This window comes from Marmota flaviventris, chromosome 11 (genome assembly GCF_047511675.1).
Source record: "Marmota flaviventris isolate mMarFla1 chromosome 11, mMarFla1.hap1, whole genome shotgun sequence".
Taxonomy (NCBI): Eukaryota; Metazoa; Chordata; class Mammalia; order Rodentia; family Sciuridae; genus Marmota; species Marmota flaviventris.
The window spans coordinates 60,397,056-60,458,003 of record NC_092508.1 but is presented as its reverse complement, the minus strand read 5'-3'; the positions used below and the strand labels follow the sequence as shown (position 1 = coordinate 60,458,003).

The 60,948-nt window shown below is 40.0% G+C and overlaps 1 protein-coding gene and 1 long non-coding RNA gene across 3 annotated transcripts; one reads left to right on the top strand and one right to left on the bottom strand.

Annotated features, from left to right (window-relative positions):
- Nucleotides 1–2,185: 2,185 nt before the first annotated feature.
- Cybrd1 (cytochrome b reductase 1) lies at nucleotides 2,186–31,776 on the top strand. Of its 2 annotated transcripts, XM_071619079.1 has the most exons (4): nucleotides 2,186–2,477; nucleotides 15,936–16,144; nucleotides 27,921–28,075; nucleotides 29,720–31,776. In XM_071619079.1, the coding sequence occupies exons 1-4, from the start codon at nucleotides 2,291–2,293 to the stop codon at nucleotides 30,021–30,023; spliced, it is 855 nt and encodes a 284-aa protein (XP_071475180.1). In that variant the 5' UTR covers nucleotides 2,186–2,290; the 3' UTR covers nucleotides 30,024–31,776. The 2 variants fall into 2 exon arrangements, with proteins under 2 accessions (XP_071475180.1, XP_071475181.1); XM_071619080.1 differs by lacking the exon at nucleotides 15,936–16,144 and having other exon boundaries at nucleotides 29,720–29,945.
- On the bottom strand, nucleotides 16,806–18,347 carry LOC139707714 (uncharacterized). Its single transcript, XR_011709177.1, has 2 exons — nucleotides 18,250–18,347; nucleotides 16,806–17,490 (listed from the first exon to the last, which is right to left on the bottom strand). It is a non-coding gene; the product is annotated as an uncharacterized lncRNA (long non-coding RNA).
- Nucleotides 31,777–60,948: the final 29,172 nt, after the last annotated feature.

The following is a 60,948-nucleotide window of genomic DNA, read 5'->3' as shown; positions in this document are numbered from 1 at the left end:
GATGAATTGGGGCACAAAGGGGGACAAGGATTAGATACTTTTAGGGAAAAAATGACTGTTGTAGAATTACAAGCTAGAGGTAGCAGAGGAATTATAAACAGTAAATATAAACAGTGTAATATTAAACAGGAATGTTTGTAGCACTGAGGAACAAAAACTGTCTGAAACAACAGAACTGATTCAGTGATAGTTTCCATCCATTCCCACTCTCACCCTCCTGCACTTTGCTTGGGTCCTGGGAAGATGTATGAGCTATATGGAGGCCCTCTGGCTTCTGGTTAGGTTCTTATTAGCCACTGGGGGATGTTTGAAATATATAATCCCTTTCACATTCTTCCTTCTTGGGGGTTCCTGTAAGTTGGCTGAATCTGTCCACTCAAGGCCTATGTCTGATTGCCCTCTCCATAGTTTTCTCTCTAGATTCTAGTAGATATCTTTGCTTTAAGCTTGGGGCACTGCATAATCCTTGTGGTTTCCTACACCATACCCACAGATGTAAATAATCCTGTTCCTTATTAAATTGCCCAACTGGAATGTGCCATCTGTTTCCTGATAGGACCCTGATTGACACACTAAGTCCCATTAATCGCCCAACACATGTTTATTGAGTAACTACTACATTCTAAGGAAGAATACAATGGTGATATTGGACAATTAATGCCTATAAGGGAAGTCTGGAAAGAGAAGACAACCACAGAAACAGATTATTATATTACATGTTGATAAATGATGCCCAGCATTGGATGGGGAGGTGGGTAGGGTGTAAGATAGTCAGTCATAGGGAGCCTCATGGGTTCTTGGTGGAGATAGGCTCAGGCAAATTGAGAGGCAAGAAGGTAAATAAGGAGTGATCAGGAACCTCAAGAGACATTGACAGCCAAGGACATCAGAGCCAGTCAGGGTTAGGCTGGCCTGATCAAAGAAAGACTTTACTATGGGGAGGGGTCCTTTTCTTCCATTTTCTTATTCTCCCCACCAAGGGGAACTAAATGATACATGAAATTGGCAGCCTCTCACTCTTAGCCTTTTAATCTTGTCCCACTACCAGGATTTGACATTCCTACATTCTTGGCCTAAAACCCGTCTTTGGAAAATTACCTCCATACACATTCTGCACAGTTTAAGGTCATTAAGATTCCAACAAGACACTATAGTAAAATAACCTTGAAGATAAGTTACAGAGGAGGGTTAGAAGTGAACATTCCCCAAAACATTCTAGAAACCCTGGCAGTCAGACCCTTTTTCTCTGACAGCAACATGTAATACTGACATGTTCTTGCCCCATGAAGAAGGGGGAAGGTAATTTTAGAAACAGCAGAGAGTAAGCTTCAGGGCATCAAAGTGATTCCACTAAGAGGCTTTTGGTTCATATCGGTTTTGCAGGTCCCGGTTCAGGAAATAGAACCCAGGACCTTGTGCATGCTAAGCAAGTGCTCTAACCTTGGTGGGCACTTTTAAAATCCATTTTATCACACACCACAGGAAAGTTCAGGGTCCAGGAGGTGCCTGTTTTCCCCTCTTAAAAACAATCGGTTATTTTTTGGTTGATATTTTGTTTTGTCCTTGTTTGGTTTGGTTTTGGTACCAAGGATTGAACCCAGGGACGTTTAGCCACTGAGCCACATCCCCCTGCTCTTTTTATTTTTATTTTTTAAATTTGGAGACAGGGTCTCTTGCTACGTTGCTTAGGGCCTCGCTAAACTTCTGAGGCTGACCTCGAACTTGCGAACCTCCCGCTGGGATTATAGGCGTGCACCACACACTACAAGTGGTTTGGCTGCTAGCCCACCACTGCCCAAACTATCCAAGATTCCTTCTTGACCTTTCCTTGGCATCAGAATTGGGACTCAAGAGACTTCATTTAAAAAGCACACGCATAACCGTATCGAACAGATCCCTCTCTTCTGATAACCCAAAGCCTGCGCCACGGCCTTCCCACAAATAAGAGACGCGGGAAGAGTTAAAAAGATATTTGGTGAGCCTGAATTCCTCTGAGCGCGCTCTCTGCACAAGTAACTGCATCAGTTACTCCAGCCCTCTGCGAACTCCGATGCTGGGCCAGTGGGCCGCCACTGAGCTGGGAGAGCTCTCGACGGCCGCGTGATCCCGGGGGTGGGGCCGGTTTCGGATCCAGTGCCAGCTGCCCACCCCCAGGAGGCCCCACAGCCCTGACAACCTCCGAGAAAGTCCCTCCCCTAGGCGGAGACATCGCCAAGAAATCCCGACCCCGGGGCCTGAGGGGGCTAGTACCCAGAGGCTGCCCGGCGCGGACCGTGAAGTTGTGACAGCCATGGAGAGCTACAGAGGCTTCTTGGCGCTGCTGATGTCGGCGCTACCGGTCGGCTTCCTGTCGGTGCTTTTCACCCTCATCTGGGTCCTCCACTACCGAGAGGGGCTCGGCTGGGACGGGAGCTCGCTCGAGTTCAACTGGCACCCGGTGCTCGCGGTGACAGGCTTTATCTTCATCCAGGGCATCGGTACTGGGCACCTCCTGGGGGGCGGTGGAGCGTGGCTGGCGAGAAGGAAGAGGGCGGGCTCCGGCGGGGCGCGGGCGGGGCCCGGCAAAGCGGCGATCGCGGCGCTGCAGCGGCGGCACCCGGGCGGGAGTGCGCAGTGAGGACGCGTTGCGGGGGGGCGGCGGCGAGGAGCGCAGCTGGCCTGAGTCGGCCAACTCGGTGCAGTGGGTCTGGGTCGCACCGGGACGTCCCCGCGTCTGCAGGAACAAGAGTGGAGATATGCCCCAGCACCGCGCTTCCCTGCCACTTGCCCCTAAAAGACGCCTCTGTGGGCGGAGCCTGCGCAGTCAGGGGCGCGGAAACCCTCTAGCCAGAGACCTTTTGCTGAACTTGTTAGAAGGCTGCAGAGTGAGAGAGGAAGGCTGCGGGGCAGAATGGAGGGGCGACAACTGGCCTCTCCCTAGCTTCCTTAGCTCTGCATGAAGGGGCTGAGCAGCTGGTAGCCGCGGCGAGTGGCGGAGCATCCTTTCAGGGTTTCACCCGGTTAAACTCAGTCGAGTCTTCGCTCAGTCTAAACACACTCAAAGGGGTGTTTCGCCGCCCTGCCCAGTCATTGGACGCTCTGGAACCCAGCGTGTTTATGTGGCGGCCCACTGGCGAAAGTTCCCCTCCGGGGCTTCCTGTTGGGCGGTGGCCCCAAACCAGGGGTAGGAGAAGTCCAGAGAAAGCTTGCGGCTGCGTGGCTCCGAGGGATGCTCCCGCGCGCGACGTCCCTGGGGTTGGCCGTGTCGCTGCTTGCCCGCGGTGTGCCAGCTCCCGGCCTACTTCTTCCGGGATGAGGCTGGATGGGAGAGGGGTTCAGAGGGAGGCTCAGTCTATGGTGGTGTTTATTGACGTTAGATAGGTCTCACCACCTACCGACAGTTGTCTTCAGCGGCTTGGCTGGAGGAACCTCTAGTTAGTGGCGCAAGCACCATTTATTTGTAACCACTTTCTCAAAAGTGAAATCAAGGCGGTGGCCTTGATAATACATTTAGCAAATTGTAGAAATTGGTGGGCTGGAGTTATGTTGCAGAAAATTATCGTGAGGAATGGACTGAATTGGGAAAGAGATGCCCACCAGCGGGAACCTTCTACCTGGCCCCTGGGCAGGCTGCCTTTTCTTCACCAATATTTAATTCCCCACAAACAAGTGAAGAAAAAAGCGCTGGCCTCATTTCTAAAGAGACGTTTTTGTTTTATTTTTCCTTTTTAAACTTGTGCTACAACTTTGAGCAAGTTCTCAAATCGGGGTGTAGTGGACGGTGTTACTAATGCTCAGCCTTTGGAGGCTTCCCTGGTATGCTCCTCAGGGTGTGAGCGTCACTGGTCATCCGAGTTATTTTGTTGCATAATTCCCAGATGTTTCGCTACTGCACTAAAAGGAGGGGAAAAAAATACTCAAATTCCAAAGTTGATGTCACCAGTACACTTTCCTTCACGGTGGAGCCTTTTAGTTTGACCAGAGCGGTGGACACATTCTGTTTACTCAAAGTGGTAGGAACAGTCTTTTCATCTCTTCCCTCCACCTCTGAAAGCAGCCCCTAAAACCGAGAAGCTCTTCAAAGACTTGAAGTGTGTTCTAATAATTGAGGTAAGGGGAACACAGGTGATAGTGCTTGTTGCCTGACTTCCCACAGAGGACACAATCAAAACATTTGAATTTTGTGTGTCCACTAAATGCATTATATGAATAAACTGAAGGACTGAGGAGTTAAGTAACGTACCCATGGAAGTAGCCTAAGTCCTTTCAATGGCCTAACTTTCAAGGAGTTCTCTGCTTTTAGGGCAATGAACTTATTCTTTGCAGTCTTCTCTTCAGAGAAGTCAAAAGCTTTACTTAAAATACATTTTGAAACTCTTTATTCACATTATAATCCATTACAGGGTTTGTGTAAAAGATTTTCTGATTTCTCTAAATTGTGGATTTCTCTTAATCTGTTTATACTTCCTTTGGGGCAAAAATGTGTAAACAGATATTGGGGGATTTTTCATGTGTTGCTGTTATGCAAACCTCATTTTTTTTAGGTTTAGTCACTCTCTTCTGTGTTAATATTTCAATGTTTGTCTTTGTCAACATTACCCACCCTGTTTATTGTTTGGATCCTGAATTTGCAAAGCGTTTTAATCATGTAGTACATGTAACTGACATGAACATAAACTTTTTCATATATGTAGACCCCATACATAATTCTCCCTGGTTCTCCTGTATCTTGGCTCACACATACTCAGCCAAGCAGTAGGAAGTGTCCAGGGGAAGAGAAGTAAATACAGAAGCTACTTGGTTTATTATGGAGTTACATCTCCAATAAAACCTATCATATGTTGAAAATAGTATAACTTGAAAATGCATATTCCTAATCTACTCTGGGTTAGCAACACTGTACAATGCTCTGTAGAGCATTGAATGTTATGATGGTGTAGCTAACTGGGAGCTGTGGCTCATTGCCACTGCTCACCATCTCAAGAGTATAATCATATGGCTAGCCTGGGAAGAGATCAGAATTCAAAATCTGAAGCACAGTTCTACTGAATGCACATGCCTTTGGTACCACTGTAAAGTCAAACAACCGTTAAGTCAAACCATCCTAAGTCAGACAGTCTGTAGTTGACTTTATTGACGGTGAGGCACACACATGTTACAGACTATCCATGTTATACTGGGCTTCTTTACTGTATGTTATTGCTTTAGGGAGGAAACTTTAAGGCTATGAGATTTTAGATCTCTAATAATGAACATGATGTAATAGAACACTTATATAATACACAAATATTTGGAGATCAGGATGGGAAAGCTAACATATAGTTATTACTCTAAGCATGGAGTGCTTTACAAATACAGTATACAAACAGTAAACAGAATTTGAAACTATGTTAAGAACAAATATGGGTCTGTAATACTTTAAGCCTTGAAGAAAGTAAGACTAATATAGAAGTTGAAAAATAAAATCTCCCCCACCCCCATGCACACACACAATCAAGTATACTCCAAATATATTTTGGAAAATATATGTATTCTAAATTAAAGTATAGCAGATTATGGAAAATGTAAAACAACAAAAAAATTTTTTTGAAATGAAGTCTTGCTTGCCTTTAATTCCTGGGCTCAAGTGATCTGCTGCCTCAGCCTCCCATGTAGCTGGGATTACAGGCACATGCCACTGTGCCCTGCTAAACAAAATCTTAAATAAGAGAAATCTACCTAACAGTCTCTGACACTAATGAGGAAGAATTTAGAAGAGGCTTTGTGCTTCTCTAAAAGCAATGATTCCCATGAAATTAAGTATATTGCCAGGAAATCAGAGAAACAACCCTTGTAAAGAAGGCCGCAGAAAAGACTGCAATGAATAAATGCTCTCAAAGTAGCATTTGGTCTTTTAAAAGGTTCAACAAGGTGGAATGTGTTCTTTAGTAAAAGGTAGAAAATTCAGGTGTCTACTTTAGCCGAAGAAGTTTTAGCAATTCTATACTTGTACTTTCCCATGTGTGGAACTCCTTTTGTGGTGTAAAATAAAGGAAGGGAAATTGAATAGTTTAATGATCTCAAGTTGGTTTTGTGAGATATAATATAACTACATTTAAGTAACATTTAAAAGACTAACAGAAATCAAGAGCAGTTCTTAAAAGGAAATTAGGATATCCTATTAATCTATGTAAAAGTGACTAAATTTCAAGATCAATTAAATATATTTGAAAAGCCTCTTGCAAATAAGATATTTGAGGAAGTGCCCCAAACATCTATTCCAAACTAGCCAGGGGAAAAACAGGCTTCTATAACAAAACCTATCAGTCTTAGAGAAAGGAGGGTTTTTTCAAAACAAAGACATAATTGGAAGCAACTCAGAACACATTTTTTTTGTTATAAATAAATGCACTAACTAGTAAAAATGTTTTAGATATGCTTATTTTGTTCACTGCTCAATCTCCAGCACCTAGAACTGACACATGATAGGCCAATAAATAGTTGTTGAATGAATAAATAATTATTTCTGCACCATAGTTAAATTGCTAATAACAAAATCCAGTTTTGCAGCTACTGAGTTGTAACGATAACAACAACATCTGAACTAAAAGTGCCTTTTCTGTCCCCTAGTAGTTATCCTGTTCAACAATTTAGAAACACTGCTTAGTCAACTTCAGGGAAGACTGGACATGCAGTTGTACTGGAAAGGCATCTTTATTCTAAGCTACAGAGCTCATTAGTTCATTACTGCCTAGTATCTTCTGTTCCTCCTCTTGCCTACCTAAGGACAGCACTTAATTCTCCCTCTTTTCTTCTGCATCATTAAGTTTCTCACCCCATCCCTTAGATTATTTCTAATATGTTATAGTTCATGTCATCTTAATCTCTGTCTCTCCCCACCCATCTATCTCTGTCTCTCTCCCCTGTATCCCTCCCAAGCGACCGCCTCAATTTTCTTCCGGCCTTACTGTAGAACATTTTGAAATATGAGTCTGTATCTATAGTCTCTAATTCTTTTCCTCTGTCCTCTCTTGAACCTTCTCTAATCAGGCTCTCTTGTTCTGCTCCATAAAATTGTTCTTGAAGTAATAATCAATTGCTTCCACATTGCTTATACCAGTGGTCAATTCTCAGAACCTCCTGTTGCCTGACTGGAAGCTTGTATTTGACATAACTGACCCCTCATTCCTCTCTTCCTTCACTTGGTGGATTGAGTAGCTTCTAGGATACCCATCTCCTTGGCTCTTCTCTCTTTCTTGGCCACACCTCCTCTATCTCTTTTGCAGGTTGCTCCCCATCTCCCTGGTTATTTCAGGTTAGAGCTCCCAGGGCTCATTCTTTTAAGTACTTCAGTTTTCCTGCATTCCTTCCTGTGGTGGTCTCACCCACCTTCCAGGCTTTAAGTGCCATCTATACACTGAGCTCTCCCATCTTTATATACTCACCCCATACTCTCCCCTGAATTCTAGAACCAGATATTCATCTGCCTATACAAACTCTCTATTTGGATGTCAAAGAGACATGTCCAAATCTCAGCTCTTGATATTCCTCACATGTCCCAAAATACTTCTCTTATAAGTTCTACCATTTCAGTAAATGGCAATCTCATCTTTCTAGATGTTCGGAACTATACAATCATTCTTCATTCCTCTCTTCCACACTTCTCATCCAATCCATCAGAATTTGGATACATTATTATCCAAATTCTGACCATATTCTGACCACTGACTATTTAAATTACTAATTTATTATTTCTCTTTTTCTACTAGAATGCAAGCTACCCAAGGGTAGGGATTTTGTCTGTTTTCTTCACTAATGTATCCATAGCATTACCTAACATGGAGTAGGCATTCAACAGATATTCTTTGAATTAATGAATGTTTGGCCAATCCTTTAAACCAGTAGTCACACCTACAAGGATTGAGTGTGTGAAGTAATTAAGTGAAGTGGATTTAGAATAGAGTATCACTGGATGTCTTCCCTGGGTCAGCACAACATTCAGACATGAGAAAATACTAGGACCACAGTGAGAATCAGTCAGTTCAGCAGGACATAAGATAGGAACCTGAGATTGCTAATAGGGCAGCATCAGGTACTCCTCTTTGGTGGGCACCCTGGCCTCAGTAATTCATTTAACCATACATATAGCTCTCCTTAAACAGTCCTCTTCCCAGATTCCAGCTCAGATACGAGGAGATGAGATGCATACTGGTGGATCACACCCTGTAGGAACCATTTTCTCTTGTAATACTCTAGACCTCATTTCCAGAATTCCTACAAGGGATATGCAGTGGGTTGAATAGTGGCCTCCAAAAATATAGATCCAAGTCTAATTCCAGATACTTTATATTTTGGTCAGATTTTTCATCTTCATTACCAAAAGACCTGACGAGAACAATTTAGAGAGGGAAAGTTTATTTTGGTTCACTGTTGCAGAGGTTTAGTCTATGGTCAGCTGACTCCATAGCTCTGGGTCTGAGGTGAGGTAGGACATCATGGCAGAAGGGTGTGATAGAGGAAAATAGCTCAGGACATGGCAGTCAGGAAGCAGAGAGAGCTCTGCTCAGTTGCTCAATAGGAGTTACAGGTCAGTAGCAGAATGATTGCTTAGCATGTGTGTGGCCCTGGGTTTCATCCCCAGCATCACCCCCTGCCTCCGCAAAAAAAAAAAAAAAAAATGCAGTCATGTCTATAAGTTGTTCACATTTGAATTGGTTAGAGAGGAGAAATGATTTTTTATTTCTAAGAATGTAAGTTGTACTGATCCCTGAATACTTAAAACTGGCTGGGACCTTAAATTCAAATTCTCATTTGAATTTAGCCACATCAGACAACTAGGTGATATGTGAACCAGGACTGTTTCTAATCTGTCATAATATTCATATGAGACACAAGAAACTATAGCTGGATATAACTGATATTTCTTTTCTTTCCCCCTCTTTCCCTCCCTTCTTCCTTCCCTCCCTTCCTTTAGTGGTACTAGAGATTGAACCCAGGGGTACTTTACTACTGAGCTATATCTTCAGCCCTTTTTATTCTATTTTACCTCTATTTTGAGGCAGGATATTGCTAAGTTGCCCAGCCTGGTCTTGAATTTGTATTTCTGTTGGCTCAGTGTCCTAAGTTACTGGGATTACAGGCATTTAGCATCATACCTGGCTAGCTGATCTTTCTAAGAACACAAAATTTCTGGATATTTATTTATAAATGTCTAGCCAATAAATTGATCTTTTTCTATTTTCATACACATATTTGATCCCAAATAACGGCCTTTGGGAAGATTTCAGTCACTTTAGAGAAATGTTTCTAGTGTCAATAGGCTAAAACAAACCATCTGTACCTTCCAGATCACTTCCTTCATTTCAGCTTTCCAGGGGTTTCTGTTTTCATGATATTCATGCAATGAGACAGTGCAGATGCACAGGCCCAGGCACATTTCAGAGGTCTGATTCTCTGACAGCTGCTGCAAGAATTTAAAGGGGATTCTTTTTTTTTTTCAATTTCAACTTGAGGTCCTTTGGATAGAATCTGGTAAAGTCATGGGTGGACAGGGAAATGAGTTATACAGATGGATAATCCTGTTCTAAGTATTTTATCAAGGAGCGAAAAATAAGACTTTATTCAGAGGGAGGAAATTATCATGACACAGCATGTTTAAGTAGAATTTATGTTTAAAATCCCAGTGTAGTTTGAGCTCAATAACTTATTTTTAAATTAACTTAAAGCTGTTACGTAGGCCTAAGTGCAGAATCTTTTTTACTTACTTGAAAGGACTTCTTGGTCTCATATTAGCTAGTACTTGGGTCAGCAGGACAATTTGTCTTGAGTTTTTGATTTGTACCTTTTAAAAGAGGATCTGTCATAACAAAAATTGGTAAGTAAGGTGATGGATATGTTAAATAGTTTGATATAGCCACTTCACAATGTACACATGTATCAAAACATCATATTGTATATCACAAATAATTTTTCTGACTGTAATAAGTTTGAGGGGCTGGAGTTGTTGATCAGTGACGGTAGAGTGCTTGCCTGGCATGTGTGAGGCCCTGAGTTCAATCCTCAACACTGCATACAAATAAATACATAAAATAAAAAGATCCATTGATAAATTTTTAAAAATTAAAAAAAATAAATTTGAAAATAATATCAAAAGAGGATCTGCCCTTTTGCTGGGAATACTGAATGATTACTGTGCTTTATTAAGATTTACTTTTTCATTGGGGCTGGGGTTGTGGCTCAGTGGTAGAGCACTTGCCTCACATGTGTGAGGCACTGGGTTCAATTCTCAGCACCACATATAAATAAATGAATAAAATAAAAGTCCATCAACAACTAAAATAAATAAATAAAAAAGATTTACTTTTTAAGCCGGGCACCGTGGCACATGCCTGTAATCCCAGTGGCTCGGAAGGCTGAGACAGGAGGATCGTGAGTTCAGAGCCAGCCTCAGCAAAAAGCGAGGTGCTAAACAACTCATTGAGACCCTGTCTCTAAATAAAATACAAAAAAATAGGACTGGGGATGTGGCTCAGTGGTTGATTTCAATCTCCAATACTCCCCCTGCAAAAGGTTTACATTTTCACGTATACTTACTGAATTCCCACTGTGTGCCGGGCTCCATGCCAACTTCTGGGATGTGATGATGAACAAAATAAGTGTATTTCTACCTCATAAATCACAAGACAGAAAGTAAGAGGAACTAGAGTCACAGTGCTTTTCATGTCTGGGGATGTTCCTCTCCCTCCAAGCACTCCTTCCTCATCTGCTCCCACTTTGATAGATTCTCATCTTACCTTCCATAAGACCAACTTGTATATATAGTTGTATAATGTGGGGGAGAAAGTGGTGCCAAACCAGAGATTACTTGAAAAATATGTTTTTTCTTATATTTCTGAGTTTGGATTATACAACTAGGAGCTGAGAAATTTTCCAGTAATTAAATTCAAAATCTAGTTACTGTATTTTCTTCTTCATTGTCTAGAGAATAATTATACACAGTTACTAATTTCTTTCCCCTTCAATCCTTCCTTTATTTCTAAGTTTAGAACACTAGCATGTTCCACCAACAATAGCTTTTCTTTGAAAAGATTTAAAATGTATTTATCACATATATAATTCACGTTTCCCCTCATTTTTGTGGAAAAAAAATGGTCTTGGTAATTAGAGCCTCCAACAGATAACCCTTGTTCCAGTCACAAGTAGCTGTTTTATACCATTTCTCCTTCTTGTGGGTTTAGCAGACCTCTTCTTCCTTCTCATTGAGCCTCAGGAATGGTGTCTAGGTAAGTGCCAAGCCAAAGAAGCAAGAAATATTTAAATTTCACGCTGCAGGCAGTTTTTATAATTGTTGAGAATAGCTTCTTCCTTAAGAAATGTGATCTGGTTTGTTAAACTTGCCCTTTTTCCCTAAAGTCTACCATATTTCAGCTGTTTGTATGTTTTTTAAAGCATATAAACAGCTCATTGAAATCCATGATTTTACATTGAACCTTTGCTTATCCAGGGAGCATTTTGAAGCACATTCATCTGTGCAGCTGAGCCCCTGTGTAGCCAGGGCAGAAAATCCTGTGTGCCTCACTTGGAAGAGCCCATAAGTCTCCACCAGATGCCTGTTGAGCAGTTGAGACTAATTGACTACTGGGTTTGCAAGCTTACAAAAATATTGTTTTAACTTTAAAACTATAAAGAACTCTTCCAACCATACCAAAAATAATATAATAGATCCCCATATATTTGCTACTCAGATTTAGTAGATGTTAAGATTTGGGGCACCATGAAAATCTATATGCCAGTAATCAGTGCTGGTGAGAATGATGCATAGAGTTGGGTGATGGAAGGGAGAGGCACCCTACCCTGACAAGAAGAAGAGGTAGGAAAACCCAAGATAGACCCAGGGCCTCTAAAACCACAATTGTCTGGGTCCATTTGGATCAAAAGCAAATGAGATCTTCCTTCTAAAGTAATAGGATAATGATTGGTGTTTTGTTAATAACCTAACATCATCTATGAGGAATTAAATAGGTTCCATTCATGCAACTGCTGGAGAAAGAAAGCTAGTATGCAGCCCATTTGCAAAACTTGCTACTTGGAAGCTGATGTGGGAGTTCAAGACCAGCCTGTCTTTGAAACCCTGTCTCAAAAAAAAAAAAAAAAGAAAGAAAAACAAACAACAAACATATTTGAGTGAAGGTGAAAAGTTTAAAAATCAAGTTTTGACATTCAAAAGTAATAGATTTCCGTGTTATGAAAAACTTGACACATTCCTGTGCCCCAGGCATGGGGAAGAGTACAGAGTCTTCACTGGGAATGCAGTGGTCTTGGGGTTTTTGGCAACAGTTTCTTAAACTTTTTTTTTTGAAGAACAGCATGCACAAGAGTGCCTAAGTCATGTGAGGTGTTTTCCTAACATGGACACACCTGGGTACCCAGGTCAAGAAACTATATTCCAGGGTTCCCTGGTCACCCTTGCAACTCCTTTTAGTTATAGAAGCTAATCCTGACTTTTAACGGCAGAAATTAGTTTTATTTGGGGAATTTTTGATAAACTGTCATCCAGGTAAGAGAGAAAAAGCTGTATATGGTATACTGTTCTAATTTGCTTTTCAAGAAAACACATCCTGAATACTTCCTTTTATATAGCTGTTCAAGTTCACTCACCTAAGATTTCTTCCTGCAGGTGCTTGGTTGATAATATGGTGATGATAATAATATATAAGTATTTTGAGATGGAGTCTCACTGTGTTGCCCAGGCTGACCTGGAACTTGCAATCTTATGCCTCAGCCTCCCAAGAAACTGGGATTACAGGTGCACACCATTGTGCCCTGTTAGCAATAACATTATAAAGCATTTATTGAGGTTGAACAAACTGCTTATCCTCTCTGTGACTCAGCTTCTTCCTCTGTATAACAGTGATAATAATCACACTTTTCTTAGAGAGTTGAGGTGAGAATTAAAATGTAAATAGACACTAACATTGTGTCTGTTCCCTAGCAAATGTGTGTGTGTGTGTGTGTGTGTGTGTGTTACAAATGAGGTTAAACCAGGAGGGGGGAGATGTGTAACATATGTCTTTAGATATTGCACATTTTTATTTTACTACTGTGTAATCACACATTTTGCAAAAGGCTCCATTTGTGGATAAATGGTCACTTAGTCATTGGGTAAAGAGGATTTGCTCTCCCTGAAAACTAGAGAATTATATAGGGTGTGCTCTCAACCCTCAGGGGAGAAAAAGTATGAGGTGGTTAAACCAATGTTTGACTTCACATCACTTTGATTTCCAGATTTTGACTAGTGTACAGAATGTACTTTGCAACATTTTTTTATAAATGCTTATAGGTCATGTACAAATAAGGTAAAACTGGTGAACTCTGATTTGGGTCAGTGGATTATATCCACCTAAACTTCCTGGATGTGATATTGTACTATAGTTATGTAAGATGTTACTTTAGGGGGAAACTGGGTGAAGAGTATATGAGATCTTTTTGTATTATTTCTTACAACCGCATGTGAATCTACAATTAAATAAGATTTTTAAAAATACTTATGGAGTTACATTCTTTGAACCTGGGTCTGTCATAGGCTCTGTTGATTCAAGAGAAAAATAGCAAGACACATTAATGTACTCAGAGAAGATGGAGAAGAGGTGAGAAGGGACCTAGAGCTAGTTTTTTTTTTTTTTTTATTGTTGGTTGTTCAAAACATTACATAGTTCTTGATATATCATATTTCACACTTTGATTCAAGTGGGTTATGAGCTCCCATTTTTACCCCATATACAGATTGCAGAATCACATCAGTTACACATCCATTGATTTACATATTGCCATACTAGTGTCTGTTGTGTTCTGCTGCCTTTCCTATCCTCTACTATCCCCCCTCCCCTCCCCTCCCCTCTTCTCTCTCTGCCCCCTCTACTGACATTCATTTGTCCCCCTTGTATTATTTTTCCCTTTCCCCTCACTTCCTCTTGTATGTACTTTTGTATAACTCTGAGGGTCTCCTTCCATTTCCATGCAATTTCCCTTCTCTCTCCCTTTCCCTCCCACCTCTCATCCCTGTTTAATGTTAATCTTCTTCTCATGCTCTTCGACCCTACTCTGTTCTTAGTTACTCTCCTTATATCAAAGAAGACATTTGGCATTTGTTTTTTAGGGATTGGCTAGCTTCACTTAGCATAATCTGCTCTAATGCCATCCATTTCCCTGTAAATTCTATGATTTTGTCATTTTTTAATGCAGAGTAATACTCCATTGTGTATAAATGCCACATTTTTTTTATCCATTCATCTATTGAAGGGCATCTAGGTTGGTTCCACAGTCTTGCTATTGTGAATTGTGCTGCTATGAACATCGATGTAGCAGTGTCCCTGTAGCATGCTCTTTTTAGGTCTTTAGGGAATAGACCGAGAAGGGGAATAGCTGAGTCAAATGGTGGCTCCATTCCCAGCTTTCCAAGAAATCTCCATACTGCTTTCCAAATTGGCTGCACCAATTTGCAGTCCCACCAGCAATGTGCAAGTGTACCCTTTTCCCCACATCCTCGCCAGCACTTGTTGTTGTTTGACTTCATAATGGCTGCCAATCTAACTGGAGTGAGATGGTATCTTAGGGTGGTTTTGATTTGCATTTCTCTGACTGCTAGAGATGGTGAGCATTTTATTTCATGTACTTGTTGACCTAGAGCTAGTTTTAAAAGTTTGTTTTTCAAGATATTAAAATTACTGGTTTGAAAAGATTCATTATCCAAAGTCTCCATGTCATCAAGGAGGTATAATCAATCAACACTTTTAAGATACCTATATGCACACTGAAATTGGTAAGGAGCAGTCCTTCAGAGTTTGGATTAAATAAAAGGAATACTTTTCTGATGGTGAAGGCTATCAAATGTTGAAAAGTGTCCAAAAATTAGGAAGAATGACTCTTATGCAGAAAACTTTAAAGAGGCTGCATTTGCTTCTGTCTTTGTAGGTTTAGATGTATTTTTGCCTGAGAAGGGACTGAATAATCCCTTACATTTATATGATCCTAAGAAGTTTTATATATTCAAATTATAAATGTCTTTGATAGTTAGGATTCTTTTTTATTTGCTAGAATTAAGAAATGTGCATGATAAATTGCTGATAGCGTGGAATACATCTATCAAGGAAGTATTCTTTAAACTTTTTAAATCTGCCACACATTTCCACACATTTAATTTTTTTAAATACATGAAGAGAGATATGGATAAAGGCAGAATATGTTCTTCTTCAGAACAAAAATTAATTGCATTCTGGATAAGGTGGCCATATAATCTATTGCTTAAATCAGGACTCTTGAGTAGAAAGGCTTTGAAAAAATTTTAAGTTTAATCTATATGCAGATACATATAGATGAATCTTTTCTTAGTGAACACCTGCATCCAGACTGAGAAACAATATCAATAGGAACTTTTGGACTTTCTGGCGTGTTCCATTGCCTGTGGTACCCCTTCCTCAGAAGGACCACCACTGACTTCTCTAACTGAAGAGATGAGTTTTGTCTGTGTTTACACTTTATACAAATCGAATCATAACTATATACTTGTTAATGTCTGGCTTCTTGGGATTCGCTTTGTAGGTTGATTCCTATTGTTGGATGTAGTACTAATTATAGATCATTCATTTCTTTGCTATGTTATTATTTCATAGCGTGAATATATCATAATTTATTTATTCATTCTATTGATGAGCTATTGGGAAGTTTTCCAGGGTTTTGACTATTATAAATGGTGCTGCTAGTAACATTCTAGTGTTTTTTAGTGAACATATGTACATATTTCTTTTGGGCATGTACTCAGGAGTAGAATGGCAGTAAAGGAGCCCAAGAATGAGGCACTGAGGGGCAGGAGTATGTGAGAAGTGGAAGCCAAGGGAAAGGGGTTTTACAAAAGAAAGTGTCTACTGGGTTGAGTTGTTTATTTTGTGTTGATTCTTTAAAAACACCTTCTGTCTCCTTAGCCATCATCGTCTACAGACTGCCATGGACCTGGAAATGCAGCAAGTTCCTGATGAAATCCATCCATGCAGGGTTAAATGGTGTTGCTACCATTCTTGCAGTTATCGCTCTGGTGGCCGTTTTTGATTTCCACAATGCCCAAAGTATCCCCAATATGTACAGTCTTCACAGCTGGGTTGGACTGGCAGCTGTCATATGCTATGTCTTACAGGTCAGTGTATAAACAAGATATAAAGAGCAAAACAATTCAGAGACCATAAATGTTTTCTAAGCATGCTTTACATTTGTTACCATTTTAACTCTTCCCCCAAGTAGGTTCTGGAACTGCAGAATTCACGTCTATGAGCTTGAATGTGAGATTTATAATATAAACATCTGTTGCAGGGACATTACCATCTCCTAACATCTAGACTGATATTGCTCAGACTTTGGAGTTCTGTATGCTGAATAACTAGCATAGGCAAGAGCTATAACCTTCTTTTCCACGTTCTCTGCCACTTTTCTAAGTTAACTTTTCTGAGGGGAGAGACTAATTTATTACTTTTGGCTAGATTTGGAGGGCACATTGATTGTTTTATTTTCCCCTTGTCTTCCCTTCACTTTGTAAAGACATAGTCTAAGAGCACTATATTTAAACATAATTTTGTAGAGTGTGATAGGTAATTGGATGTTCTGGGTCACTAAATTAAAAGTTAATGTTGTGAGTCTTTTGGGTCTTAACCATTTTGTGAAAAAAAAATCTTTGTAAGCTGTATTGATTCAGTTTCCTTCCTTAATTAGCACAGTATCTACTGATCTGCTTGACTGGAATATTGCCGCAGTCCGGCTGCAGCAAACAAGGGGGGGGGCGACGAATAACTTGTGTACGTTGATACAGCAGGAGTGGGAGCCATTTATTGCAGGACAGGAGCAGTATTTATACATTCCACACAGCTTATCTAATTAGCATAAACTAGATACATCAGTCAACCAATCAGGAATCTCCACACTTAATGGCTCACTTTTGTTACTTCTCAAACCACTCCCTCTGGCATTTTGCCAGGCACCATCCAGACTTGTTTACGAACTCTAACATTCCCCTGGCAAAATGCCAGGTGTTATTTTGACTTATTTACAGACTCAACATTTCCCCCTTTTGTTTAATTTAAATAACGACCATAGTGGTTCTTACAGAAACACCATAAATAACCTGCTACAAACAGAAAGGGAGGATACAAAATGCCACAATACCAAGCCAATTGATAGCTCCATGCAAGAAGCCCTTGGAAAAATTATACCAGCAATGACACTGTTAGCAAAGATATAGATTACAGTTTGTTGTCTCAGTCTAGGTAAAGCAGTGTCTCAATAGATTAACTCACAGTCCAGGTAAATCACAGTCCAGGTAAGTTCTGCAGGCAGCTAGCTTAATCCGAAGTCTTGAAGTCTCATCCGTTTCTCAGCCGAAGTTTCATCCAGTTTTCAGCAACACTGGAAATTCTTCCACCCTCGTTTTCACCGGCACTGGGACGAAGGCAGGAACTCCAGCAATGGTGTTAAAGAAAATCCTGTAGCATTCTACTAAGAAAACAACCTTCTGAACAATTTAGTACATTATCTCAAGGTTTTTTTGCATTTGAAATAAGCCTTAATAGTGCTCATTACTCATTAGCTTCCAGGTGTGGGAGAAACATTGTAGCTTAGTTATTGGCATTGAAAATGACCAAACATCAGGGACACCAGTAGCGTCTTTTGCTGGCTGTAGCATCCTGGGCAGCCCCAGATGGCCCTGGGGACTGTCCCGGACTCAAACTGCTACTGGGCACAGGGAGCAAGAGCCTGCAAGACTGTGCCTCCAGGTCAGGTCTAGATTTGGGCTCGCGGCAGTGGAAGAGCCAGCTGTCGCCACTTGGAAAATTCTTGCTGCACTGTGACCTGCTTGCACACTCGGCAGCCGCCTCTCCGCTTCACGCACCCTCCGGTAACAAAAAGTATTCAGTAATAGCCTTTTGCTGCAACTTTTTTCCTGATAATCCTTCTTCTTCTGAACTTTCTTTTTCTTTCTGACTAGAGTTCCTGGGCTCTTATCAACACATGCCCTAACTATTCTTGGTTCCACTGGGGTGCCTCCTTCCCTTAGTAATTTACTTCTCACCCCTTCCATATTTTCATCATAAAGACAATACAATACACTGAGACAAAACAAGACACAAACATACTGTATCAATCTTTTCCATTTTCTCGAAATGGCCATTTTTCCTCTCGCCCTATCTGTCTAGGGATGAGCAGATTGCTCCCATCCTATCTATGGACGGGCAGCTTTTTTTCGTCACTTACCCCCGAGTGTCCCGGGGCTCCCCATAACGGGCCACCATCTGCTGCAGTCCGGCTGCAGCAAAATAACCCGGGGGTGAGGAGCAACTTGTGTAGATTGATACAGCAGCAGTGGAAGCCCTTTGTTGCAGGACAGGAGCAGTATTTATACATTCCACACAGCTTATCTAATTAGCATAAACTAGATACATCAGTCAACCAATCAGGAATCTCCACACTTAATGGCTCACTTTTGTTACTTCTCAAACCACTCCCTCTGGCATTTTGCCAGGCACCATCCAGACTTGTTTACGAACTCTAACATTCCCCTGGCAAAATGCCAGGTGTTATTTTGACTTGTTTACAGACTCTAACAGAATATCATTGGAAACTTCACTTTTCTGAGGATATAGGAGGAATAAGACTTGAGTGGATTCACAAAACCCAAGGCTTATCCTAAACTATATGACCCATTTAAAAAACAGGGACTGTCACCAGACATCTGTCATTTTTATTATATGTATAATATACATATATATATATATATATATATATAAAAGTTTTTTAAAACTTTTTTAAAAACATTTTTCATTAAATAAAAGTTGCTATTTCTATGGACACTATTAATTATTTAAATTTAACCAGCTTGGAGGTAGGGGTTGGGAATGGAAAGGAGCCTGAAAGGAGAGAAGCACAGAGCAGACCCTATATCTATCAATGATGTTCTTCCTAATCCAGAAAGAACAAGGCAAATACTCCGAGTGAATGGCTGAGCCAGCTCAGCTCTCCTGTTCTCCTTAATTTTCCCGCAATACTTTCAGTCATAGGCTCACATCTGAGAGGCAGCTTTCTCCATTGCTACCAACTGGTGAGATCTCTCTCCTCAGACAGGAGGATGGCAAGGGCAGAGCCCACTGAGATCTGCCAGTTGCTTTGGACCTGTGTGGCTTATTGGCATCTCTGTAGGACTGCTCTCAGTTCTCTATTTTGCCTGTTTTATTAGTTGTAGATGGACAAAATGCCTTTGTTTTATCTGTTTATTTTTATGTGGTGCTGAGAATTGAACCCAGTGCCTCACACATGCTAGGCAAGTGCTCTGCCACTGAGCTATAGCCCCAGCCCCTCTATTTTGCTTTGAGAGGTCAGTTCCTCTCTCTTTGTCTCAGTTCCCCTGCACCACATCAGAATGCAGAATGCTTCTAGAGCCCATATGCTGCAAAGCATTTACATATGTTGCTTGTTCCTTTAGATGAAATACTGGTACAGATGCCCAGGGTACAGGGGAAATAATCTTCCCAGAAGTACACAGGCATTGGCAGAGCTGGGATGCAGACCCAGGTCTGCCAGGTCCCAACCCTCCCTATCAGCAGTTGGCTCTACCATTTCCATGACTTTCCCACAATCACCCAGCCTGTGTTTCAGCATCCTTAGTGAAGGGCCACATCTCTGAGGGTCAGAATAGAAACCATCCAGATTTGCACATGGCTTCCTGTGAAGGTCTTCATATACTATAAATTTTTATACTACTTGCCTGATCACACAAATTGTAAACGACTGCTTTGTACATAAAAGTACACTGGCTCTGGGCTTCCAAGTTCAGTAGTTACAATGGACTAAATAAAATGCCTTTACTGAATTAGTTCTGTACCAAGGCATCTCAGGATATCTGAAAAGGTATGTGTCAGAAGTGGCTGCATTCCAGTGATTATTTTTCTTATTACTTTCTGTAACTTCTAATATTTCTCTGTCACAGCTATTTCTTGCATAATAATAATAATAATAATAATAATAATAATAATAATAATAATAAATAAGTAATAAAGTGAATAAATAGATATATAATAAAATATTTTTCTATACCAGGTATGTTTTTTAATTAGGATTCTCTAAAATCAATTATACTCTGCTCTGTATCTTAATATATAAAATTAAGGGATATTTAGGAATTAATAAAAAATGAGAATGCTTATTCCAAAATTCATGGGCCTTAACTAAAATGGCTCTTGGAGGAATATAAGTTTAAATGTGTTTATTTATTTACTTTTGGAAACTATACGTACTATACGTAAACTATTCCTTCAAGACATTGAAAGAAAATAGCAGGAAGCAGGGTACAGTAGTGTACACCTGTAATCCCAGCTACTGGGGAGGCTGAAGTGGGAGGATCTCAAGTTTGATGTCAGTCTGGGCAAGTTAGTGGACCCTGTGCTTGATCACTTCTGGTCGTTCATTCAGGAATGAGGTGAACAGCTCTATAGTCTGTTTCTAGGAAGGATGGTTACATTCCAGCTTTATTCCTTTGTTGTATAAAAAATGTTTTTAAGTTGTTTGCATTGCCTGTCCATAGGAGCAACGGATCTCCCATCCCTGTAGGGCCAACACTACTAATTTCCACCCAGATGCTCAGGTGGAAATGAGGTGAAAGAACATTTCTTTTCCCTGTAAAGAGAAATCATCACAAAGCTTGCTTTCTTCATTTCTGATCCGAGCTAAGCAAAGATTCTTGCCTCCATGTTGTTCACTGCAAAATACAGGAGATGTTTTTCTGTCCGATTTCTTAAAAGTAAAAAGAGAAAGCACTTTCACTTTCTGAGTGAATAAACATTCTCTCCAGATGGTGGTTCCTGTGCTGCCCTTTGTGGGTGGAGAACAGGAAGCCCCCCTTTTTGGGAGCTACCAGTAGTCTTGGGGCTGTCAGAGCCACACTGCTGTGCACTGCAATTGCAAAGTATAATCACCTTAGACCATTTATCGGAGTTTGTAAGGTCAGTTTGCACCCCCTCAGCCCAACTTGAGGAAGAACCTTCATGGAGTAAGAAAAGATGGAGAGAGATTTTCAAGATTGGATCCTCTCACTTTATTTAGCACTGTTGGGGGTTTGGGTTGGCCCCTAAGCTAAAATCGAGATTTACCTGCTGAATTAAGACAGTGTCAGGGTTGTTTCAATAAAAACAAAATGGAAGGAGGTAAACATTAGGACAATACAACCCCAAACAGTTGAAAGCTCTTCACCCATCCTCAATGGACTGAAATCAGTTCAAGCACAGAATTCTTTTCTACTTGAGATTTAGCCTCTGGGACATTAAACAAAACCAAATTGTTATGTGTATATGGAATTTATAAGTCATTATAGTAAAATTAACTTCCATGATTTATATATAACCTAATGTAGAAAATGTAGAACTCCCACACAGCTATCCAACTGTACCCAAACCCATATTTCTTGTGTGGATTCTAACCCCTGGGGGTAGTCAGACTCCTGATGTTTTTTTCTTCATTTCCTGGTTTTCCTTTCTTTCTTTCTTTTTTTTTTTGGTACCAGGTATTTAACCACTGGACTACATCCCTCACCCACTTTTTGTTTTTCTATTTTGCTAAGGCTGGTTTTGAACTTGTGACCCTCCTGCCTCCCGAGCTGCTGGGGTAACAGGTGGACACCATCTTGTCCAACTTTTTTTTTAAAAAAAGAATGTTGCAAATGTTCTATTGAGTTTAGGTGCTTCACATTGCCTCCTATCTTTATAAAAACGTTTTATTTTTAAGTCACGAGTGGATGTGAAATTTTATTGAATGCTTTTTCTGTGTCCCTTGAGATGAATATGGCTTCTCTTTTTTAATCTGTTAATATAGTTGATTACATCAATAGATTCTAATTTTATTGGTAAATTACAAACATCTTTAATTGTCCCAAGAATCTCTTTTTTAATTGATTCTGGATTGTTATCTCTTGTTTTCTTTGTGCTCACAGGACTTCTCAGAAAAATAGTTTCACAACTTCTTGGCTTCTGTTTTGAGGGAGGAATGCTGGCTCCTAGCTTTTCCTTGCTCAGATCCAGAGAATAGGTACTGTTTAAGAACACAGGATTTGCAATTAGGGAGACCTCAGTTTTGAATAAGTTCCATCCATTTGATAGCTGGTGACCCTGAACAAGTTATTTAATTTCTCTGGAAATTGTTCATGTATAAATCAAGGTTCATGATACTTCACAAAATCATAAGAATTAGAGCCAAATAATGCATGAAAAGTCTCCACCCAGGGCTTAGCACACTGGAAAAATACAAGTTAGCTCTGTTGTCATTAGGAGTATAAATCTTGTGGGAGGCTCCTTTGTGACCTGAAGATGACATAAGTACTTTCATGGTTTGAGAACATGTATTTTCTGTCAATGAAATTTTATTCACAAATTCATTTATTTATTCAACAGTTGTATATCTGTGCCAGATACTTTGCTAAGTGTGGGAGATACATTGTTCCACAAGTCAAACATAGGCTCAAAGAGACATGCTCTCTGCCCTTAGAAAGCTTGCAGGGATAGACAGGTAATTGATATGCTGGGTATGGAGTGTTCTGGAAGAGCTCTCTTACAATAAAGGAGACACAGGAAGTTACACCAAGATCTGAAGTTGTTAGCCTGGTGTTGAAAAGGCAGACTCTCCCAGGTGCATAAAATAACTGTGAGAAAAGTTTTGCTTTGTTTGAGGAATAGGAAGGACACCAGGCTGCCCAGAGTGGAGTACAGAACATGAATTGGAGTCTAGGACAGGATTAATACAGAGAATCTAGCTTGAAGGTGTTTACAGAGGTTCTGATGAGAAGTGGTGTTGGCCTCGAGGAGTAGTAGTGGCAGTGAAGCAGATTGGATAGATTCTAAAGGTATTGAGGAGGTAGAATTTTAAAAGGTAGATTTGAAAAGTAAATGAGATGAAGAATGAGAGTCATTAACAGATTTCAGCAGATGGGTGGATGAAAAGGGGATGGAAGGGCTTGAGAAGTGTCCAATGTAAAGAGGGTCTGACAATTGCCCATTTAGGAAATTTGCCATTAAATGGATGGATGTGGAGACTATCATGCTAAGTAAAACAAGCCAATCTCCAAAAAACCAAAGGTCGAATGTTCTCTGTTATATGTGGATGCTAATACACAACAATGGGAATGGGTGAAGAATAGAAGTTCAGTGGATTAGACAAAGGGGAATGAAGGGAAGGGAGGGGGAGAGGATTAGGAAAGACAGAGGAATGACTATGACATAACTTTCCTGTGTACATATATGAATACACCACAGTGAATCTCTACATCATGTACAAGCACAAGATGGGCATCCTAATTAGAATAAGATGTACTCCATATTTGTATAAATATGACAAAATTGACTCTACTGTCATGTATAATTAAAAATAATAACAACAAAAGTCACTGAACATCTTGGAAACCAAGTTATTTGGAGTGCAGAAGCCAGATTGCAATGGTTGAAGAGGGAATGAAGGTAAAGAAATAGTTCACTCTGTCAAATGATTTGAATAAGCAGGGAGGGAAGAGAGGAAATTTTTTTTAAATGTCTACTTTTCATTATGAGAAACTTGGGCATGTGAAATGATGACAGGGTGACACCTGTAAAGAAGGAGAATTTGTGAATGATGAAGAGACATAATAATTTATAAATAGATTTTAAGGAAGCAGGTTGCAGAGACAGCTGGAAAATTAAAGGTCTGACACCAACTCCATTGTAATTGAAAAAAGAATGGGGTTTGGTTTGGCGGCAGGATGTTGAGGCTTTTCTCTGAAGTTGCCTCTGTTTTTTTTTTTTTTTTTTGGAGGGGGGCAGGTACCAGGGATTGAACTCAGTGGCACTCGACCACTGAGCCACATTCCCAAGCCCTAATTTGTATTTTATTTAGAGACAGGGTCTCACTGTGTTGCTTAGCTCCGTGCTTTTGCTGAGACTGGTTTTGATCCTCTTGCCTCAGCCTCCTGAGCCGCTGGGAGGTATGCACCACCATGCCAGCTACCTTTATTTTTTCAGTGTGGAGGTCATAAAATTTTCTACTGGCTGTGCACAATAGCACACTCTTGTAATCCCAGCTTCTTGGGAGGCTGAGGCAGGAGGATCCCAAGTTCAGGATCAGTCTGGGCAATTTAGCAAGACCCTGTCTCAAAATAAGAAATATAAAAAGCTAGAGGTGTAATTCAGTAATTGAGTGCCCCTGGATTCAATCCCCAGTACCATATTGGGGAGAGACACTCTGGAGAGTCAGAATTTGAGAATAGGGGAAAATGGAGAGTCAGCTGATAAATCAGACAATAAAAGGTTTGTTGAGCAGCGTCCAACTGCTCATAATTATCTCTTTATAGTGATGCCAGTCTCCTTAATTGTGACTTACTCCAGTAATACCTGACAGGCTAGGAGGAGTGGTGAAGATGGCTAAGCCAGAGTGGGGTATTGCCTGGGTGGATGTAGCAGGGAGATGCAGGATGTGGGCAGGAGACTCAATGACTGGTTTGAGTGTTGTTATACCTTTTATAAAAACCTATGGACATATTCTAGTTGCTATTCATTAGATTTTTTTCAATCCCTGGAAGAAAAGTGCCATTTTTTTCTTACATATGAAGAACACAACTTGGAAATGACCTAGGACAGAATTTTTCAAAGTATGGTCTCTAGGACAGCAACATTAGCATCAACAGGAAAATTAGACACATAGAGTCTCAGCTTCTACTCTAGAACTACTCAATCAGAAACTCTGGGGGTGGGGCCCCATATTATGCACTATAATAAATCTACCAGGTGATTCAGATGCTTGCTAATGTTTGAGAACAGTTGGCCTAAAAGAAAAGCTTGCTCATAGTTAAAAGGTTAGATGTTTCAGTAATCCCAATGAAAACAAATGTGAGTTCCTGGAATACAGTAGCTTGTCCGTCTTCAATAGCATTTGCAGCACCCAGAGCAACATCTGGCTTATAGCAAAGATTTCAAAATGTATGTAGAATGAAGGAATGGGTACTGAATGTGGCATAGCAGAAGGATGAAGGAGAGTTGGGAGGAGCTTCCACATAATCTGTAATTGACTTGGTTCTTTAAACTACCTCTACTCTCCCCCATTCAAAAAAAAAAAAAAAAGGTAAACCATACCTAAAAAACAAACAAGCAACAAAAAAACTAGCCAAGTGGATATTTCCTGCTCCCATTAATGACTTTTGCAATAAAAGTTAGGTTTCAAGGTTTATACACACTTTTTTAAAAAAATAGTAATGAGGATTTAGCTCAGAGCCGTGCTCTATCATTGAGCTACATCCCAACCCTTTTTGAGATAGGCTCTCAATAAGTTTTCTAGGCTGACCTTGAACTTGCTATCCTCTCCCCTCAACCTCCAGAGTAGCTGGGATTACAGGTGTGCATCACAGCACCTAGCTACACACACTTAAACAAAAATAGTCTGTTTTTGTAATACAACTGTTGTAGTAAAATATATTTAGATCTGTAAAGACAGTAATAATTAACTGAGAAAGCCCAAGTATCTAAATATTTAAGATAAAAACTTTAAAAATAAGTTTTATAATTCTGATTATAAAAGTAGTACACATTCAGGGCCAGGGTTGTGGCTCAGAGGTAGAGCACGTGCCTAGCATCATAAGGCACTGGGTTCAATCCCCAGCACCACATAAAAAAACAAAAACAAATAAAATAAAGGTATTGTGTCCATCTACAACTAAAAAAATAAATTTTTTTTAAAAAGCTCTATGATGTAGTACACATTAATTTAAAATTTTATGAAATAGAGGACTCTGTAAAGAAAAAAATCAAGATTAAATACCACATTGAGAGATAGTGTTACATTTTGGTTTAATTTTTTTCATTGTACCTATGGGTATAGATATTGAATTTTAAAACATAATTAGGATTGTACAAATTTTCACTTTCATCTTTAAGTAATAACTTTTTTTTTTTCAGTACTGGGCATTGAACCTCAGACCTTTTTGTGTTTTATTTTGAAATAGTGTCTCACTGTGTTGGCACTGAACTTTGGTTCTTCTGCCTCAGCCTCCTGAGTTGCTAGGATTATAGGTATGCACCACCATGCCCAGCTCCAAGTAATAACTTGTTATGAACTTTTATATTGCCTTAGTTTTCTTAAGAACTTCCATTATGGTGAAGAACAGCTTCCTGTTGGTGATGGTTCCTAAACAGTGGAGCACTTTTGGTTCTTTAAACTACCTCTGCTCTTACACGTCGTTGGTACTGAATGATGCTTCTTAGACTGTGGGTAATAGAGGATTCCACTGCCTCCTTTTGGGGGGATTTTCAGTTCACCTATATCAGAAATAATTTGAGTGAATCAAAAGTAGTGATCTTCTGATTTCAACATGTATAAGAAATACCTGGGCATTCTATTAAAAATGAATATTCCTGGCCCTAATCCAGAAACTCTGATTTGCATGTCTGGATGTGACTCGGCATCTTCTTAAATTCATACCTTAAGTGTTTCTGATGCATGTTTTCTGGGAATCACATTTTAAGAACCTCTGACTTAGGGACGAAGGGTCTTGTAATTTTCAGTCCACTAGGTTATAAGCTGCCCTCTTCATTTGTAAGGTGGTAAGACTAAAATGGTTAAAAGGAAATTAAGTCTGATTATTATAAATTATTACAAATTATAAGTTTGCATCATTGCACTACTTGAAACACTTAATCAAAGCCAAGCATTCCGTAATGTTTTCCCTTTCCTTTTAGAAGTAATTCTCTTTTGTTGAAGAATTTCTTCAATGGTGAAAATACGACTTAATTGCTTTCTCACCTACTTAAATCATTGAGCCATACAGGATTACAAAAGACATGCATGATAAATTATGAAGGAAATGAGAAAAAAACAATAAAGATCTTTTAAAAATGGTCAAGAGAGCAAGAATATGAAAAATAACGTTTTTCTATAGGTAAGCCATAGGAAGGCACAGAATGCCTTTACAGAAATATATTTGTGCTAAATCCCAGGCAGTCATTGACCTGGGCCACATTTTCATATTGAAAGTACAACATGAATGTCAGGAAGTTGGCCCCTAGACACTGATGGAATTACTGACGTTCACTGAGGAAGAATTAGGAATATTTTGAACTGTCAAGGGGGAAATCCTCGGAACCATTTTCTAACACATTCAAGCATTTTCAGTATTAGGTGAAAAATAAAACGTGCACACCAGCATCAAAGGCACTTTTGATCACTATCGTATCATAACTGTGTGTATTACACATAAGCTGATTCTAACAGTGTTCTAGGGCTTTGGACCCATCCTCTTCCTCCAATCTTCTGGTGTTTCCCCCTTAGACGTTGGATCTCTAACCCAGAGGGTGGAGCAGTGAATGATGTTAGTAATTTTCTCCTCATTCTTCTATTTTTTTCAGAGTTGTTTTGTCAGGCTGGTAGATTCTAACTCAGTACTTGTTTTTTGTTGTTGTTGTTATTTTTGTTGTTTTTTTTTTTTTTAAAAAAAGTCTTTAAACTCAGTAATCTGTTAGCCACTAAGTCATCTTTATTTTCTTGTTAAGAAAATACTTACTGGGCAGGGTATGGGGGGGCAACAAAACAAAACTCTGGAAGTCCAACAGACTTCAATTTATATAGGAATTTTGCTGTCTTCTCTGCAAAGAAGATTCTCACTAGGGATTTAATTATCAAGGAAATGGAGAGAATTGTCCTGTAGAATTCATTTTTTCCTCACGAAAAAATGGTCATCTTGTTTTCACATAGCTTTTTAGATTGAACTAACTGAATTATATGTCCTAATGTGTTCTGTTTTTCATTTTTTTCACCCCAGGTTCTATGGAAAAGTTTTTTTCCCCATTTTTTACAAATTGCTTTTAGAATAACTTTAAATTAATTAAAACTTAAATTAAACAATAACCTTTGTACTTTTTGGTGTTTAGCTTTTCACAGGTTTTTTCATCTTTCTGCTTCCTTGGGCTCCACCTTCTCTCCGAGAATTTATCATGCCCATACATGTTTATTTTGGACTTTTCCTCTTTGGAACAACGATTGCGACGGCCCTTATGGGAGTGACAGAGAAACTAATTTTTGTCCTGTAAGTTGTACAGTCTTCCTAATTGTAATACATAAGCTTTAAAAAGTTAAATACTTGTTCACTGGAAATGTAATGTAAATGTAACAGATAAATATAAATATATATACACCCATATATGTGTGTGTGTATATGTGTGTGTATGTATGTGTGTGTATGTATGTGCATATATATATATATATATATATATATATATATATATATATATATAATCCTCTGAACAATTTTCTAACACATTCAGGCATTTAGTATTAGGTAAAAATTAAAACGTGCATATCAGCCTCAAAGGCACTTTTTATCATTATCCTATTATGACTGTGTGTATTACTCATAAGTTGATTAACAGTGTTCTAGGGCTTTGAACCCATCCTCTGCCTCCATTCTTCAGGTGTTCCCCCGTTAGACCTGGGGTCTCTAACATAGAAGATAGAAACAGAGAACTATCAACTTTTTTGTCTGTAAAATGGTCCTAATAACACAGTTTCATAATTTTTTTTTTTTGGACACTATACACCTTAGTTTTTATTACATGCTCTGGGACACAGATGAGATACCAGGGAGAGGCAGAGGCACAGAGGTCTCTTTCATTCATACCTGAGATCTTTCAAACTCCCCCCACCCCAACTGTTTGCCCACCATCCTTTAAGGTGCCTCTGCAACTTCTTAATAAAAGCAGACTTGCCCTGGAGAGTATTGTTGTGCTCCTGAACTGGCCAGACCCGCCCTGCCCTGGCTCCATTGCTTCAATTTCTAAGGAAGGAATTCCAAGGCTATCTAAAAGGAAGTCATTGTTTTTGGAAAACAGTAGCAAAGTAACTACAGGTCATTAGCTTCCTCCCTTGGGCCTGAAATAAATAAATAAATAAATATATATATATATATATATATATATATATATATATATATATAAAGTTGTTAATGGACCTTTTTTAAATTAAATTATTTTTTTTTCATTTATATGCAGTGCTGAGAATCAAACCAAGTGCCTCACACATGCTAGGCAAGTGCTATACCACTGAGCCACAGCCCAGCCCAATGTAACCGTTTTTTAAACAAAAATTTTAAGCTTAAAATGTTTATGTTAAAAATAACTTGTGGGGCTGGGGTTGTAGCTCAGTGGCTAGCATGTAGATGCACTTGCCTGGCATGTCTGAGGCACTGGGTTCAATTCTCAACACCATGTATAAATAAAAAAATAAATAAATAAAGGCCCATCAACAACTAAAAAGAAATATTTAAAAAACAAAACAAAAAATAATTTGTATTATACATGGAACAAATGACTAAAAGTTTTGAAGGATCACCCGCAAAACAACTATTAAAGTTATGGATTCCCTTTCAGATTTTTTATGTGCATATTTTCATGTTAGTACAATTACAGTGTATACACATTTTCATTTCATCTTTTTCAATTTTTAAGTGATACAGATATTCTAGGTGCCATATTCATTCTTGGGGTTTTTGACAATTTTATAATATTTTATTGTGTGAGTTATAGCATGACTTAAATTTCTCCTTAATATCAAGTGTTAAGGGAATTTACATTAAAGCCACACCAGTGTGCATTTTGAACAGATGAATTCAACACTATGTTGTATGTTGCTGTAGAACCCTATTTGTAATTGGACATGTTCTCTTTTTTCATAGGAAAGATCCTCCATACCATTCATTCCCACCAGAAGGTGTTTTTGTAAACACCCTCGGCCTTCTGATTCTGTTGTTTGGGGCCCTCATTTTTTGGATCGTCTCAAGACCACAATGGAAACGTCCTAAAGAACCAGATTCTACTCTTCTTAAATCAAATTGTGACACTACAGAGAGAATGGAAGGTGATGTAGCAATAAGCTCTGGCAACAACACAGACCGATCAGATTCAGAGTTAAACAATGAAGGAGCGACCAGGAAAAGAAACTCCGGCCTGGATGATGTTGGCCAGAGGTCCACCATGTAAAATTTTATAGAGGTACAGAAGTATAGCTTCCACTTTAAAAACCAGCTCTACAATTTAGCTTCTCCTACTTAGCCATGAGATAATTGAGCTACAGAGTGTCGATATTTGTTGTAACCATCAAGGAGGGTTTCTTGAAAACAGTCTGTATGGATTGAGGCCTATTAACATTCCTGAATTGGAAAGGATTTGATCAATATAATAATAGCTGATAAAATTTGTATTTGTTGTACCTTTTGCTTGTTGAGGACCAAAGTATTGGTGCAACATCTTGCACAGAACAGATGCTCAAAATGTGTCTTATCGGTTGATTGATTGATTGGATAAACTGGCAGCTTCCCTAGCCTCTTGTCACACTGTCATTTCCCGTTAATCCTGGGAGCCCAGTGATTATTTCAGAAGTAGATAGTACGAGTCCTAAAATTTTAAAATAAACGGGGTTTAGACCATTATGCTACACAGATGTCATGACAAGAGTATGGTTGGGGGAACCTTAGGAAAATTATTAATTCCCTTCTCCCCTGGCAGCCTTCTGCTCCCTCTCCAGTTGGTTTGGGCTTATGTTGGCCCTGGATACAAGCATTTTATTAGGGCATTTTGGAGCAGTCAATGGACCATAGGTAGTTGAAGAGATCTTTTCTGGTCAGACTTGGAAGATTTTCCAGAACTCAGCTTCAGTCCTAGACTTCCCCAGATTCACCTCTTAGGAAAAAAAAATATGCCTGAATGCTTAAGTAGCATAAACTGCTCTACAAATCTCAAAGAGCGTCTTTTCCTAAGTTTGTTTTTATTGTTTAAAGTACTTACCTGACACTATGTGCTAGATGCTCTTCTAAGCTCCCTCAGCTCCCATTCAGACCTTATGGGGTGGTTATTTCCCCATTTTACAGGTCAGACATCTGAAGCCTGGAGATGTTAATAACATGCCTCAACATGACAGTGCAACTGCCATTCAAACCCTGGCAGGCCAGCTCCTCAGCCTGGGATCCCAGTCACTTCACTGTGCTACTTTTTCTGTTTAATACTAATTTGTACCCCTGAATAAACCTCAGTTGCTGAAGTGGACTGGAGTGGGGCTAAAGGGGTGTTTCTTTGTGGCCGTCTCCCAGTGATCCTCCAGATAGCCAAAGAATAGGGGCCTCCCATTTCTGAACATAGATGGGAGCCTCTGCTGCTGCCAACAAGTCTTAACCTGCCTCGATGCCCTTTTAATCTTAAAATTGTGTCTTGGCAACAGAGAGGTTTGAGCAAAAACATATGTAGCTTGCAAATTTGATGAATTAATTGCAATATTCGTTCTTCAGGATCTTAGCTGCTGAACAACTTTGTGTTTGGAGAGACCTTTCTCATGGACTGCCCTTTGCTGGGGCAAAAGCCAAGATCCTTCCTGATTTTCATGGAGTTTCAGGGGCTGTTTTGAGCTTTGGGTTCTTAGTAATGAATTGAGACTTAGAGATGATAACTTTTTATGCATGGAGGCCTCTATCTAGGCTCTAAACTAACTGACTTAAAACCTAGAGTAGTACCTATGCTTATATGATGTTTTTTTGGGTTTTGGTTGACTTTTGGCTTTCCTGCAGTCTTAAGTTGAAGCATTTTAGAATTCTGTGTGGTGGCATACACCTCTAGTCCTAGCTGTTTGGGAGGCTGAGGCAGGAGAATCCTTTGAGCTCAGAAGTTTGGGGGCATCCTGGTCAACAGAATGAGACCCTGTCTCTTAAAATAAATAAATAAATGAAATTTAAATATATATATATACACTTATATATGTATGTATGTATTTTAACGTGTATAAAAACCTTATAGTTTATACCAAATACATTTAACGTTTTTGGTGCTTAATGGACTTCTTTTATATAATTGGTAATTACTTCCACAGACTGAATACAAGTTAGACTCTATCATATTCCTTAAATTTCATGGATAATCATTCAAGATTTCCTTGCTGAAGCACTGTTTTCCTCTTATTCAGTTAATTCTATTTCCTAAATTGTTAATGGTGTCAGAAGGATCTGCAATGCTCAGCCCAAAGCCTAGAACATGGTAGCACAATTAAATTTAGTATGGGTGCTAAGTGGAAGGAGTAATTGCATGTCACACACACAGTTTGATAAATAGATGTTTTATTACAGGTAGGCACCCCAAATTTCAAGTTTATTTCGAGGAGGAGGGATGGTGACTGTATCCCAAGAAGTGAGGCTACCATTTCTTTTTATATAGGCCAAGAAAGAGGTGATCAGTGCACAGCTAATTATTTAGCACTAGAATAGCTCCATTGCAAAGTATTTGATCATCCTTCATCTCAACCTTTTATTTTCTCTCAATTGGGCTAATGTGAGGGTAATCTTAGATATTATAAGGACTTCTTTTCTTTCATTTTCAGCCTTTATGAAAAGGATATGTAGTAAAATATATCTAGAAAACTTTTCTGTTTGAGAGTCTTCTTTTAATGGGCTTTTTATTCTAAGGATAATTGCGCCTTTATCTTTCAAAAGCTGATATTTCCTACCTAAAGCATCTCCACCAAAAATATCATATTAAAAAGCTCACAAAGAATAGGGGAGAAGAAAGCTTCAGGTATCAATTCCAAAACACTGATTGAAACTTCCCAAAATAATTATAGCTTACATCATCTGCTGAGATAATCTGGCTTGACTTACCCCATAATCTAATTGCAAAAGAGAAAGCCTTATTTTAGCACTCACCTAAATCAACACGAAAGAAAGCCTTTTCTTTCGAAGGGTTTATTGAAAAACTCGAATGAATATACTTTATTGAATTAATGTCATCAAAAGTGTTCGGCTTCCTATGCTTGTGTCAAACTGAATCCACCCTCCGAAGTGCTTTCTTCCCTTTACTTATGTGATTTCATTTAAGCTGTGCTGTTCAGAAACCACATCTCAGACCTTGCAATGAAATGACAAAGGAGGCAATTGCACTTTTTAAGGAGTACTGACAAGTGGTTTGTTTTCTAAAGGACAAGATAAATTGTATGTCTCATTTTTAATTAAGCTCTTTTTCCTGCTGGGTTGGAAATTCCAGCATCATACTGACTGATCACAACCGACAAATTTAAAGTGCAAAAGAAGGAGTAAAACCTTATGTCAGTTTTGTTGTAATGTGATAGAATTTTTATCTTGATGTGTCCTTTTTTGGATAATGCCAACAGAAAACTGTAACTACTAGGTCTTATACATAGGAACATTTAGAGAAAGAAAATAAGGTACCTGAAAACTTTTAAGTGGAAAAGAAAATTTCTATCTTTTAAATTGTCTTTTTATCTTTGCACATTTATTGAAAAAGATGAACTATTTTGAACATTTTATAAATTTGTGGGAAAAGTATGCATCTATTTTTTCTTGACTTTCTATATAGTAATAAAAGGTATTTTGGAAATTCTATGTGTTTGCTCTCTGTTTTTTTCCATGGTAGAAGGCACAGGCTTTATTTGAAAGTTTCTTTCCCATGTTTCTTCAATGAGGGGTTATTTTTAAGTACTTTTATTGAAAATGCTGTCATATTTCTCTGTAAAGTACACTTGAAGTATCATCCCTTCACAGAGGACCCTTTCAAAAGTGTCAAGGCGCTGGGTGCGGTAGCACACACCTGTAATCCCAGCTAATCAGGAAGCTGCAGCAGGAGGATTTCAAGTTCCAGGCCAACCCAGGCAACACAGCAAGATATCTCAGAAATTAAAAAAAAAAAAAAAAAAGATCAGAGGTGTAGATCAGTGGTATAGCAACCCTGGTATCAATCCCCAGTACCACACAAATACCCATCCGACTATGGTGTCCCCTCCATATAGGTTCTGAATTGGACCACACTACATATAGAAGAGTGCTATAGGGTAGGCAATCACACAGATGCAGGGTAAGTTGGAAAATCATGGAAGAAGAGCCTATTAAAATACTGGTCATTACAGAACTCTGTGTTTACAGTAGTTATTCATTGAGAAAGTTCATAATTTTCATGGATGAACTGGTTAGTTGGTTTGTTTTCCAAATTTAGAAAAACAAGGGTTATTAGCATCTAAGTAGTGCCCAAACTCATGCTATCTTAACACTAAGGCTCATCTGGGCCTGCTTTTCTTCACCTGCATTTTATCTGATGGGAAATATTCATGGTATTTTTTGTCTGTGGTTATAACAGCACTGTAATATTATGTCCAGTTTTATGCAGTAGTGCAGGGCATATGTGAGTTGAAGTCTTATGTTGTATCACATTTTGTCACAGATTTATATTATTAATTTCAAGGGTACTATATTTCATTTCATACTTGGCAAGTACTTTTAACACTTTATAAAGATATATGATTGGAGCATATTACCATATAATTTTACAAATATTATCTAATTTAACTTTGGGTTACCATGTTGATCATAGTGCCCACGATACCCCAGTCCCTCCTTCTAAGGCAGATCTGATTTACTCACTATGTATTACCTATATCTCTTCAGCTACAATAATTGAACAAGGTGGAAAAGGACATGCAACCCATATTCAGCCTCACCAAAGCTGGGAACATACCATAAACTGGCTTGCATGAAAAGAGGGTAACCATATTGCTTCTCTCTCTTCTAAGAACTTGAACTAAGAAATACTTCAAGAATATATCAGTGAGGGGTTGGGGGTGTAGCTCAGTAATAGAGCACTTGCCCACCTGTATGAAATCCTAGTTTGAATCCCAGCACCACACGAACACACACACACACACACACACACACACACACACACACACATCAATGAAAACAAAACTAAAAGAATGCTAGAGAAAAGGGCCATGAAATAGTCTAGATCAAGAGTCACATAAGTTTTGTGAACTGTGCAGGGCTGTTACCACTACTCAACGCTGCCATTGTAGCCCAAAGGGTCCACAGACAATACATTAATGAATTTTTGAGTATGACTGCATTCCAACCAAACTTTATTTACAAAAACAGATGGCAGGCCATACTTGGCCACATTTGGCTAAAAGTTTGCTAGTCCCTGGTCTAGACAATGAGGTAGGGCCATGGTAGTTCATGGCAGGCTAAAATGATGAGAAATCATAAAAATATATAATAAACGAGAAAGTACCAAGGGCAGAGAGGAAGACTATAGTTCACGACAGGAAACAGTCACTGTGGAGCGGTATTGCATAGGGCAGCCAAAATTACATCAATGGCAGGTATTAGAGTGAAGATCCATGAAGTCCTGCTGAGGGTTCCTCAGAGCTGCTTTGAATCCAGTTCCAATTGCTTTGGAGACTGTTCTTCTGGGAATCAGAGAGATCTCTGTCTCTTTTTTGGCACTAAATAAAATTTAGTGAGGAGTTACCATTAATCCTGCTTTACAAATAAGGTTCCAAGGTCAATTTTGCATCTAGCTGGTAAGTAGCAGTCAGGACAATCACCTGCGTTTCCTGACTCTCAAATTCAGAATACTTTCCACTATACCCTAAAGCCAACACTAGTGTCTTGGAGCTTAGAAAATGACACCCTAAAGTGGAGACCTCAGTGTAACAGTCACCACTCCCTTTGCAAGTTGTCCTTTGCTTTTTACAAGGTTGCATCCCTTCCTTTTGTATAGCATTTTAAATTCTAAAGAGAAACCTTCTTTTCTTCCTCATAGAAGCCCTTTCATTTGCCTAAGTCCTCAAGATGGAGGAGCTTTGAGGATTATTGCCTATTCCATCTTTCAGGGTGCTGGCCCTTGAATAAACTTGATTTCCTTTCCACAAACTCCGTCTCATGAGTATTGACTTTTTTTTGGGGGGGGGTGGTACCTGGGATTAAACTCAGGGGCACTGAGCCACATCCCCGGTCCTATTTTGAATTTTATCTAGAGACAGGGTCTCACTGAGTTGTTTAGTGCCAGTTTTTGTGGAGGCTGGCTTTGAACCCTCAATCCTCTTATCTCAGCTTCCCAAACTGCGTGCACTCCTATGCCTGGCCTTGCCTTTTTTTTTAGTTGTAGATGGATACACAACCTTTATTTTATTTATTTTTTTAATGTGGTGCTGAGGATAGAACCTAGTGCCTCACATGTGCCAGGCAAGCACTCTACACTGAGCCACAATCCCAGCCTGAGTATTTACTTTTGAGTAGTGAGCAGCAGGACCTGAGTTTGGTAACATCAGAAGCAAAGTTTGTCTCATCCCCACCCCACCCCCAACCATTTCGCCCCTATTCTTCCCTGAGGCAAGCCATAGAAATTAGAAAAATTTTTCCCCGAAGCCAGCCATAAAACCTAAAAATATTACTCTAATCACACACACACACACACTTTTTGGAGTAAGAGTTATAAAAGAAACTCTCACTACTTACCTTGTTTTGATTGTAGATATTAAGACCCCCATTCCAGAAAAGTCATGCCCCATATTTGAAAGGAAGTAATGTTTCATAAAGACACCAAAAAGAATCTGAACAGGCCTTGCTATCTCCCCAACATATACCAAAGTCTATTACTATTATTTCATACCTTTTTGTTCAATCAGTTTCTACACAGTTGTCCATGATTTATTGAACCTAAACAGAAAAACAGATAGTTCACCCTGGGCCTTTAAGTCTTCATTTCTGAAAGTTCCTGTGCCACTTGAAATTATGATCAAATAAATTTGTTGTGCTTTTCTCTTGTTAACCTGACCTTGGGTACGGGGGTGTCAGCCACGATACTTTATGATGGGTAGGAAATCCTGTTTTTCCACCCTTACAAGTACATTTTGGAACCTGCTATTTGCTGAGTTTTTTCTCAGCAAAAGAAACAATAAGAGAGGTAAATAGAGAGCCTACATCCTGGGAACAAATCTTTACTCCTCACACTTCAGATAGAGCCCTAATATCCAGAGTATACAAAGAACTCAAAAAATTAGACAATAAGAGAACAAACAACCCAATCAACAAATGGGCCAAGGACCTGAACAGACACTTCTCAGAGGAGGACATACAATCAATCAACAAGTACATGAAAAAATGCTCACCATCTCTAGCAGTCAGAGAAATGCAAATCAAAACCACCCTAAGATACCATCTCACTCCTGTTAGATTGGCAGCCATTATGAAGTCAAACAACAACAAGTGCTGGCGAGGATGTGGGGAAAAGGGTACACTTGTACATTGCTGGTGGGACTGCAAATTGGTGCAGCCAATTTGGAAAGCAGTATGGAGATTTCTTGGAAAGCTGGGAATGGAGCCACCATTTGACCCAGCTATTCCCCTTCTCGGTCTATTCCCTAAAGACCTAAAAAGAGCATGCTACAGGGACACTGCTACATCGATGTTCATAGCAGCACAATTCACAATAGCAAGACTGTGGAACCAACCTAGATGCCCTTCAATAGATGAATGGATAAAAAAAATGTGGCATTTATACACAATGGAGTATTACTCTGCATTAAAAAATGACAAAATCATAGAATTTACAGGGAAATGGATGGCATTAGAGCAGATTATGCTAAGTGAAGCTAGCCAATCCCTAAAAAACAAATGCCAAATGTCTTCTTTGATATAAGGAGAGTAACTAAGAACAGAGTAGGGTCGAAGAGCATGAGAAGAAGATTAATATTAAACAGTGATGAGAGGTGGGAGGGAAAGGGAGAGAGAAGGGAAATTGCATGGAAATGGAAGGAGACCCTCAGAGTTATACAAAAGTACATACAAGAGGAAGTGAGGGGAAAGGGAAAAATAATACAAGGGGGACAAATGAATGTCAGTAGAGGGGGCAGAGAGAGAAGAGGGGAGGGGAGGGGAGGGGAGGGGGGGTAGTAGAGGATAGGAAAGGCAGCAGAACACAACAGACACTAGTATGGCAATATGTAAATCAATGGATGTGTAACTGATGTAATTCTGCAATCGGTATATGGGGTAAAAATGGGAGCTCATAACCCACTTGAATCAAAGTGTGAAATATGATATATCAAGAACTATGTAATGTTTTGAACAGCCAACAATAAAAAATTTAAAAACAAAAAACAAAAAAAAAGAAAATCTCTGTGATCTAGAAAGCAAAGATTGCTACCAGGCACCAGGCACGGTGGTAAATGCCTGTAATCCCTGCAGCTCGGGAGACTGAGACAGGAGGATCTCGAGTTCAAAGCCATCCTCAGCAATGGTGAGGTGCTAAGCGATTCAGTGAGACCTGTCTCTAAATAAAAATACAAAATAGGCCTGGGGATGTGTCTCAGTGGTCGAGTGCCCCTGAGTTCAATCCCTGGTACCCCCTCCCTCCAAAAAAAGATTGCTTTGAATTATAAATAACCATCTATTCATTTATAAATTTTAAGCATCTTTAGTAAGGCACACACATCTTTGCCTTGAATGGAAATTCTGGTTCCATTAGAATGGTTCCTAATGTCTAGGCAACAATTCTCTGACAGGGTACATTGTCCAAGAAAAAATGGGAACCAAAAAGAGAACAATTTTACATTGTATAAGAAGAACAGAAACATTTGAATTTCTAGGCAGGGTGTGCTAAGCAGGATCAGGGTGGCAGAGGCGGAGTTTTCTCACAGGAGACGTGTTCCTTACATGACATGGAGTCTCAGGGTAAAATGGAGTCTATTTGGTTATTGCCCACAGAGCCTGGCCCATAATGCCATTTCTCCAGATGAGTTTCAACCTTTTCAACTGCTCTCCTGAGTGTAACCTATACAACTTTTTGACCTGTCCGAATGGTATGTCCAAAGTATCCAATGATTAAGTCACCCTCATTGTATCCTATGAAACTAAAATCCCCTCTGTAACTGACAGCCATTTTCTCATCCAGGAAGTGAACCTGTATGTTGCCTGAGCCCACCAATGAATAAGCGGCTTCCTTGATTTGTTGAGGTCTGCATCCATCATTTTGCACTTACAGATACCTCCAGAGATGGCCACCATCAGTTCTCCAGATATATACGTGCTGTTCCTCATGCTGGGAGGTGAAGTTTGTCTTCTCTTGAATGTGGATTGACCTTTTGTCTTCCTTTAATAATTGAATGTAGAATAAGTGACATTCTGAAAATCTGAGCCCAAGCATTTAGAGAAACATTAGATTCTGGTTTCTCCTCTTGGAGTCCAGCCATTATGCTTTTGAGGAAGTCTAGAGAGTCCACTAAAGGACTAAAGTCACTCACAGAGAGATCTTAAAGAATGAAAGGTCTTCTTGAATGTTCCAGCCCCAGCTGAGCTCAGATGCCAAGCGAGGTCAGCAAAAGAACTACCAAGCTGAGCTCCAGCCATCTCACAGAAATAATAAATAGTTGTCATTTTAAGCCACAGCATTTTGGGATGTTTGAATAAATAATATGCCATTCTTATTTTAAATATTCAGTGGAGTCAGAAATAAATCTACCTAGGAGCTGTTTTCCAGAGCATGCTCTGTAATGTTTATTTCATTTTCTTTAAGAGTTTTTTGTGGGTTTTGTTTGTTTGTTTGTTTATTGTTGCTGTTGATGAGTAAAGAAGTTTGGAAAACAAGTTTTTCTAATATGGGATTTTGCAGCCTTTTCCCCCAACATCTTATAAACATTTTTAAGCATACAGAAAAGCAGACAGAATTATAGAGTAAACACGCACACAGCCACCACTCACAGTCTATGATTAACAATTTGGTACATTTGTCTTATAATATTTCTGCTTACCTAGCCTTTTTTGAATCAAATAGTCTATCTTAAATTTTTGGTGTATTTCAAACTGTTGCAAACACCAGCCAATTGGAATAGGCAGACATTCTTAGTTTATTCACTATAACAGAGAGAAAACATTCAATATTTTATTATTAAAGATGTCTTACATGACCTTCATCAGATTGAGGCATATTAATTTGCCGAGGTGTTGTTTTTTTTTTTGGGGGGGGAGGTGGTACCAGGGATTGAACTCAGGGGCACTCGACCACTGAGACACATCCTCAGCCCTATCTTGTATTTTTATTTAGAGACAGGTCTCACTGAATCGCTTAGCACCTCGCCATTGCTGAGGATGGCTTTGAATTCATGATCCTTCTGCCTCAGCCTCCCAAGCAACCTACAATTACAGGCGTGCACCACTGCATATGGCCTGAGTTCTTTTTTTTTTAAGTTATGAGTGTTAAATTGTGTTAAATGATTTTTTTTCTGCATTTACTGAAATAATCACTTGTTTTTTCTACTGATTCTGTTAATTTGGTGGCATACATTGGTTTATGCATATTGAACCAACTTTGCCATCCTAAACTTCCTTTGATCGTTATGCATTATCCTTTTTATATATTGATGGATTAGTATTGTTGGTTTTTTGTTGTTGTTGTTTTGGGAGACAAAATCTCACTATGTTGCCCAGGCTGGTCTTGAATTCACGGGCTCAACTGATCTTCCCACTTCAGCCTCCTTAGTGCTGGGATTTTAAGTGCATACCACCAGACCCAATTTCGATTTGCTAATATTTTCATAAGGATTTCTGTTTCTGTGGGAATAAATTTGTGGGAGTAAAATTACTTATATTCCCTTCTCTTTTCAAAATCTGTATGATCTATAAAAATATTCTCTCTTTCATTCCCGATATTACCAACTTTTTCTACTTTGATTTTGATTAGTCTACCTAGGCATTTATTAGTTTGCTTTTTTCAAAGAACAAACTTTGGGCTTTGTTCATTTTCTTAATTGTTTTCTCTTTTCTATTTCATTGATTTCTAATTTCCCTTCTTTATAAGTGTGTCAATTTCCACAATAGGTTTTTCTAAATATCTTACTGATTTTCCATTTAATTCCATTCTAATCAGAGAGCATATTCTATATGGTTTCAATCTTTATAAATATTTTGAGACTTGTTTTATAGCCCAGTATGTGGTTTATCATGCTGAACATGTCATATGCACTTAAAAAGAATATGAATTCTGCAGTTGCTGTGTGTAGCCTTCTATAGACAGAAATTAACTCAAGGAAATTCATATAATGTTGAGATTTTCTGTCTTTATTGATTTTTTTTGTTTCAATGATTCAGCAATTTTTGAAAGAGGAATATTTACAAAGTCCAATTATAGTTGATCTTTTTTTCCATTTACCTTTCCTTATTTCTGAAAATAGTATTTGTCTTCACCTCTGTGCTAGTTGATATGAATACAGCTACTCCATATTTTTATGCTTACTATTTGGATATTATATCTTTTCTATCCATTCATGTCAATCTACTTATATCTCCATTTCTAATAAGCAACATAGAGGGTCTTGTTTTCAAAAAAATCTATGTCTATGATCTCTTTTAATTCTGCTTACTTTACCTTTAACTTAAATATTAATGTAGTTTGATTTTACTATTAGTTTTCCCATCTGTTTTTTTTTTTTTGTTGTTGTTGTTTCTTTTTTCCTACCGAATGGGGCGGGTCCTTAATTGAATTTTTTTTAGAATTCCATTTTAGTTACTCTATTTCTTTTTTTTTTTTTGCCACCACTTGCCATTAAATTTTTAGTGGTTGCTTCATGGGTTATAATTACCCTTAATATCTACTTAGAATTAACATTATACTAATTTTTCAATAGAATAGACTTGTTGACTCACTATCTTTTATTTTAGTCTTGATATATATAGATATACGGATATATCTATATATATCAACTGCCTGCTATAAATTCATAATATAGTTTTGAAAGTTTTGCTTTATGGAGACATATATTTTCAATAATGTTATTGTATTTTTATACCTTTATTTAATTTATTTATATGTGGTGCCAAGGATCGAACCCAGTGCCTCACATGTACTAGGTAAGCACTCTACCACTGAACTACAACTGCAACCCAGAGAAATACGTATTTTAAAGAAGCAAAGCAGTAAAATTGTTTGCCTTCTGAAATTTACCTACAGGAAGTTGGAGGATGGCAGAGTAAAGGAAGGCCGCATCTCAAGCTGCGCTGTGGCGTGGGACCAAAGCAGCCAGTGGATAGCTCCTCAGTGAGGTGGGTGAGAGAGGGATTTCACTAAAATTTTAATATCGGATACTCAAACCAGCTTAAGGACTCAGAAATTTGAGTACAATAAGCAATCAGAAAGAATATACCAAAGCTAAGGCAGCTACCCCGCAGATGGCAGTGGGGATTCACCTTAGGCAGAGGGACGGGGAACACAGTCTTAAAGCCTAAGATAAAATGTGCTGCCTAATCTTAGCTGATCCAGAGGCTACACGCACGACACACTAGCACTTGAAACGCACGTTCCATATCTCAACTGGCTGCAGAGAGATGATGCGGGAGCCATCCTGGGCAAGCGGGCTGCCTTGGCATCTGTGGGATCAGGGTGGGGCTGGGGGACAAAAAAACAGCACAGCTACAATTTCCTGGCGGCTGCCTATCTAGAGACCCAGGCTGGGCCTGGTGGAGTGAGAGTGAAACAGTGGGGAGTAGACTATACCCAGGGGACTTCCACATGGAAAGGTGAAGGGGAGTCCCACTCGCTTCTCCTTTGTGTCTGGTGGCTCACTTGACCAACTGAAGTGTCTGGGAGTCGGAGCAGGCGACAGTGAACATGCTCAGGGACTAATCCCCAGAAGGCTGGGCTCCTAGACAGCAGTGAGAGGAAGATTGCCCCCACCCCATCTTATGATTGGATTTCTTGGGAGGCTCCTGAGAACCAGAACTACAGAAGAAATCAAATACTGTCCAGCCCTAGGGGCAGGTCAAGCTAGTCTTCCTAAAGAAGGTGCCACCCAACCGTTGCCGGAACATTGCAATAAATCACTGAGTGGATCTTCAAGCAAGAGAGGGAATATTTATTCACCAGCTGGTGGTCCAGATTCACAAGTCTGCACCCTTCGGCTCCCTTGTTTGAGTACACCTTTTATACCATAAGTAAAGCATGTCAGTCCATTAATCATAAGTGGCTCTTGTCGTGACTCAAGACCATAAACAAACATCGTGAGATCTAAAATAATAAGCAGAAGGGGAAGTGTGTCAAAATGACCCTAGTTGAGTACAAGTTAAAGAATGTGTAGACAATCAGTCTCTGACAAGGTACGTTGTTCAAGAAAAATGGGAACCAAAGAGAGAACATTTTACATTGTATAAGAATTGCCATTTTATGTTGGCAAACATGCTCTGCTAAGCAAATGTTGATAGGTATAGAGGCCTGGTGTTCCCATGGGAGAAACATTTCTTACATGACATGGAGTCTCAGGGTAAAATGGAGTCTGTTTAGTCATTGCCCATATAGCCTGGCCCATAACACAGCAAAACCCCTGAGGCCTGATTAGATCTAAGCCCCACTTGCTAGAAATCCCCTCACAGAAAGCTCCAAAAGAAGTATCCAAGGAGTGTATCAGAGTGGTCCAAATGGACAAAATGCCAACTGACAATATGTCCTAACCCATCCCACATCATACCGGTGAGAAGCAAAGCCAACTCTTACATCGAACAGCTTCAATCTTTTTTTTTTTTTTTTTAATTTTTTTTTAAATATTTATTTATTTTTTTTGTTTTCGGCGGACAACATCTTTGTTTGTATGTGGTGCTGAGGATCGAACCCGAGCCGCATGCATGCCAGGTGAGCGCGCTACCGCTTGAGCCACATCCCCAGCCCCAGCTTCAATCTTAAGACATCACAACTGGTAATTCTCAGAGCAACACAAAAACAAAAAGAGGTTAACCTGTCCCACTGCTTGCTCCCTCTCTCAGTACATACAAGGAATTGAAAGAAAGACTAATGGACACAGACAATTTTTTTGACCACCTCAGTGGAGAAGGTTTCTTCAGTCTTCACTAATTTTTAAAATTTATTTTGGATTCCACCTCTTGGGTCCCCTTCTTCCTCTGGGAGAAGTCTTTTCTGCTGTCCTTTAATAAACTTCTAATTTCTACTCAAAAAAAATAATAAAATAAAATTTATTTTAAAAATATATTAACATATTTTTTAAATTTTCGAATTTAATTTTTTTTATTCCTTCTATGTGTGTGTGTGTGTGTGTGTGTGTGTCTGTGTCTGTGTGTGTGCGCATGTGCCCCCTTCTCCCTCCCAGGAAAAGTCTATATTATCCCCTTATAAATAAACCGTGCTTTACATGCTCGCCTTGGCCTGCTTCTCTAATGTTATACTTCAACATGTGACGAAGCCGAACTCGTCATCAGTAACTGGCAGTATCAATAATGTAATTACTATTATTTATTTTGGTACTGGGGATTGAATCTGGGGTGCTTTATCAATCACTGAGCCACATCTCCAGCACTTTTTTTTTCTTTTGTTTTGAGACAGGGTCTCCCTGGAAACAAAAACAACTTAAAAGGGGACAGACTTCCATGGATCAGCGATGCTTTTGTTAAGCAGCAGAGGGGCATATTTTCAGGAGAGAAAATGGTGATGGACTACAACAAGGGTCTGAGTTTTCTAGGGTTTAGCAGAGCCAGATCATGGGAGAAGTTGGCGAGACTTGGTGTTCTCCCATTTTCCCTTCCTGCCTTCCCTCAGGCTGAGGCCTGAGCTTCTAAACGACAAAAGCTCCAATTTGCCACAGACATCTCCCTACAGATAGGTGGCAGGAGGTGGGTGGGGGAACAGCTGTAGTTTGGAGCGTGTCCTGTAGTTTATTCTCCTTGTCCTTTACTCCCTAAATTGCTTACAAGCCTTGCTAAATTGCTGAGGCTGTTTTCAAATTCGCAATCCTCCTGCCTCAGCCTCCCAAAGTCTCTGGGGTTATAGGCATGTGCCACTGTGCCTGGATTATGTAATTCTATTTCCTTAGCATTGTCTTTTGAGGGTTCAAGTTTTTTGTATTGTATATTTTGGTATGGTTTTGTATTATTTTCATTTGTTTATTTCTCTTGTTTCTCCTTCTCTCTCATCTTCTCCTGCTAACAAATTATCTCTTCCCGCCAATACCTTGCTTCTTCTGTTTTCCCCTCCTTCTGCATAAACACGACCTGCTAAGTCTCTTCTGCATTCTCTCTGTTCACTTTTTGAAATAGTAAAATCTTTTCTAACTTCCTAACACATTTCTTTTTCCCCTAAACTGTATTTTTGAAGCAAGAACAAAGATCAGGCAGTCAGTATAGATAGAGAGCGGGTTGGAGAGATGGAAGCTGATTCAAAGGAAATAGAATGTTAATACCTTCAGGATGCATCCCCTTCACCTGTGGCCAAAGTCGCCTGCCTCCAGAGCATTGTTCCTCCCAGGAGGGAATTGTTAATAAATATTCCCTATGTGGCTCCCATCCTGCTTCTCTCAATGTAAAATGGGGAGAGATACCCATGGTTTGCATGGGCAGGATTGAAGGAGGGGCATGAGAAATAAGAAACCTAGAAACTATAAGAAAACAAGACTCACCTCCTCCCACGGACACCCAGCTCTGGGACCCCTTCTCAGTGGAAAAGTCTATCTCTCTTCTATCCTTTAAATAAAACTCACTTTCTACACTCACCTTGACATTTCTTAGGTGTTCGATCTTCAATATCTGGGGAAATGGGGAACTCAGCCCTGATTGATTCTCATCACTGATATCATATTCACCATCTTTTAGAACTAATTGGTTTATAGTCCCCCACCATTATTGCTAATACAATCATTACTGCTGTGGATGATATAGTTAACACTGGCTTTTTGCTTTAAAGCCAGAGCTAGTTCACAGTTATTGTTTTCACTGTTGACAACTGCTGAACCCACCATTCCTCTTTATTGGTGGCAATTAATGTTGAAGATGTCATAGCAGGATCTGCATGTTTATTTTAAAATTGTGTAATGTTTGTTGTTTGTGATGATTATTACTACTGTTTGTTTCACCCAATTCAGTGAGATGCTGAGAACCTACAGGGACACTAAATGTTCACATGTTAGAGGCTCTGCTGCTGAACAACATTCCCTGACATTACTGCAAACTCAAAGAAGTAAAGAGACAAAAACTCCAAACCATTAACAAGGACCCAAGGAGGAACAATTAGAGAAGGAATTCAGGTCCCACTCTTCTGCATCTATACATACATCAAAAACAGAGAGAAGTCTCAGAACAATAAGATAATTACAAAGGACATGTGGGGGAAAAAAATAGAGGAATCCACTTCAATTGACGTGCAAGTCCATGAGCTCTGAAAACATGAGAAAACAGGCAAACAAATCTTCCCCTCAAAATCTGCAATCCCTAAACAGAAGATCATACCAACAGTGAGGTAGGCAAAAATTCAGAGAAAGATTATTAAAAAAAAAAACAGATTATCAAAATGTTCAATGAACAAAAAGAAGACCTGAGGAAGGAATTAAGAGAGAAATTACAGGAGATGAAAGACCACTTTAATAAAAAAAAAAAAAAAAACAGAAATGGTGAAAAGAAACCAAGCAGAACTCCTAGAAACTAAATATACAATCAATCAAATTTAAAACTCATTTGAAATCATCACTAATAGATTAGATTACATAGAAAATAGAACCTCAGCTCTTGCAGACAGAACTGCAGGCATCAAAGACAGGTTATAAGATCTTGAGTACACAGGAAATAATAAAGGGAAAAAATTATATAACACTACCAGAATATACAAGAGCTCTGGGACAACTTTAAAAGTCCAAACCTGAGAATTATTGGGATAGAAGAGTACAAGAAGATACAAAGCAAAGGCATAATTAACATCTTCAATGATAGTTTCAGAAAATTTTACCCATATCATAAATGAGATAGACATCCATATATAGGAGTCTTACAGGACCCCAAATAGATCTAGTCAAATAAGAAGCTCACCAAGACATATTGTAATCAAAATGCCTAACATAGAAAATAAGGAAAGAATATTAAAAACCATAAGAGAGAAACATCACATCACATTTAGAGGCAAACCAATAAGGCTTACTTATGATTTCTCAGTTCAGATCCTAAAATAAAGGAGGGCCTGAAATGACATATTCAAGCCCTAAAAGAAAACAACTTCCAGCTAAGTTTACTATACCTCACAAAGCTCAGTTTCAAATTTGAGGGAGAAATAAAAACTTTCTATGATAAGAATAAACTGAAATAATTAATGAGCACCAAACCAGCACTACAAAGAATACTCAAAGATAAACTGTACACAGAGGATCTAAAAAGCAATTTCCAAACCTCCCAAACAGAGCAAATTAAATAGAGGAATAATCCACTGAGAATCAAGACAGGATAAAATATAGCAAAAAACCCAAATGGCAGGAAATCATAAACACATATTCACAGTAATGCTGAATGTTAATTGTAAGATCCTTGCTTAACATCTGGACGACCATCTTAAGTGACAGCCTCCATCTTAAGAAAAAGTTTTGCTTTCCCAGGGCTGGGGCTGGGGCTCAGAGGTAGAGTGCTCACCTGGCATGCGTGAGGCAATAGGCTCGATCCTCAGCACTATATAAAAATATTGTGTCGACCCTCAACTGAAAAAAAAAATATATTAAAAAAAATGTTTTCCTGTTAGAGTCTGTAAACAAGTCAAAATAACACCTGGCATTTTGCCAGGGGAATGTTAGAGTTCATAAACAAGTCTGGATGGTGCCTGGCAAAATGCCAGAGGGAGTGGTTTGAGAAGTAACAAAAGCGAGCCATTAAGTGTGGAGATTCCTTATTGGTTGACTGATGTATCTAGTTTATGCTAATTAGATAAGCTGTGTGGAATGTATAAATACTGCTCCTGTCCTGCAATAAACGGCTTCCACTCCTGCTGTATCAATCTACACAAGTTGTTCGTCACCCCGCGGTTATTTTGCTGCAGCCAGACTGCGGCATTTTCCACCCAAAGGCCTTTCTGAGAAAGGCTCACCACTCCCCCATAACAACCCAACCCTTCACCACCAGCATTAGGACCTGCCTAGCTCTAACCCCTGAGCCTGCCCCCATAAAAGTCGTAGAACCCAAGCTTATATTTCCTCTCTCCATCTATGGAGAGGTGGCCTTTATTTGTCAGTACTGACAAACTCTCAAGTGTATCTCTGCCTGGTCTCCATCTTTCATTTCTCACTTGCCCATCTCCCGGTTCCTTGCTTTCCTTTCATTGGTGCATAAACCTGGGATCAGGTTCTCCATTGTGCCCACTTCCCTCTTCAAGGGTCACTGAGAGTCCCCAGCCCCCTACCCCTTATTCCATTGTGGGACAACGCCCTCCATTCTGCTGAACACCCTCTCTGCACCCACCACCAGACATATCAGATAAGACTCCTATTTTCAGTTGACCTAAACAACCTACGGGTCCCATGAAGTGACTGTCGATTGTCAGGCACTCCCAGGGTTACTGTGTGGTTGGGGGCACCTACAGCCACAGCTTTCACAACTATGGCTGATCCCTCTGTCGACTGAATCCATAGGTGGTCTTTTATTGAGGTCCTGGGTTTTGAGGAAAAACCACTGAGGTCGATTGGGAGTTGTTCCTGGTGAGACCTCTTGGCCTTGGGTTAATCTCTACAGCTTATACCCCTACATAGTCCTGGCTGGGTGCCCAAGTGGCTTGTGGGCCCTGCCCCTGATGCTTACCCATTGATGGTGACAACCCCCTGAGTGTAACTGTCCTCTTGACTGGGTGATATTAGAGACTGAGGGATACCCCACCTCTAAACTCACCTCCTACATCTCACCACGGACAGCTCCTTATCCATTTTCTCCCATTCCTCTAGGTTGCCTCCTGGCTAACCCAGGGTCTCTCTCTCTCTCTCTCTCTCTCTCTCTCTCTCTCTCTCTCTCTCTCCCCAGACCTAAACCCCCCAAAATTTATCCACTTATGCAATCAGATCTGGCCTCAATATCCTTTGAACTCTAAATGGCCACTTAACGTCACTCTAGATCCTAATATTATCAGGGATCTTTTCAACTATTGAGTGTTCAGGAAAATGGAAAGAGATATCATATGTTCAGGCCTTCTCCTCTCTATTCTAAGCCCTCTCTCTGCAACTCTTGCTCTCCTGCACAAGTCTTAGCTCTCACCTCCCTTATTCCTGCTTCCAAAGGGACAGAAGATTCTACCCAGAACTCCTCATTTGACCAAGCAGATGAGTCCCCGCCATATCACAATTCTCTTTCTGATGAAGCCACCGTAGCAACTGTCCCCTCTGCCCCTCCATACTTCTTTCCTCCTGCCACACATTCACAGGCTGCCAATGCCCACCCTGCATCTCTGTGTCCTCTACGTGAGGTGGCTGGGGTAGATGGTGTAATCCTGGTTCATGTGCCTTTCTCTTTATCAGATCTTTCACAGATAAAAAAAAGCAGCTTGGGTCCTATACTTCAAGTCCCACCACAAATATCAAAGAGTTTCAATATCTGATCCAATCATGTGATTTGACCTTTCACCATGTCCATATGATCCTCCTGCCTGAGGAGTGCAAGTGAATTTGGGAGCAAGGTAGAAATTATGCTGCTGAGGTGCATCAGACCTCCCTCGCCCATCCGATTGGCACTGAAGCAGTCCCTGATTAGGACCCCAATTGGGATTATAATTCACCTGGAGGAATAACTAGTAGAAACCAATTTATTACTTCCTCATGGAAGGACTAAGAAATGCAGCCCATAAGACTATCAATTATGAAAAGCTCCAGGAAATCATCCAAGATAGAATCTGAAAACTCTTCAGCATTTTTAGATCGCCTGACCAAGGTTTTATCACAACATAATAATCTGGACCCTGAGACTCCAGATCAGAGACAACTACTAATGATCTACTTTTTCTCTTAGAGGTTCCCTGATATTAAAGCCAAACTAAGGTAAAGGGGCCCCTAACTCCCCAAGCTGAGGTTCTGGAAGTGGACTTTAAGGTGTATAACAGGAAAGAAGAGAAGGCCCAGAAGCAGAAATATCAGATGCTCACTTAAGCTATCCATCTGGCCTTAGCATCTGTCCCTGGTTCCAATGGCCCATGGAAGGGTCCCTTGGGACCACCCAGACCCAGATCCTATTTTAAATATCGTCAGACAAGTCACTGGGCTCGTACATGTCCTAAGCCTCACAATCCTCCAGGCCCTTGTCCTAAATGCCATCAGGGGGGACACTGGGCCATTGATGTCCCTGAGCCCATAGCGGCCTCCGCCATCTGGCCCTTCTGGTTCCCCTTTCCACCTCTTAGGACTGGCTGCAGAGGACTGACGAATCCAAGTCCCCATCACCTGACAACTACCATCACTCTGCAGGAACCCAGGGTAATTCTGCGTATTTCAGGTAGGCCTGTCTCCTTCCTCCTAGACACAGGGGCTATATATTCAATCCTCAAGGAGTTCTGGGGGCCTACCATTCATTCTCTGACCTTGATTGTCGAGGTAGAGGGCAAACCTTACCAGCCCTTTCAAACATCTATCCCTGTTTGAGCCTTTGGCTCTCTAGTTTTCACCCACTCCTTTTTGGTCATTCCACAATGCCCTGTTCCCCTTATGGGAAGGGACATCCTATCAAAGTTGGGAGCTATGCTTTCCTTCTCCCCTCATTTATGCTTCCACCCAGACTTGCCTGCTGCTCCCCTGTTCCTCACCCTTACCTTAGCACCTTCCCCTATTCTGTCTGGGATGTTTCAAGTCCTTCTATCACCTCACACCACAAGCCCATTCACATCCATCTCAAAACCCCCTCCATTTTCTGGCCCAACTACAATACCTGCTCTCCCTCCTTGCTGCTGTTGTCCCTCTCTTTTTGCAGAACAGCCTTGTTAGGCTCCTAACAATAAATCTGCTCCTTATCCCAGGTGTGTGTGTGTGTGTGTGTGATTAGTCCTGCGCCACTTTTCTTTCATTGATGCCAGTGACTTGTCATGTTCTCCCATCAGCTTTGCTCTTCCCTCTGGGGATTTGAGCTACTTAGGGATCCTGGCCTGAGGGCCCAGGACAATTATGTCACACTTTCTTCCATTCACCTAGCACTCTACTTCATGCACAAAGCCTTCCCTTTGCTCCTGTTGCTCTCCCGCCCAGCTTCTACTTGCCAATAAAGCTCTGGATTCCTCCAGAGACCCTACTTCTAGACACAAAAGGGACCCAGAACTCTCCTACATTGTAAAGCCCTAGGCAGCAATCTCCCTGGCCAAGGCCACACCGGAGCTAACATTGAAATACAAAGGACAGATCTCACATGCCCATTTCTCCTTTCCGTGGCTAAAAAGCAGGGATTTGCTCTAGGGGTCCTTGGACACATGTTGGGGCCAAACTTTACCCCTATGGCTTATCTATCAAAGGTTTGGGGATGGGCCCCTTGCCTACCAACATTGGCCACAGCCTCTCTACTTCTTAACAAGTCAAAGAAATTTGCCTTTGGGGCCCCATTCACCATCCTTGCTCCCCATCACCTAAAGGAACTCCTCCCCTACAGGGCTTACATTCTTTACCCCCCTGTTGCCTCTTATCTCTACAGGTTTCCCTGGTGGAAGATCCCATCTTACTTTCCACATGTGCTCACCTTTAAACCCTGCTACTCTCCTCCCCACTTCTCAGGACTCTTCCACCTCTTCTCCTCTTACCCATTCATGCATTGAAACTCTGGAGGAGCTTCTTCCACATCCCTCCCACATACAGGAAGGCCCCTTGCTCCAGGCAACATACACATGGATCACAGGCGGCTCCTCCTTCCTTCAGGAGGGAGTTCCTCCGATCTAGGGTGTGCAAGCAGCTACCCTCCTCAATAATACACTCAATCAGCAGGCTGAACTTGTTGCTCTCCTCAGAGCCTTCACTTTAGCAAAGGGAGCCTCCCTCAATGCCTTCCCTGACTCCAAATACGTTTTCCACATATTTCTCTCCCACTCTGCTCTTTGGAAGGAGCATGGATTCCTTACCATCAAGGGAACCTCAATTACTAATGCCCCTTTATCTCTGATCTCTTTCAGGCCTCAAAGTTTCCCACTGCCATTGGAACTGAAGGATGGAAGCTAAGTAGCCCCCTTCCCCACTTTCCCGACCTCTCTCCTTGTCATAGGCCTTTGGCTAATGCTTGTCCCTGCATCATTAGATTTATTCAAGACCACATTCAAAGGATCCCTAACCAAACTATGAACCAGCTTTTGTTACAGGACTTCCAACCCTCACCAAAATTGGGCCGTCTGGAGTCAGCATCGCCCAGCACCTCTTGACCATTCCCATTGCCTCAATGACACCCCGTTCCCCTAACAAGGGTCCAGATGCTGCCCTTTCCCAGCAGGAAGAAACTATAGAAGATTGATCTATGTCCCTGACCCTAAGGGGCCCAATAACAAACAAAAAAGGAGGGAATGTAAGGTCCTTGCTTAGCATCTGGATGGCCATCTTAAGAAAGAGTTTAGCTTTCCCACCCAAGGGAATTTCTGAGAAAGGCTTACCACTCCCTCATACCAACCCAACCCTTTACCTCCTGCATTAGGACCCAAGCAGCTCTAACCCCTGAGCCTGCCCCCATAAAAGTCGTGGAACCCAAGCCTGTATTTTCTCTCTCCATCTATGGAGAGATGGCCTTTATTTGTCAGCTCTGACAAATAAACTCTCATGTGTATTTCTGCCTGGTCTGTCTTTCATTTCTTGTTCACCCATCTCCCAGTTCCTCTCTTTCCTTTCATTAAAGGTCTCAACTCCCCAATTAAGAGACACAGAAAAGAAGAGTGGATCAAAAAACAAGATGCAACTACATGCTATTTACAAGAAATTCAACTTATAGGCAAAGACATTCACAGGCTGAAGATAAAAGAATGGCAAAAAATATTTCAGGCATATGATCCAAGAAAACAAGAAGGAGTAGCTTTTCTCATATCTGACAAAGCAGATTTCAAGCAAAAATTAATCAGAAGAGACAAAGAAGGCACTAAATCATAGTGAAGTGGCACCCCCTTCTCCACAAAAAAAGTCTTAACTGGGCTTCTCCAGAAATCTTCACCATGGCTGTTTTTAGGACTGTCAGCAAAAGAGTCTCTGCAAAAGAGTTCAATGTAGATAAACTTCCTATTTTTGTGTTGCCCTATTTTACTTGGCCACTGGCCGGGAAGATATCAGCACTCCAGGTGCTGGACACCCCCTTACTAGTTTTTCACAAATATATCTACTTTGAAGAAGTGTGCAAACAAGGCCTCTGGCCTTGAGCTGGGCTTCACAGAGATATCTACATGTTTAAGACAAGAGAAGTTACCAATTGGGCTCCATGGTAACAACTGACAGGGGGAGGAAATAAAGGGGAGAAGAAGCTCTCCCCTTCTCAGGTGTTGTCCTTGAAGGGTTAACTTGCCCAGAACAGTGAAAGAAAAAGCTGTTTTTATGTGAACATCTGCAGACTGTCAACTTATGAGCCCCTCCCTCCTCTTACATGCTGGGTATAATCTGAAACTACCTAAACTTGGGTTCAGGGGATCGACTGACTACAGCCAAAACTGTGCCCTCTGAACCTGGCTGCAGCCAAATAAAACTATTTCCTGCTATCTTCAGTGCCTTGCCTCATTTGTCCTTACAAGAATAGTAAGGGGAAAATCCAACAAAAAGATATAATTATAATAAACATTTATGTCCCAAATGTCAACATACCCAATTACATGGGGAAAATACTCAATAACATTAAATCTCACATAGACCCCAACACAATAATACAGAGTAATTTCAGTACACCCTATACCAATAGATAGGTCATTGAAACATAAAATCAATAAAGATATCTCTAACCTAAACAACACTATAAGTCAAATAGACTTAATGGATATTAATAGGATATTTCACCCCAAAACAATTAAATTTGTCTTCTTAGCTGTGCATGAAACTTTTTCCAAAATAGACCATCATATTCTAGGCCACAGAGCAAATCATAGCAGCTAGAAAAAAACGCAATCCCATATATCCTATCAGATCATAATGGAATGAAGTTAGAAATCAAAGAAGAAAAAGAATAGAAACTACATAAACACATGGAGATTGAACAATACTCTCTTAAATGAAGAATGAATCAAAAGAGGAAATGAGAATAAATCAGGACTTTATAACACTTTTAATTGCTAATGTGTAATGGGGAATCTTCAAGATAAGAGATATAACATATAGTATCTATATATATTTGACCAGAGTGTTTTGTTTGTTTGTTTGTTTGTTTGTTTTTTAAAGCTGCAGCACGACTGTTTTGCTTCACTTTGGGAAAATGTGGCCAAAGAACAGCCTTACTGAAGGTGCCCTTGCAACTTCTCACCCAGTTACATTATTATTATCCACTTAAATTTAAGTCTTACCTGATTAAATGCTGTAGAAAACATATCAACTTTAAATACCTTGCAATTAAAGGTTTGAGTTTGACCTTCGTTACAAGGTTAAGGGAATATTAAGTAATTGTAATTGTCACTTAAAAATGTTTGAACATCTAGGTTTGGGTCACTGGACAAGACAAATTCTGCATATCAGATTGTATTCTGTGAATTGGACATTATTTCCCTATGTACATATATGATTATATGACCAGTATGATTCTATATCATGTACAACTAATAGAATGAGAAGTTATACTCCATTTATGTATGATGGGTCAAAATGCATTCTACTGTCATGTATAACTAATTAGAACAAATTTTTAAAAACTGCTAACAAAATATTGTATTCTGGCAGCTTGATGATTCAAGATGGGAATGCAGACAAAAAAAATTCATGCAAAAATAGGCATATTGTGTGTTAGCTTTCCATTGCTGTGACAAAGTACATGAGAAAAAAAAATTAAAGGAGAAAAGATTTATTTGTCTCATGGTTTCGGAAGTTTCAGTCCATGGTTACTTGGCTCCATTGTTTTTGAGCCTGTGGTGAGGCTGAATATCATGGCAGTGAAGGGCTTGGTGGAGCAAAGCGGTTCACCAGCAGAACAATTGAAAAAGGCATGAGAAAAACAGCCATACATATATAGTTTCTGAGAGATTCAGCCATTATTTACATGTTGCATTTGCCACATTGTATTTCTCTCTTCTTCTCTCCCGGTTCCTCATGGTTTTTAAGGTAAATTGCAGACATGATAAGATTTCACCCAAAGAGGATTCCACATGCATCTCTTAGGAATAAATTAGTTGCACGATTCCTTTATTATCCGTTTAAGGAAAGCATATGGATCTTGTCCCAGATGCTGTCTTTGGAACCTCATCTTTTGAATGTCTCTTCTCAGAGAGTCACTGTGAGCCCATCTTATTTGACTATATTTATGGCTTATTTATGGCTCTCTACTGGCATATAGAAATGTTGGAGAATTGGGATTTGTACTACCACTTATGATAAGGCCAGATAGATATTTGTTCAATATTTATGAAAGATTAAGAAACAAGAAAGATGAGAAGTAGGTGGAAGAAAAAAGTGTGTGGCTTAGAACCAGTGAGAGCTCTGTGGTTGGACAGTAGGATACTGGGATTAACCCTTTCTGAATTGAATCCCCCTTTGTAGATCACTAGCATCTTTCCTCAGTCACATCCATCTCTTGTTTCTCTGCCCTAACACTACTATTTTTTTCCCCATGGAATGTCATTCACTTTAAGGTATATATGGCAAGGTGGGGGCTGAGGAGGTCACCTTGATATTTCTTTTTCTCTCTCTCCCTCTGCAACACCTCACCACCACATATATACACACACAACTGGATGCATGATATACCAAATAGTTATATGGTTAACTTAGGGGCAGGTTGGGATAATGAAATTTCTAATGTCCTTCTTTTTGTTTTAGCTCTATATTCCATAATTAACATTTATTATTTTTATACTAAGAAAACATTACAAGTACTTAAAAATATGTATTATCAGAAACCCATCTGCCTGGCTAACATCATCCAAATCTTTTTTAGTCTAATTTAACAAGAAATTGAAGATAATATTTTTAAAAGCAAATACATGCTTTCTTAATAGCAGGAAAGAGGAACTAAAGAATCTGCCAACATCTTTGGCTCTGCCAAAAAAAGAAAAAAGAAAAAATCTGCCAAGAGCCCAACTTGGTCAGATACCAGTCTGGCCTGAGGGGTCACTTGCTTCACAGCATTGTTAAATGCCAAATTCCCAGAGGCATAAACATTTGCAAGACATCCGAAGATAAAGTAAATTACTGGAAGCTGGGCAGTGTAGCATTATGAGAACTGAATGAAACAGGAAGAACTGGATTCTTGTGAGAACTCTGGCAAGGTCCAGAGATGGACAGAACATTTGCTTTCTCCAGCCTTTACAAAATCAGGTCCTTTATTCATTTATCCATTAGTTCTAGAGAGTCTCCTCTGTGCCTAGGATTGTTTCCCGGCACTCGTCAGGGCTAGAATGCTAAAGTTTGTTATTTTGTAGGCAGCTGCACCCCCTTTAAATCACCATTTTTATCTTTCAGCGTAGAATTATCCAGAACTCTCATAGCTTATGAATGGAGTGATGAGTTCTGTATCAAGGGCTCCAGAAAGAAGAGAAGGTTAGTGGGTTTTGTAAAGATGACAAAAGAGGCAAGAATGGGGAAAGGGATAAACTGAGCATAGTTAAACATGGCTCAGAACAAAATCCATTTGGCCCAGAATAGCTTGGAGGCTGGTGGGGAGGAAAAAAATCCCTGAGAAAAGAATGAGGAAAATCACATGTCATGGTGGTAAATTCCCAAGTATGAAGTTCTAAGTACCTTATTTTCCATAGTGTCTGATTCAGTCTGAACTGAATGTTTGATATTATTTCTAGATAAGGAGAGAGTGAGCTAAAGATCTTTGTCCTTGAAGATCTGATACCATACAAGCAGCTGAGGTCATAGGTTATGACAAATATGAGAGATATGAGCCAGAATCAAAAGGAACTGGTGTTTGGTTCCATGGGAAAAATTACACAAACTAAACGCGCCATAAAGGACACAATAATGTCAGGAAAATTTATTTGTATGCTTCTCACAAGATATTTAGATACATTGCTAAGCACTGTAGATTCAGGGGACCCCAATAGACCTCCAGGAGCCAAATCCAATACAATCACACAAGAGTCTTTATTGCAAGCTCAAGCCTCGACTCACAACCGTTTCCAGCACAGCGGTCCCAGGGAGTGAGTCCCGGTCCTTTGTTCAGTGGGATTTTATAGGTTTTGGGGGGATACTCTATGCATCACAACATCACACAGCAAATCATTTCACACCACGGGAAAGTCAAACAACAACTCTTAACATTGATTAACACATTCACTGGCAGGGACAAGTTGGGTAAGTGTGAATGGTTAGTACAAGAGGGGGATTCGTTTGAACTGATTGGCTTAAGCCATGAGGGGTCTACGTGCTAAACTACATGGTTTCCTAACATGTTACCAACCACCATAAACTACTGGGGGGTCATCTGGTATCCCAGGTGTTTTTCCCTGTCTCATGCTGATTGGTGGTTGTTAGGGGGTTGCAATGGGTCCTCACCTAGCCTAACTGAGTCAGGGACACCTGGTGCCGCAGATCTCTCCTGTTATTTGCAGACAAACAACTCAGCAGGGTGGGTATGTGCCTAGCAGCTCTCTGTGGGTTTTTCCAAGGACAAGGGTCACACTCCCTTCCTTGGACAGGCTTTGCTTTGAAGTAGAGGCTGGTTTCTCAAAAATGGAGTCACATCAGTTTCTCAGCACAAAGATTTAATCTGTTTTGTTTGTGGTATATCATAATTTCATTGCTTTTCCTCATTGCACAACAATTTTGTGAAATTTATTATTGTTCCTCATTGTACAACCAAGAGATCACCAAGAAAATTCAAAGGACTGTTAGTAATAGGTGAACCAGAAAACAGACTGGTGCTTACATGCTCATGGAAGTACATGCACTCACTTTCAGACACATATACACACAAATATGGATGAGTATCCAAAAGAAGAAATGTGAGATAGTGAACAAGGAAGAACAATCATTAATAGAAATTTAATTATGAAATCAAAACTACCTTTAGGCAAAACTTGGTGCTATGGTTTGGATCTAAAATGTTCCCCAAGTTTCATGTGTTGAAGGCTTGATCTCTAAGGTAGCAGTGTCCAGAGGTAAGGCTTTTAGGGAATGATTAGATCACAAGGGCTCTAATTTCATCAGTGGATTAATCAATGTGTGGGCTTAATTATTTGAATAGACTACTGATAGGTGGTGGAGACTATAGGCAGATGGGGCATGGTCAGAGGAAGCAGATCACGGGGGGCATGCTCCTGGAGCATGCTTCTTGGGCTCCTCCTTCCCACTTCCCAGCATGATCTAAGCAGCTTTGCTCTGTCTCATCTCAGCTCCAGAGCAATGGAGTCAATCAGTCATGAACTGAAACTTTTGAAACCATGAGCCAACATGATTTCTTCTCTAAACTGTAAGTGTGAAGTGTTTTGATCACTTTGTTCAGCAAGGAAAAGCTGATCAATACACGTGGTGAACACATTCCTTATTTGTGAGGGGCCAAAGAACTTGATGTCATATTATGTCAAAGAACTCCCTTGAGCTCAGTTGTCTTTGCCAAAATAGGGCTGGTGAGGTGAAGATTCCTTGTATGTCACATCAGAGGTAGGTTGATAAGAATATAGAACTTAGCTCTATGCTCTGAAGTCAGGATCATTGATGTTTCTGGGCATTAGAATAACTTAATTCATTACATGAACTCTTAACAACAAAATAAACTCATGTCCTGCTATACAAAAACAGAATAAAGCTCCTTAAGTCAAATCCATATGCCTAATGTGTTTGCTTCCTTGTGTCAGAAGGGAAAGCTCAATATCATAATTAATATGTTGGAGCATTACAATGCTTAACGTATTGTACATTATATACTATATAATTAAATATGGTCCCAAGCCTTGTTACTTACTAATTATGAGAACTTGAGAAAGTCAGTCTGTAACCAAATGCGATGGGTTCTCCTCTTGGTGAGTGCAAAGCCAACGTGCACAACCAAAAGATTAAAAAAAAATAGAGAAATATTTATTACCCACAGAGAATAAGGAGAGTAATGGAGTTATCTGAAAAGCAGTGCTTTCCCTAAAGGGAGACATAGGCTAGAGCCTAGGCTAAGTTTTAAAAATGTTCAGTCGAACCAGGTGCAGTGGCATACACCTGCAGTCCCAGTGGCTTGGGAGGCTGAAGCAGGAGGATGGAGAGTTCAAAGCCAGCCTCAGCAAAAGTGAGATACTAAGCAACTCAGTGAGACCCTGTCTCTGAATGAAATACAAAGTAGGGGTGGGAATGTGGCTCAGTGGCCAAGTACCCCTGAGTTTAATCCCCAGTACCCACCCCCACACCGAATGTTCAGTAAATGTGTTTTTTTGTTTGTTTGTTTGTTTGTTTACCTCTTATCTTAATGCTGGTGGCCACAGGCATATTAACATAGAAATGGCTATAAGTGAATGATGTCTGGGTTTTTCATTTAATGTCCTCAAGTACCTCATGCAGATGAGTAGCCCACCTCTATTCAGTTCCCGTTGGATTGTATAGCAGGTGAAAAATCAATAATATCCCCTGTTCTTGAGTCCACTGTTGTATGTCATGGCTGTGAAGTGAATTGTTTGGTTACTCTCAATTACCTTGGGGTGCTGTACATGGCACTCAGCTGGCTCCGCCTCTTAATGGTTGCTCTTTGGTTGTCCTTTTGCTGGGAAAAGCTTGCATTAAGCCTATAACCATGTGCACATAAGTCAAAGTGAATTTGGCTCCTTCTGATAACTGGGGAAGGCCAATGTAGTTCATCTGCCATTGCTGAAGAGGGACATCATGTCATTTGATATGTCTATCAGCAGCATCCAGACACTGTGGGAAGTGCTGAGAACAGGCAAGACAGTTTGGGCATGGAGCAACATCAGTCTCCAATATGTTACAGCTGCCCACATAGTCTTTTGACCTTCTTTCTTTAGTCTATGATGTAGCTAAGCAGTACTTTCCTTTGCTGGGGCTTCCTCCAGCCATCTTACTTTCATCAGTTGATCAGTATCATCAGTGCCTAGAAATTGGAGAGGATAATGGGCAATGACATGGTACATTGTGGCTACTTTGGTTCGGATGCAACACTAAATGTCTTCCTTTAGTTGTTTCTCTGCTGAGACCTGCTATTAATGATCTACTGCTATTGATGTTGAGAAGGCCACATTGCAGAACTGTTCTGCATATGGTCCAACTGTCTGATGCAGATAGTTAATGGCCCACCTTTGTGAACAATACCCATCCATGTTACTCACAGTGTAGCCTATTGGCTGCTGTGTCCATGTCCTTAATAGATCCAGAGTATCGGTCACTGGATGATGGATTATGGTCTCCATTCTGGGGGCTTGCTTTTGCTGATCCATCTGTGTACCAAGCCAATTCTGGTGTCGGGGTGGCTTTCTCCCTCAGGTGAAGGAGTTCTGCTGTTTTCTCCCCTTTTGGATAAATTTGTGACCAATCCCAGGAACTACTGAAGTTCTGAACTGAGATAAGTGTTATCTATTCCTCATTGTCAAAGGTATGCACCCCATTTCATAATGGTTGCCATTCAAGCTACATTGGAGCATGAGGCCTTGGTCATTGGCTCTCTCCATCTGCTACTGGGGTAGGTGGTCATGACCTTGACTGAGGCTTCCCTGGTGATGAATTCCACAGCAGGAAGGGCACTATAAGTCCCCCACAGTTATTTTTTCAATGGGCTATAATGTTCTTCCACCTCTCTTCATAACTGTGACCAAGATCCAATGGTAGTCTTATGTCTCTTGACCCACTGCCATAAGACCCATCCAAAGCAATCTGGTGTGATATGAATGGCAAGCTCAGCAGGTTTCAATGTGTTTTACTCCCCAACTGGCCTGATTAAAAGCCTCAGTATGCCAGTCAGCTGAGTCCCAAACTGTACCCCTCCAAAACAAATTATACAGTGGTCATAGTAAAAGAATCAGATGAGGAATAAAAGCCCTCCAATAATTGAGTAGCCACACAAATTCTTGTACTTGCTTTACTGTGTTGGAAAGTAGAAATCACTGAACTTTATCTATTATAGCCTGTGGTATAACCTCTGCCTAACCTAACCAGACAACAACACAGAATTTCACCAACAAGCCAGAGTCTTGCACTTCCTTGGGGCTTATGGCCCATCCTCTCTCTTGCAAATGAGTTCAAAGCTTGGGGCATCCCTCAGTGAACACTGAAGGAGTCAGAAGTGAGCATTGTGTC

Bases quoted from the DNA above. Each gene is read 5' to 3' on its own strand.
- Cybrd1 (XM_071619079.1), top strand. From the start codon at position 2,291: ATGGAGAGCTACAGAGGCTTCTTGGCGCTGCTGATGTCGGCGCTACCG. The intron at 2,478-15,935 runs GTACTGGGCACC...CTGTCTCCTTAG, and splicing joins TATCTTCATCCAGGGCATCG to CCATCATCGTCTACAGACTG. The intron at 16,145-27,920 runs GTCAGTGTATAA...TTTGGTGTTTAG, and splicing joins TCATATGCTATGTCTTACAG to CTTTTCACAGGTTTTTTCAT.